This window comes from Heteronotia binoei, chromosome 3 (genome assembly GCF_032191835.1).
Source record: "Heteronotia binoei isolate CCM8104 ecotype False Entrance Well chromosome 3, APGP_CSIRO_Hbin_v1, whole genome shotgun sequence".
Classification (NCBI taxonomy): Eukaryota; Metazoa; Chordata; class Lepidosauria; order Squamata; family Gekkonidae; genus Heteronotia; species Heteronotia binoei.
The window spans coordinates 21,006,590-21,077,156 of NC_083225.1; the positions used below are offsets into that span (position 1 = coordinate 21,006,590).

At 48.9% G+C, this 70,567-nt stretch overlaps 2 protein-coding genes across 3 annotated transcripts; one reads left to right on the forward strand and one right to left on the reverse strand.

Annotated features, from left to right (window-relative positions):
• Positions 1-22,569: 22,569 nt before the first annotated feature.
• On the reverse strand, positions 22,570-37,754 carry LACC1 (laccase domain containing 1). Of its 2 annotated transcripts, XM_060233566.1 has the most exons (6): positions 37,659-37,754; positions 34,469-35,073; positions 30,980-31,161; positions 26,689-26,854; positions 24,312-24,537; positions 22,570-22,753 (listed from the first exon to the last, which is right to left on the reverse strand). In XM_060233566.1, the coding sequence occupies exons 2-6, from the start codon at positions 35,040-35,042 to the stop codon at positions 22,579-22,581; spliced, it is 1,323 nt and encodes a 440-aa protein (XP_060089549.1). In that variant the 5' UTR covers positions 35,043-35,073; positions 37,659-37,754; the 3' UTR covers positions 22,570-22,578. The 2 variants fall into 2 exon arrangements, with proteins under 2 accessions (XP_060089549.1, XP_060089550.1); XM_060233567.1 differs by lacking the exon at positions 34,469-35,073 and having other exon boundaries at positions 37,659-37,733.
• Positions 37,755-39,611: 1,857 nt separating this feature from the next.
• CCDC122 (coiled-coil domain containing 122) lies at positions 39,612-51,552 on the forward strand. Its single transcript, XM_060235229.1, has 4 exons — positions 39,612-39,725; positions 43,605-44,003; positions 48,968-49,084; positions 51,412-51,552. The coding sequence occupies exons 1-4, from the start codon at positions 39,612-39,614 to the stop codon at positions 51,550-51,552; spliced, it is 771 nt and encodes a 256-aa protein (XP_060091212.1).
• Positions 51,553-70,567: the final 19,015 nt, after the last annotated feature.

Sequence of the window (70,567 nt, forward strand, 5' to 3'; positions counted from 1 at the left end):
AGGGCCTATCAGGGTACAGTATGAGCCTAGATGTTGATTGGCTACTTATGTTTCAATCCTTCCCCTGATTGGGCACGCTTAGGCCTTCTCTGGAACCCTGGTGTGGAGTACAAGCTTGGCTTGTTCAGCTTCCCTCCAAAAGTAACAGTTCCCTCCAAAAGTAACAGTTCTCCATTTGAACCTAGGACACAACACCCCTCCCCCCATAGTTCCAGCTATCAGGTGACATAGTCCTGGAGATATGCCGGAGGGCGGCGGTCTCGTGTCGAGCGTCGGAGCTCCGAGGGGACTGGGCATTCTGACTCGGTTGGTGGTTCCGCGGCTGCAGAGCTGGAGACATCTGGGACGGCGGCCCCGGGAGACCTGGGTTCAGCTGCGCGGTCGGGGGTCTCCTCCTGCTGGGCCGAAGCGGGCTCCACGGAACCCTGTTCTGTGTCAGGCTCACGGGGACTTACGTTGTCCGGATCTGGAGCCTCTGACCTTGGTTCCCCGGCAGGCAGGCGACCACGGAGTTGGTCGATGTGTCGCCTCAGGAGATGTCCACCCTCCAAGGTCACTGCATAGGAGACCGGTCCTGTGACGTGGTCCACCTTTCCAGGGAGCCAGGCGGGGCCAGTGGTGGCATAGTTCCGTGCCCACACTGTCTCACCTGGGTAGAACCCTCTGGGGGCTTTAAGGTGTTCCGGCGCCGGTCGCCTGTCTGGGGCTCGGTCAGGGTGCAGCTTGTCCAGCAGGGTGGTGATGCGGCGGCCCATGAGGAGTTCAGCTGGACTGCGACCTGTGGAGGCGGTGGGTGTGGTCCGGTAGGCCATTAGGAAACACGCCAAGTCTTTTGGCCAGTCTGAGGGGCCCAGACGGTTCAAGGCCTCCTTTGCTGTGCGCACCATCCGCTCTGCCTGGCCGTTGGTGGCTGGATGAAACGGGGCAGAGCGAATGTGCCTGATGAGGTTCCTGGCTAAGAAGTCCTGGAACACTGCGGACGTGAATGCTGTGCCGTTGTCGGTGACGATGGTCTCCGGCAACCCGTGGGTTGCAAAGATGGCCCTCAGAGCCGTGATGGTTGCCTGCGATGATGGCGAGGGCACCTGGACCACCTCCAACCACTTGGAGTATGAATCCACTAGTATGAGTAGAGTCCGCCCATGGAAGGGGCCAGCAAAGTCCATATGCAGTCTTGACCAGGGGTTTTTGGTGGATTCCCATGGTTGCACTGGGCCACGTGGGGGGTCAGGCCTTGACACCTGGCATGTCGGGCACCTTTTAACCCAAGCCTCAATTTCTGCATCGAGGCCGGGCCACCAGACATAGCTTCGTGCGAGAGCCTTCATGCGGACTATGCCCGGGTGTGCCTCGTGCAGGGCTCTAAGCACTTGGTCTTGCAAGGGTTTGGGGATGACGACTCTGTTGCCCCATAGTAGGCAGCCTTTGTGGGTGGATAGTTCGTCTTTCCGGGCTGCAAACGGAGTAAATTCCGGCCCAGTTGAGCCCTTGGGCCACCCCCTCCCCACCCAGTCCAAGACACGGGAGAGGACTGGATCACGAGCGGAGCGGGCAGCAACGTCGCGGGCGAGCAATGGCCTGTCCGGAAGCATGTCCATCAGTAGGATCTGATGAGCCGGGGCTAGATCGGGATCCACGTCAGGCAAGGGCAAGCGGCTCAGGGCGTCAGCATGGCCCATTGCCTTGCCCGGGCGATGCACTAGGGTGTAAGTGTAGTTGGCTAGAAAAATGGACCAACGGAGGACCCGTGGGGACAACACCTGAGGGGTCTGCCGGTCTGATGCAAAGAGGCCCAAGAGGGGTTTGTTGTCCGTATAGAGGGTAAAGGGCCGGCCGTAGATGTAATCATGAAATTTTTTGACGCCGGCCACAACTGCCAACCCTTCTTTGTCGATTTGGGCGTAGTTCCGCTCCGCCGACGAGAGGGTCCGCGAGTAGTACGCGATAGGGACTTCGGTCCCATCAGGGAGTCGGTGGCCCAGAACTGCCCCCACGCCATAAGGGGATGCGTCGCATGCAAGGACCAAGGGCAGGGTCTCGTCGAAATGGGCAAGGACGGAGTTGGACATCAGGAGGCCCTTGATATCCTGGAAGGCTTTAGCGTGCTGGCGGCCCCACGCCCAGGGTCGGTTCTTGTCTAGAAGCCGGTGCAGGGGTTCGGCCACCGCTGCCTTGTGGGGGAGAAAAGCATGATAAAAGTTTAGGAGGCCAAGGAAGGCCTGGAGTTCTTGCTTGTTGGTGGGCGCTGGAGCATCTCTGATGGCACGCAGCTTGGCGTCGGAGGGGTGGACCCCCTGGGCATCGATGGAGAACCCCAGGAATTCCACCCGATCCACGCCCAGGAGGCACTTCTCCCGTTTGACCTTGAGGCCGGCTGTTTCAAAACGTTGTAGGACTCCTCTAAGGCGGGCGGCGAATTCTTCAGGCGAGGCTGCAGCAATCAGCACATCATCGAAGAATGGAGTGACTCCGGGAAGTCCTTCTAAAAGAGAGTCCATGAGTTCCTGGAACAACCCCGGAGCCACACTCACGCCAAATTGCAACCGCTTTACTCTAAAGGCCCCCCGGTGGGTCACAATTGTTTGGGCGTTGGCCGTGGCCTCATCCACCGGCAGCTGTTGGTAAGCTTGGGCCAAGTCCAACTTGCCAAAATTTTTTGCGCCGGCTAGGGTGGCTAAAACGTGGCTGACGATGGGCACAGGGTATGCGTGGGCCTGAAGAGCCTTGTTGAGGGTGCACTTATAGTCTGCACAAATCCGCACTTCCCCACTGGGCTTGACTGGAGTCACAATGGGCGTTTCCCAGGCTGCGTGGGTGACAGGCTCTAGTATTCCCTGTGCAATCAGTTTATCCAGTTCCTCCTCAATTTTAGGCTTGAGCGCGAATGGAACTCGCCGCGCTTTAAGCCTAATAGGCCGCACTGTGGGGTCGAGGTGTAGTGTAACCGGGGGACCCGTGTAGCAGCCCAAGGTGCCATCGAAAATGGCCGGGAACTCTTCGCAAACCTTGTTAAAGTCCACTCCGACAGTCTTATTGACCCCCCTGATCTCTATTCCCAGGGGCTTGAACCAGTCGAGACCCAAAAGGTTTGTAAGGTGGTTCTTGACCACTAGTACTTGCAGCTGGCCCTTGAACCCCTTGTATTCGACTGGGACCGGGCCCACTCCCAAGATAGGCACCTTATTCTTCTGGAAGTCCACTAAGGTAAACCCCGGGTCCCTGAGACGAGGCCTCAGCCTGGTGGGGATTTTAAAAAATGTCTCTGCCGCTATAATAGATGATGCTGACCCAGAGTCCACCTCCATTTGGCAGGGCACCCCCCCGATCTCTACATTGACCCGGATTTTGGAGGGCCTGACTGGCGAGGGTAGGTACTGTACCGGGTATTGGTGGGCGTGGAGAGCGTCGGTCTCGAAGTCTGGCTGGCCTTCGGAGTGCGCAGATCTTTGCGGGATGCGTGCTCGGGATGTGGATCTGCAGGCGCAGGCGATGTGGCCTTCCTTGCTGCAGAGTCGACAGGTGGCATTCCGGAATCGGCAGGTCTTTCGCTCGTGCTGGCCCCCGCAGCTTGCACATGCAGGTGGTGTCTTGTGTCTCATGCCCTGTGGGGTATGGGTGGTCTTCCTTCCTGCTGAACGATAGCCGGTTTGTAGAGCTTTGTCCTTGTCTGAGTCCTCTGTAGATGGTTCAGGGTTGATCTGGTGTGCCGCAGCCTGTCTTGTCAGCTGTGGCCCTGCTGATCTGCCCTTCTCCCAGCTGGTGGCCGCATCGATTGCCTTTGTTAGGTTGCACTCGGAGAGGGACAGGAGTTTCTGTACTAGTTTTTCGTCCCTCAAGCCCCATACAAACTGGTCGAGAAGGGCTTCGTTGAGGTCTGCGAAACTGCATCGGCTTGCCACCCGGCGCAGGCTTGTCAAGAACGCCATCGTGGTTTCGCTTGCCTTCTGTGTCCTTTGTCGGAAGTCCCAGTGCCAGGTGAGCTTGGTTGGCTGGGGCTGGAAATACTTCTCCAGAGCGCTGATGATGTCGTCCACCGGCGTCTCTGAGAGCTTCCTGGGTTGGAGAAGAGCCCTGGCTAAGTCCACGGTCTCCGTGCCACACGTACTGATAAGCAGAGCTCTCTGCATGGTAGTCTCTGTAATCTTCCGGAAGGTCAGGTATGACTGGAAGCCTTCGACCCACGAGTCCCACAGCTCGGGGCGATCGATGCTAAAGGGCTGCAGGAGGTTGGCTGGAGCCTCCATTCTTGGCAGCGTGTCTGGGCAGCTTGCGAGATGGGGTGTGCGCAGAGCGGAGGTGGGGACCCAGATGGCTTGGATTTAGCCACCTTTCCGTGTTCCTGGTTCTGTTGCTGGTTCTTACTGGCATCCCATCCTCGTCGCCAGTGTAAAGTACTGGGGTCGGCGCAGTAAGAGACCAGAGTCGGAGAGTGATTTCAGCAAGCTTTACTTCAGGAACACCAACACAGACTGAGCTCTATTCAAACCTCCCGCTCCTTTTATACAATTCTTGCCCCCTTCTGATTGGACCTTAACTATGTACATGGATTGGCTATTTACAGAGGCCTAAGGGCCTATCAGGGTACAGTATGAGCCTAGATGTTGATTGGCTACTTATGTTTCAATCCTTCCCCTGATTGGGCACGCTTAGGCCTTCTCTGGAACCCTGGTGTGGAGTACAAGCTTGGCTTGTTCAGCTTCCCTCCAAAAGTAACAGTTCCCTCCAAAAGTAACAGTTCTCCATTTGAACCTAGGACACAACATACGGCTTGGAGAATTCGGCCACATCTTTACCACCGAGAGTAGCGGAAGTTATCCTGAATGCTAGAAAACCTTCTACCAGGCGCTCATACCAGTGTAAGTGGAAGCACTTCTGCTCCTTTGCATCCTCTCAACAACTTGATCCAGAGTCTCTACCTCTCCCTTCAATCCTAGAATACCTGGTGTCTCTACAAGTGTCGGGGCTCAGCTATTCTTCTTTAAAGGTTCACCTTTCAGCCATTTCTGCTTTCCACGAGCCTATTGACGGGCAGACTGTTTTCTCCCATAGACTGTCCAAATCATTCCTCAAGGGCATGATGCACCTTCACCCTCCTATCAAACCGATTGTGCCAGTTTGGAGATTGTCGTTAGTTCTTTCACAACTTATGAAACCCCCGTTTGAACCCTTGGCCACTGTGGCCTACGGCAATCCTCAAAGAGGACACAAAATTTCTACCCAGAACCTCTCTAAGTGGGTATCCATTGCAATCTGGTTGTGTTACGAAGTTGCTAAGCAACCTTTACCAGAGGGGCTTAAGGCTCACTGGACTAGAGCAGTCTCGACCTCTTCGGCCTTCCTGGAGGGCGTCTCCTTAGAGGACGTCTGTGCTGCTGCATCATGGTCCTCGCCTTCCACGTTCATCTCGCACTATGCCTTGGATGTTCGTGCCAGACGGGACGCCTCCTTCGGCCAAGCGGTCCTCAGGTCCATCTTCCACTGAAATCACCCCAGGTGAGTGCATGCATACATCGTAAGTATGGAAATGTTTTTTTCTTGCCAGCACCCACCTTCCTTTTGACTTTCAGCTTGCTAGTCACCCATGTGTGGGACTGCACAGAGACCACGATGAAGATAAACAGGTTGCTTACCTGTAACTGATGACCTTCGAATGGTAATCTGTGCAGTCACACATGCCCACCCAGCCTTCCCCTCTGCTGACTTTTTCTGCCTTGGTTTTTACCTTTGTAGACTGTCAGTAGCGGCTAGAAGAAACTGAGTGGGAATGGCGCCTCCCGCTCGCTGCAGGCATGTGCAGTCGATGCCTGCTCCCCAGGGCGAGCGGAAAGCGCGCCAAAAAAACCCGCTCTAGGTGAGCTATTGGAGACTCCAAGGTATGGATCCATTGCCTGCGGCAAGACCCATGTGTGTGACTGCACAGATGACCACTCGAAGATCATCAGTTACAGGTAAGCAACCTGTTTTTCTGTTGCTTCAGACCAACACGGCTGCCCACTTGGATCAGGCATTCAAGAGTTAATCTTCCCTTGAATGGAGAGCTAATGGGATTGGTTGCTCTACAGGCTCTCTGATTGGCCAGCATCAGCTGCTCCAGAAGTAAAAACAGCTGCTGTGGGAGGGGAAGGGTCTTCCTCTGGATTAGCCGCTTCAGAGACTTCTCCAAGGGAACTGTCAGGAAAGCACTTCTGTAGACACAAACCCCACTGGCTAAGCTATATAAAAACTACTCAGAGGGAGAATTCAGATGCTCAGTCAAGGAAGCTACAACAACCCTGCTTCATACAGACCCCTGGCCCTGGGAGAGGAATTGAGCAGGAGGTCTGAGGAGTTAGAAAGAACAATCCCCCTAGTCCAAGCCAAACAAGGGAAGGAGTTACTGCTTCTTAGGGACAAGGGCCATTGCAGGGGGTGGGACTGGAAGAGAGCCCATCTGGCATATAAAAGGGGAAGCGTTCAGACCCCTCAAGTAGGCTTCCCAATCCCCAGGTCCCAGCGGGGGATCCCCCCCCCGGATTTTACAGGCTTCCCCCCTCCCCCAGCCAGCTGGCTGGCAGGGGAAGCCCCGCCCCCACAGCATTTATGCACCACCAACGATTCCAATAGGGAATGATGGGGAATTGATCCACGGGTATCGGGGCTCTGGGGGGGCCCCTGTTTTTTGAGGTAGATGCGCCAAATTTTCAGTATAGCATCTAGTGCCTCTCCTCAAAATACCTCCCAAGTTTCAAAAGGATTGGACCAGGGGGTCCAATTCTATGAGCCCCAAAAGAAGGTGCCCCTATCCTTCATTTTCTATGGAAGGAAGGCATTTTAAAAGGTGTGCTGTCCCTTTAAATTTGATGGCCAGAACTCCCTTGGAGTTCAATTATGCTTGTCACAACCTTGCTCCTGGCTCCACCCCCAGTCTCCTGGCTCCACCCCCAATGTCCCCAGATATTTCTTGAATTGGACTTGGCAACTGGATCGGGGTGGCTCGGCAGTGCTGATGTTGTTGGACCTATCGGCGGCGTTCGATACGGTCGACCATCGGCTACTGACTTGCCGCCTCGCCGACGCGGGGATTCAGGGGCTGGCCTTGCAGTGGCTTTCCTCTTTCCTTGAAGGTCGGGGACAAAGGGTCTCGATTGGGGGGGAACTATCCCAGAGGCGCACACTTAATTGTGGAGTACCCCACGGAGCGGTTCTCTCCCCGATGTTATTTAACATCTATATGCGACCCCTTGCCCAGATTGCCCGAAGGTATGGGCTGGGGTGTCACCAGTATGCTGATGACACCCAGCTCTATCTACTTATGGACAGCCGACCGGTCTGCGCCCCAGAAAATCTGGATCGGGCACTACAGGCCGTGGCTGAGTGGCTCAGACTGAGTGGACTGAGATTGAATCCTGCGAAGACAGAGGTCCTTTGTTTGGGTCGTCGGGGACCGGGGGGGGGGGGAATCCCCTTGCCAGCTTTTGACGGTGCGCTGCTGATGGCGGCGGATAGGGTCAAGAGCCTGGGGGTACTATTGGAGCCTTCCCTAAAGATGGAGGCTCAGATAGCAACCACTGCCAAGTCCGCGTTTTTTCATCTTAGACGGGCAAGGCAGTTGGCTCCCTTCCTGGACCGCGACGACCTAGCAACAGTGATCCACGCTACGGTCACCTCGAGGTTGGACTACTGCAATGCCCTCTACATGGGGCTGCCCCTGTGCCGGACCCGGAAATTGCAGCTGGTGCAGAATGCCGCGGCCCGGCTGTTATTGGGCCTCCCAAGATGGGGGCACATTCGGCCAGGTCTTCGGGCTCTGCACTGGCTCCCAATAACATACCGAGTCCGGTACAAGGTGCTGGTCATTACCTTTAAAGCCCTATATGGCCTGGGACCTGCCTACCTGAAGGACCGTCTCTCCCCACATGTTCCCCAGAGAGTACTGAGGTCTGGGACTCAAAACCTTCTCACCATCCCCGGGCCTAAGGAAGTCCGTCTTAAGACAACTAGAGACAGGGCCTTTTCCACAATGGCCCCTACATGGTGGAACCAGCTGCCGTAAGAGGTGAGGGCCCTGCGGGACCTTGCTCAGTTCCGCAGGGCCTATATGTAATAATATTTTAAACTCTGTTTTTATTGTTTGCTGTGAGCTGCCCTGAGCCATTTTATGGGAAGGGCGGGATATAAGTCATAGAATAAATAAATAAATAAATAAAATAAACCCTACCCTCAAGAGCCTGATCTTACTTTTCTGTTTCTTTCCCCTCCGTCTCTCCCCACCTCCTTTCCTTTGCAAAAGGATTTGGGCCTTCAGCTCTCTGTTCATGCTGAATAAAATTATGCAATCTTTCACCAAAAAAAAGAGAGAGAGTGAGCGTCACTGTAATGTCTGAAGGAGAAACCTACATCTCTGAAGGGAGAAACCTCGAAGCACTAAAACAAAAGCCATTCTCTAAGAAATTGTGTTCAGATTCTCTGTAACAAACAGCTGAAATATATAATAACCAGCAACACTTTCTTGTATATTAAAAAACCTCAACTCTATATGTTGAACATTTTTACTTCAGCAATCTCTAAACCTTGACCCCTCCTACACACACACAGTCCCTGCCTAATAAAATATTTATTCTGTTTTTGAAAGCTAAACTGCCTCAAGCGCCATTTTCAATGGGTTTAAATATAAGACAAGACAGCTCCTGCATTTTCCCTCAAGTCTCTGTGCTTCCCCTCAATTCATAAAGAATTAATAGCAATTTTATGCATGGCAGCAAAAGCGACATTAGCAAGGTCTTGGAAGAACACTCATGTAGCTTCTATCAATGAATGGCTGAAAAAAGAACCAGTTTTTGTCTAATGGTAAAAATTGCATCTATTATACATGAATCTGAAACAGGTTTATATCGTACCAATTTTGACTCAATTTGGATGCCATTTATTACTCACCTTTCTGGTTTAGATAATCCATCTTGATTATCTAATTTTGTGAAAACAATGCTTCTTATTTAAATTGTATCCTTTCAATTTAATAATCTTGTGCTTCTGCTTTTTTCCTTCGTTTCTTTCTCTCCTTAAATATTCAATTTGTATTAACACTTACGTATTTAATTATCCTACCTTTGATTTTATTATTTTGTCCTACTTATTATTGACATTGTTATTATAATTTTAAAAAAAGAGCCCCGTGGCGCAGAGTGTTAAAGCTGCAGTACTGCAATCCTAAGCTCTGCTCACGACCTGAGTTTGATCCCCGGCGGAAGCTGGGTTTTCAGGTAGCCGGCTCGAGGTTGGCTCAGCCTTCCATCCTTCTGAGGTCGGTAAAATGAGCACCCAGCTTGCTGGGGGGAAAGTGTAAAAGACTGGGGAAGGCAATGGCAAACCACCCCGTAAAAGCCTAAACCTACATCTAAACAAAAGGGTGGGACAGTTTAAATTTATTTCAGCAGAAAAGATATGCCTGCCACTGTAGGGCAATGGAGTCACTGAGGGAAACGGAAGTTTTGGCGGGAAAAATCTGCCTGAGAGTTGAAGCAATACAGGGGTCTGCCATACCTGTCCATAGGGGATAATGGAGGACATGCTGCCCTTAGGGAAAGGTGGGGGGCACGCTTAGCCATAGGGAATAAAGGAGAAAACACTTGCCCTTAGGGTCTGATGGGGAGCACTGTTGCCCTTGGGGGGAAATGGACATGACGCAGGTCCCCGGCGAATAATGGAGATCACGTTTCTACTACAGAATATTGAAGGTGACGCTGGCCCATAGGGAATACTGGTGAGCAGGCTTCCCTGTAGGGAATAATGGATAGCTGGCTTGTCAATAGGGAATAACAGAGGGCACACTTGCCCCTAGGGAATCATGGAGCAAACACTTGTCCATTGGGAATAATGGGGCACATGCCTGCACATATTGAATTATGGAGGGTGTGCTTCATTATAGGAATAATGGAGAGAACACTTGCCCTTGGCGAATAATGGGGAGCGCGCTCACTCACAAGGAATAATGGACACTACTGTTGCCCACAGGGAATAGAGGAGAGCATGCTTGCCCATAGGGAATACTGGGGAGTACTCTTGCCCATAGAGAATAATGGAGAGCATGCTTGCCCTTAGGGAATAATAGACCCCACTCCTGCCCAGAGGTGGTAATGGGGAGACCCTTGCTTTTTTGCTTTTGGGGAATAATGGCGTGAAAACCCCGTGTGTGGATGGCATCTCAGAGCATGTGGCCATAGACCCACGAATGAGATGTCAACACAGAGAAAACTTCATCTGCCAGAAAGTTTTAATTATTATGTCTTGTTAAATTTATGTAGTTTGGTGGGGGCTGTGTGCAAAATCTGGTGAACAGGGGAGACCTGGCGACTCTGGGTGGTGGTTCTGCACCTTCAGTCTAACACACACCCACCCACACACACTCCATACACACACTGCCTGTTAAATAAGTTGGTGAAATTACCGAAATTACCCCAGTGCCATCATATGAAGACATGGTTATAATACTTGTTAATATTTCCCCCTTTCATCTCTCTCTTTCTTACAACCTTGGTTATTTGGTATCTGTCCAAACAGCAGATGCGCCATTTGTACCAAACTGAGACCAAGAGAAACCTGTGCCATGGGAGGGAGGGAGCAAGGGGATTTAAGCTGTGGGCTATTGCTGGCAACCAGTAGAAGTATTTTTTTATTCTCCCCCCCCCCCCACACACCCCTGCTCTTGCTGGGCCTTTCCTGCAGAAAGTGACTATTGTGTGTCAGCCTTTTCAGTCCAGCTCTTCCTGAGGGCTATTAGAGCTTTCAGAATGCTGGGTATAAACCCCACAGAAGTGTCCTTGCAGGCAGGGCCTTGTGAGGTCAGTATTGCCAACTCAGAATGGCAGTGTCATAGAATCATAGAGTTGGAAGGGACCTCCAGGGTCATCTAGTCCAACCCCCTGCACAATGCAGGAAACTCACAAACACCTCCCCCTAAATTCACAGGATCTTCATTGCTGTCAGATGGCAATCTAGCCTCTGTTTCAAAACCTCCAAGGAAGGAGAGCCCACCACCTCCCGAGGAAGCCTGTTCCACTGAGGAAGATTAGATTAGATTAGATTAGATTAGATAATTTTATTTATATCCCGCCCTCCCCGCCGGGGCAGGCTCAGGGCGGCTAACAGTAACATTCCATTATACAAAGACAAAGTTACATTCAACATTAAAATTCTAATAGGTTTAAAATTAATTAAATTAATAAAAGTGTTAATGCTATTGCTATTTGTTCTTTATTATGATGGCGGTATCATTAGCAGTTACTTTCCTCGTCAGCGAAAGCCAGTCGGAAGAGGAAAGTCTTGCAGGCCCTGCGGAATTGTTCAAGGTCCCGCAGGGCCCGCATTTCCTCTGGAAGTTGGTTCCATAAGTTCGGGGCTACAGAGGAGAAGGCCCGATTGCGGGTGCATTGCAGCTTCACCTCTCTTGGTCCGGGGGTGGTCAACAAGTTTTTTCCAGCTGACCTCAGTGCTCTCTGGGGCTCATATGGGGAGAGACGGTCCCTAAGGTAGACAGGTCCTCGACCATATAGGGCTTTAAAGGTAATGACCAGCACTTTGTAACGAACCCGGTATATAACTGGTAGCCAGTGCAGCTCGCGCAGTCCAGGCTGTATGTGCTCCCATTTAGGGAGCCCCAACAGTAGCCTGGCCGCTGCGTTCTGCACCAGCTGCAGTTTCCGGGTTCGGTACAGAGGCAGCCCCATGTAGAGGGCATTACAGTAATCCAGTCTCGAGGTGACCGTTGCGTGAAGTACCGTTGCCAGATCTTGGCGCTCTAGGAAGGGAGCCAACTGCCTTGCCCGCCTCAGGTGGAAAAAGGCTGACTTGGCAGTGGCTGCAATCTGGGCCTCCATTGATAATGAAGGCTCCAGTAGAACTCCCAGACTCCTAACCCGGTGCACCGCTTTCAGTGGCGCCCCGTCGAAAACCGGAAGAGGTATTTCCCCTTCCCGGGCGCCCCGACCCAGACAAAGGACTTCTGTCTTCGCTGGATTCAATTTCAGCCCGCTCCTCCTCAACCACATTGCCATGTCCTGCAAGGCCCGGTCTAAATTCTCAGGGACGCAGGCAGGCCGGCCGTCCATCTGCATATTGATGGCACCCAAGTCCATATCTCCTGGCAATCTGGGCAAGGGGGCGCATATAGATATTGAATAACATTGGTGAGAGAACTGCCCCCTGAGGCACTCCACAATCCAGTGTGCGCCTCCGGGACCACTTGCCACCAATTGCCACCCTTTGTCCCCGATCCTCGAGAAAGGAGGAGAGCCATTGTAAGGCAGACCCCCTCACGCCTATATCGGCGAGGCGGCGGGTCAGTAGCCGATGGTCGACCGTGTCGAACGCGGCCGACAGGTCTAACAACATCAGCACCGCCACACCACCCTGATCCAGATGCCGTTGGAGATCATCTACCAGGGCGACCAGTACTGTCTCCGTCCCATAGCCCGGGCGAAAGCCGGACTGGCAAGGGTCTAGGATGGAAGCGTCATCCAGAAAGCTCTGCAACTGCGACGCCACTGCCCTCTCTATTATTTTACCTAAAAACGGTAAATTAGAGACCGGTCGGTAATTTGCCAATTCGGCTGTGTCTGCTGTACTTTTTTTCAAGAGGGGTTGGACCAAAGCCTCTTTCAGGGATGATGGAAAGCGCCCCTCCGAGAGGGATCTATTTATGATGTCCCGTAAAGGACATTCAAGCTCCCTCAGGCAGGATTTAATTAGCCAGGAGGGGCATGGGTCCAGATCGCAAGTTGTAGGGCGCGCAGAGGAGAGAATTCCATCAACTTCCTCCAGGCTGAGCGGGTCGAAATGGTCCAGAGTTAAATCAGAAGACAGGCAAGGGGCCTCGGGCTCATGTACTGTATCTAAGGTGATGGGCAGGTCCTGGCGGAGCGACGTGATTTTGTCTGCAAAAAATTTCGCAAAAGCCTCACAGCCTATTTCTAATTCTCTAACGTTTGGTCTGCCCTGGGGCAGTGTAGTTAAGTGTCCAATTATTTTAAACAATTGTGCCGGGCGTGAATTTGCAGACGCAATCTTGGCTGCAAAGTACTTCTTCTTTGCGGCCTTGACTGCCATCTCATACGACCTCATAAACGTTCTGTAGGATGTTCTCGCCGCTTCGCCACGAGTGCGCCGCCACTGCCTCTCTAGTCGTCGGAGTCCTTGTTTCAACCGGCGTAGCTCCAGGGTATACCAGGGAGCCAGCCTTGAACGAGGGCGCAGAGGACGTCGGGGTGCGATCTCGTTGGTTGCCCCAGATAGCCGGTCTTGCCAGGCATCAACCAGGGCATCAAGGGAATCACAAGGGGGCCAAGGATCCCGAAGAGCCGTTTGGAACCGTTCCGGGTCCATCAGGCTCCGCGGGCGAGCCAAAATAGGCTCTCCGCCCTTACAGGGTTGTGGTAGCGTCTCCATACGAGCCTTGAGGGCCAAGTGATCCGACCATGGTATCGCCTCCGTTGCGATTTCGTTCACTTTAATCCCGGCCGCAAAGATCAGATCTAATGTGTGCCCCGCCTGATGCGTGGGAGTCGTAACAAATTGGGAGAGTCCCAGTGTCGCCATGGAAGACACTAGGTCCATCGCCTGAGTGGAAGCCGCGTCATCGGCGTGGACATTGAAGTCGCCCAGGACCAGAAGCCCCGGGTACTCCAACGCCCAGCCGGACACCGCCTCCATCAGGGTTGTGGTAGTGTCTCCATACGAGCCTTGAGGGCCAAGTGATCCGACCATGGTATCGCCTCCGTTGCGATTTCGTTCACTTTAATCCCGGCCGCAAAGATCAGATCTAATGTGTGCCCCGCCTGATGCGTGGGAGTCGTAACAAATTGGGAGAGTCCCAGTGTCGCCATGGAAGACACTAGGTCCATCGCCTGAGTGGAAGCCGCGTCATCGGCGTGGACATTGAAGTCGCCCAGGACCAGAAGCCCCGGGTACTCCAACGCCCAGCCGGACACCGCCTCCATCAGGGATGGTAAGGCGCTGGCCGGTGCGTTAGGCGGACGGTACACCAGCCAGATCGCCAACCTCTCCCCGACATCCAACGCAAGGCCGACACATTCAACACCCTCGATCTTTGGGGCCGGGAGGGCCCGGAAGGAGTAAGCCTCCCGTATGAATACCGCCCCCCCGCCCACTAATCCGCGACTGGTGGAAGACCGAGTAACCTGGGGGAGTCATCTGGGAGAGTGCCATTGTCTCTCCCTCTTGAACCCAGGTCTCGGTCACGCAAGCCAGGTCTGCATCCTGCCGAAGCAGGAAGTCCCTAATGGTCTCGATCTTATTATTTATAGACCTGGCGTTGAATAACACCAGTGTCGGATGCGGGCAATTTCTCTTAGTCCCCCTACTTGTCACCGTTGGGATGGGAAGTAGACTAGAAGGGGGCCGAGCACTGTTTTGTCTCTGTCTCCTTCTCTCATATATCCGTCCATTCCCACCGTCATATGAACTGCTCTAACAGTCAGGAGGTTCTTCCTAATGTTGAGCCGGAAACTCTTTTGATTTAATTTCAGCCCATTAGTTCTGGTCCTACCTTCCGGGGCCACAGAAAACAATTCCACCCCATCCTCTAGATGACAGCCCTTCAAGTACTTGAAGATGGTGATCATATCATATCTCAGCCGCCTCCTCTCCAGGCTAAACATCCCCAGCTCCTTCAGCCTTTCCTCATAGGACTTGGTCTCCAGACCCCTCACCATCTTCGTCACCCTTCTCTGCTTGTCTAGCTCCTTCTTAAAATGTGGTGCCCAGAACTGAACACAAGACTCCAGGTGAGGTCTTACCAGAGCAGAGTAAAGCGATACCATCACTTCACGTGTCTCTCCTAGGGTTGCCAGGGCCGGGTGGAAAAATACCTGGAGACTTTTGGGGTGGATCCAGGAGAGGGTAGGGTTTGGGGAGGGCCCTCAGCCTGGTACAATGCCATAGAGTCCACCCTTCTCCAGGGCAGCTGGAGATCAGTTGCAAAAGTGGGAGATCTCCAGGCCATACCTGGAGGCGGGCAACCATAGCCAAGATCCCAGGAAGAGCTCTTTCACATGACTGATTACCTGATTCTTAGGGATGAGTGCTGAGTTCTACATTTGCCATACACACATACACCCATGGTGGCACCACTGACTTGCACTTCTCCACATCTGAAGTGGTTGCGGAAAAGGGCAGGGTGGCACGGTTCAGCAGCCGGCCGCCCCGGCATCATCCGGAATGCCGTTCTTGATGGGGAAATACAGAAGTTACGGCTCTCTCAGTCATGACCGCTTCGGATCTTTTGGTGCTCAATGCATTGCCTGTCTTTGTTCTTCAGTTTCTAAAATCGTTCCAGTCTCGTAAGTAATGAGCAGGTGTTGAACTGAAGGGGAAGAAGGGAAGAGAGTGCCAATTCAAGTCCCACTTCTCAATGCTGCAGTCCCCCTTGTGCAAGAGAGAAATCACTGCAGCCCAAAAATGGAGGAACAAGACTAGACTAGGAGCAGAAAGTGGCCCTCGGCCTGGGACCGACATACCTGCGGGACCGCCTCTCCCCATACGAGCCCCAAAGACTGCTGCGGTCCGCCAACCTACACCTTTTGGCCATCCCCGGCCCAAGGGATGTCTGGCTTGTCTCAACCAGGGCCAGGGCATTTTCAGCCTGGTGTAGACGAAAGGCAGCACAGCGCAATTTCGCATAGGCAGCACAGCGCAATTCCGCAACAGGGAAGCGCATACAGCCCTGTTTCACCTGAGGCTTTAACAAGCCGCGCAAAAGGTAATGTCAAAAAAATCACCAACAAGCTAAAGAACAGAATGGAATAAAACATACAGGCAAACATACAAACCTTCACTGATCTTGAATAATTGATACATCGCAATAGCTGAACCTTTTTTTCTGCAGATTAGAACGGCACCACCTGGCCACACCTCACACGATATATATACAAACAGGTGTTAAACATTACTTTGACCCTTAAAGTTACATACTTTAACTCTTAAAGTCACAGACACACAGTATCCAGAGATCTACAACAGAACTTACATAAAATTGTTACTACAAAAAACAAGAAAGATCCCAATCATTATTCAGTCCGTTTGGTATCAGGGAGTTCAATTTAAAGATCCAGCGCATTTCTTGCTTGAGCAGCCATTTATGCATATCTACTTTACCCTTGAAGCCGCAGAGGAAACTTTTCCAAAACAAAAAACCTCATCATGTACAAATCCTTAGGATCATGTACAAATTGGTGAAAATGCTCTGTGAGAGGAGCTTCAGAAATTAAATTCTTCATAGGAGACTTGTTTTCCAAGATGCGTGTCCTGACTGCGCGTCTTGTACTGCCACAATAAATTTTCAAACACCGAGGATTGAGAGAGCCTGGCAAAGCAAGCTATTCCCCCCCGACTTCCTCCCCAATGGGGGAGCCTCAGCCAATGGAGAAAATAGAGGTTTTGCTCTGTAGCTCCTGTGCGATTGAGCAAGCCTTACAAAGCAAGTTGTGATGCAGAAGGAAGCAAGAGAGAGGGAGAAGGAAGCAGATGACAGTCAGTTGCTGGGGGCCTGATAGGAGCCTTCCAGGGGCCTGGTTTGGCCCCCAGGCCACATGTTTGACACCCCTGGCGTAGAGGGCTGATTACGGGAACGGGCGGGGTCCTTGGGAGCACCCTGCATTGGCTCCTCCTGGGCTGACCGTGTGCTGCAGCCGCCTGCGGGGTGGGAGTGTTGCACTTGCAGGAGGCTCTGATGGATGCAGGGACCACCAGCTCCTTCTCCGGCTTGTGGAGCAGAGGCTGCTGCAGCCGTCTTGTTGTGAGCGGACTCTAGTGAAGACTGAAAGGGGTGTTCGTGCCGGGCTCATTGGAGCCATCCCAGCAGAGCTTGGGGACTCGGGAACAATGGGCTGCCCTGCACCAATCACGGGCCCCCTGCTGGTTTGAATGACCCAATAGCGTGCTTGCAGGGGAACCCTGAGTTGCATATAGTTGGCCCCGTTCTGCAGCCTTGAAGTGCAGCCAACTTAATAAAGAGTTCATGTTCACTACCTCTTCGCCTCTCCAGTGCATCGAACCAGCTATGTTATACTTGTCAGGAAGAGGAGGGAGGGGGCTGGGAGCCTCTGGAAGCCCACCTAGGGTGGAAAGCCTGGCGGGCTGGACTGGGCTGGGCTCTCTCCTCTCTGGCCGCTTGCACCTGAGGTTGCAGAAGTTCCATGTGTTCGCTTCTTAGAATAATCTTTTGGCTCTTCTAAGAACCAGCCAGGTAGACTTCTGGTTTTCAAAATATTGATCTCAATTGTTCTAACAAGGCCGCAAGAAAGAGCCCCATCCATACTGGAGGGCTGGATGGTTCTGATATGAAAACCTGCCCCTGGGGAGGGAGGGGGCCCGGAGCTCCGCCAGGCGGCTAGGTGGAGGAGACCCCCTTCCGGGGTGCAAAAGGGCCTCCTGGCCGCCCACCCCGATGATAAAAGCGCTTGGGAAGGGAGCTGGAGGCTTTGCTGAAGCCCCGGCTCAACATTTGTGCTCGCAGCAACCTGCTAAAATAGCGTTACTATGTAATATTAGTGCGTGCTGAACTTCAATTTTAATGCATTCATGCCTCCTGATGGTGCCAAAACGCGTTTGGGGTTGGCTCTTGCATAGGGGGACAGTACATCCTTTTGAACCTGTATTTATTTGTGACATGATAGAGGTTTACAAGATAATGCATGGGATGGAGAAAGTAGAGAAAGAAGTCCTTTTCTCCCTTTCTCACAAGACAAGAACTCGTGGGCATTCGATGAAATTGCTGAGCAGACAGGTTGGAGCCATTCATCGAGTCTCTCTTTTATATCTTCTGTTTCCTTAGTCTATGATATGTTTCATATTGGCATTGAGTACTCTCTGATTTTTAAAAGGTTTTCTGATCCTGATATCCTGGCATCCAGGATTCTCTGGCCTTTTTAACAGTTTTTGAATCCTTAATTCTGTGATCTTCTCCGAGTTCCGAATTTTACTGATCAATGGAAGCAAATCACAGCAAGAGCAAACCTGGAGCCAGGATTTTTCATCGGGGGGGGGGTGTCCCACAGCCAGGATTTTCATCTAGGGGACACATTAAATGAAAATCCTGGCCAAATGAAAAATCCCGCTTGTGTCATTCGTTGCAATAAATCCCCATCACCCTGTGTTTTTTTGCTCTGGAGCCATTTCATCGAGCCTCCTCATTTCTTCAAGTTTTTCCACAACATGTTTTATGTTGACTTCGAGTATTCTTTTTTGTAAGAATTTTTTCAGTCCTAATTTCTGTGACCGTTACGATATTTAAAACCTTGCTAATTGTTCTCTGATTTTCATCGAGCCTCTCTTTTGTATCTTCTATTTCCTGCAGAAGAAATCTCATGCTGGCATCCAGGATTCTCTGGCCTTTTAACAAGTTTTTGATTCCTTAATTCTGTGGCCACAATGGGTTCAGAAAGGATTGCTTGTACAGCTTGGTCCAGAGTTCTGCCATGAAACCCATTTCCTGCTGACCCAAATTCACCTCAGATCAGCCCAGCCACAAATGTCCAGCAAGACAAGAGCTAAATTCATGGTATAAAAGTCTCACTGTAAACTCATTCCATGTTTTATCAAATGTGTGTGTCGGTTTTCTTTGGGGGGAGTTTGAGACACTTCTGAGTTTAACCTGGGAGCTGCGAATAGAGACCCGTTCCTTGAGACCTCACCCACAATACCTCAGGCACCTGACCTTGCAACCTGTGTTGGAATATATGGGCCGTAATAGAACCCTAGCTATGTACTTTTAAATCCCATCGATTTCATTATAAAATAATGGTCCTATCCAGCTTAATTCCTGAGATTACTTTCCTTCATGCAGTGGGGACTTCATGATCTAGCTCCACTTTAAGTCAACATCACATTTACTGGAAGTATGTAACTATTTGCAACAGGCCTTTATGCAGTGAACAGAAAAACCAAATAAAAGCAGACCAAACTCTCCCTGATTAAACACATGTCCTAACTGGGTGGGATGTAGGGCAGGTACAGGTAAAGAGGAGACTAGGCCAAAGCCTGCCTCAAGTTTAACAGACTCCTCCAACTCCCAGATAAACACAAGGGTAAAATGGCGTTTCTCCACAGAAGCCAACAGTCTTACTGGCATGGGGAACAGTGGCTCTCCAGATGTTTTTTGCCTACATCTCCCATCAGCCTCAGCCATTGGCCATGCTGGCTGGGGCTGATGGGAGTTCCAGGCAAAAAACATCTGGAGAGCCACCGTTCCCCACCCCTTTAAACAGAGTTTAGAAAGATGGCTGGTAACAAAGCCCATCCTTAGCGAGCTGTTGTGATATAGTATCAATGGTCAGTAAGATTCTGAACGTGGGGACGGCCACAGACATGAAGACGGAAAAACACAAAACCAAAAAGTTCCAAAATGTGAATATGAAATTTATTATGCAGGAAATAGAAGAAATAAAGCAGAGGCTTGATTAAATAGCTCCTGAGAGAAAAAGAGGTACCAGGGTTTCCACTTAGGCCACCCAGATAAAGTCACCTGGAAGGCATTCCGGTCATCTACACTTTCCCCCCAGTTGGGTCCTCATTTTACCAACCTCGGAAGGATGGAAGGCTGAGTCAACCTTGAGCCGGCAACCTGAACCCGACTCCTGCCGGGATCGAACTCGGGTCACGAGCGGAGCTTGGACTGCAGTATTGCAGCTGACCGCTCTGCATCACAGGGCTCTTAACGGGGCGATTGCATTGGTTTTTATAGTGTGTGGCTCTCCCCGAGTCTCTGCAAGAAAGGCAGGCCAGCAATAAAACAAACAAAAGCTGCTGGTGGAATAAAACTGGTTCATCTTTGACGTGCCGCCTGACTCCAGTTTGAAACCAGGCATGCAGGTTTCTAGAGGCTAGAGCTTGCTTCTGTCCCAGAGTGTTTCCATAAAAATATCTCTCTCTAACCTGCTTTAAATGAACAGAGTTGCACCATCTGGCCTGTAGACAGAGGTCAAGTTACTCATTCACTGAGAACTTTAAACTTCTTGGGTGTGAAAGTTACACTGAGGACACCCCTTCCCAGTTGCACCCTGCTGCCTCGGTATCGCTGCCACCATTGTCCCTGTCTTGGGCTCTGGTTAGGTCAGACAGCCTCCTAACCTCCCTCTGGACTCCCTAGTAACCCACCTCAGGGCTTCCCAGAGATCTTTGGGGCTTCCCTGGAGAGTTGGCAAACACCTGCTCTACCACTTCTCTCCACCCTAGGGATTCCCCAACACTGCTAGCGTTCCAAGTGGTTGGGGGAACTATGTGGCACAGAGGGAAAAGGAAAGGAAAGGTCCCCTGTGCAAGCACCAGTCGTTTCTGACTCTGGGGTGACATCACATCACGACGTTTTCATGGCAGACTTTTTTACGGGGTGGTTAGCCATTGCCTTCCCCAGTCCTCTACGCTCCCCCCCCCCCAGCAAGCTGGGGACTCATTTGACTGACCTCGCAAAGGAGGAAGGCTGAGTTAACCTTGAGTTGGCTACTGGAACCCAGCTTCCGCTGGGATTGAACTCAGGTCGTGAGCAGAGCTTGGACTGCAGCTTTACCACTCTGTGCCATGGAGCTTGCGAGGTCAATGCATAGAAGAATGCCTTTCAAGACAAGGTTTTACTCACTCAAAATGGGTCCCGTGAAAATGCCTTCATTATTATATAATGGCAAAGAATAACCTGCCAGGAACTCCTAGGGAAATGCCACCCCAACACCCTTCCTAGGCCCTCCCCTCTCCTTATCCTACTTTTTTCTGTCTCTCCCTGCTCAGCTAGGGCTGCTCTGCAAAGGGGGAAGAATTCCTTTGGTGCAAGCAGGGAACTCCTCCCGTGATGGGGGTGGGTGGGCTCCTGGCCCTGGGGCAAAGGGCTGCAACTGGATCCAACCGGTGGAGCCGTAGAAATGGAGAAGCCGGACTTTGGGGTTCAAATGTTCATTGGGGGAGGGGTAGAACATCACTTTGGCCTGCAGGCCTCAGGTTCAATCCCCCGCAGTGTCTCCAAGTTCAAAAGTACCAGGTAGGAGGTGATGGGAAAGGCTTTTCTCTGCCTGAGACCCTGGAGAACGGCTGCTGGGCTAAGTAGGCAAGACTTACCTTGATGGGCTGAGGCGGGCCTGATTCCCCAGAAGGCAGCTGCTTTGTGTGTGTTCATGGGATTCTGCTTGGCGCTTTGCAATGCATCCCAGCGTGTGCAGCTAGAGATGGCAAAGGCCTCTACTAGGCCCCACTCACTTTTCTTGAAAGATGGTGGGCACCAGGAAAGGTGTCAGCAGGCAGCACGGCGCCCACTGGCAGGGCGTCGGGGAACTCCTTCCATTATACTGCATCCCTTTAGAGAAATGTCCTAAAGGGAGTGCACAGAGAAGGCACCCGCACCAGCAGTTGCCAAGCTTACCCATTTGCAGGGTGGCGTCTTCAGAAGGCCTGTGGAGGAGAGCCAGTGTTGCGGGAACGCGAGTCCTTGAAGGGCTTCGTACGTGACATCCAGGAGCCTGAACTGAACCCAGGAACGGACCAGTAACCAACGTAGCAACTGCAGGCTGGGTGTAATATGCATCTCCCCACCCCACAGCTGGCATTCCCTATGAACTGGAGTTTCTGAGGTGACCTCAAGAGCAGGCCCATGTAGAGTGCATTACTGTAGTCTGATCGCAAAGTAGCAGCTACTCCAAACCTGGGCAAGAGGTGGTTGCTGACTACTGATGGGGGGAGGGGGGGGAAGGGTGTCCCCTTCAAAGCTGACCGCAGGGGGCACAGGAAGGGGCCTGGGAGAAGCTTATCTCCACATGCCAGTGGGTCCCTCTGAGATTCACTTCCTGGGACAGCAGCACTCATTGCATGCAAGAGCGCACGCCAGCAGGTGCATGGAAGTGAACTGGCAGGGGACAACTGGGAAAACACACAAACGCCATTGTGCTGACTCTGAATATAAACTAGCTTTGGGGGAAAGGCTTTTTTCTTTCACCAGAACAAGTCTCAGGTGAAGCCTGTTGAAAGTTCCACCTTCTCTGTACTTTACTTCCTTTGTACCCCACAATTCTCCTCAGCGGGAACCCAAAGCGGCTGACGTTATTCCCTTCTCCTCCGCTTTATCCGCCCAACAACCCTGTAAGGTAGGTCACGCTGAGAGCGTGTGACTGACCCAAGGTCGCCCAGCGAGCTTCCATGGCATGAGTGGGGAATCTGAACCTGGGTGTCCCAGATACTAGTCCAACACTCTTAACCACTACAGCACAGTGGCTCTATGTACACATTCATGTTCTTCACAGAACTGGCCTTTGTCACTTGCTGAGAAGCAAACTTTGTGTGTGTTCGTGGCAGAACCGATTTGCTGAGAAGCAAAAGAGACATGCTGAAGCCCCGGATTGTTCCTAGTTCTGTATGCTGGGTGGTCTGTCGCTGCTTTAGCCTAAGGGCCTTTCTGCAGCTAGAGGAACTGTTGTTTCCTCAGACTGTTATACGCTGTAAGATCAGCTAAGGATTTTTACTGGGAACTATGGGCAGTCATCAGAAGAACCCTGCTCGTGGAATCAGCCACCACCATCCCTGCAGATTAACACGCCAGGAGACTCAGAAAAGTCAGTCTTTAATGGCTATGAAGCCAATCTGTGTCCCAAAGTTTTCACCGTCACGTATGTGAGAGTAGAACTGCTCAGGGTGGCAGGCGGTACAGAGCGTGAAGTTTTGGCTTGGGTCCATCACGGAATCGTCTTGAATGTTCTGAGGCAGAATTCCTCCGGCTTCCAGAAGAGCTCTTTGAGGGGAGAGGAAGAGAAAATGATCTGTGATATTAGATGGTTATGACAGAAGCGGTATATCCCATCTGTGACTCCCTCCTTCCTTTAGGGAACTCGAAAGGACACACATTTTATTCAAACAACCCTGTGAGTTAGATTATGCCACCGATGTGATTGGTCCCGAGTCATCCAGGCGCAGTGAGGATCTAAAAACAGGTTGCCTCGGTACTCTAACCACTAGGCAGCATTGGCTTTCCAGGACAAGATTTCACTTTCATGCCTATCCTGCTCAGTGTTTTATAACTTGCATATCCTGCTCAGTGTTTTATAACTTGAAACCTTGGGAAAGCTTGTATTGTTTACTTGAAGTGTTGTTAGCCGCCCTGAGCCTGCTTCGGCGGGGGAGGGCGGGATATAAATAAAATTTTACATTACATTACATTCTCCTACATGAAAACTCTCTGAGGGTCTACAAAAAAAGCTGCCAGAAAGAAAAGTGGTGTCAGTACGCTGCCCTGTTGAGAAGAGGGACAATCCAGAACCCCAGCTGAGAGGGTGCTGAGGTCACTCCACACCCGAAGGAGCTCCAAGAAGGATTAAAGAGAGTTCAAGAACTACGCCAGAAGTGAGAAACAAAAGGAACACATCTGTCCCCAGAAGAGCTTGGTAATAAAAAAAGTCATCTCTGGGAGAACAGTTTAGCACCATCTGAAGAGTAAACGAAAGGAAGGGGACAGGAAGATTGGCCTGCCAAACCCCACAGAGCTTCCAGAATCCTGGAAGGGGGTGGGTGGGACTCCCACATTCCCTCTCCCTCACGGATACAATTGCTGGGGAGGCCCTCAGCCTGTAGGCTTCATAATCCTGCGAACGGTCAGGAGCCATTTTCACTCTCTTGCTCCACCAGATGGCTAATACCGTGTCCGGGGCGGGGGGGGGGTGACCCTCAAACGCCTCCGAGCCCACTAGCCCAGCTCACCAAGACCCTGCCCCTTTCTCTGTACGGCGTTCACTGGACTATAAGCCGTGATCACAGAAGGTAGGTGAGAAGCCCTGTTGGCATGAAGCAGCAGAACAAAATTTGAGTCCAGGGACACCTGGAAAGACTGACAAAGCTCCATTCTCAGTATCAGTTTTTTTGGTCTTAAAGGTGTCACAAGACTCAAGCTCCTGAAAATTGTGAGAAAACAGGCAACGTATCAATACAAAGCCAGGTCTTCTACCGCTGCTGCCTCCAGATACTCATGCTCTGGTGCGTCCATCCCTGGGTGGGGGGAGGAGCAGCACACAAGAATATGTCTCCACAGCCATAACCTTATACCTAAATGGTAAATCTGACTGGTTTTGTTCAGTCAGGCTAAGGGGCTAAGAGGAAACCGAGGACTAAAAGACATCTCTCGATGTCTTCCCCCACCAGAAGCTGCCAGAATTCCCCACCACCAGGCAGCACTGTCTCCCCTCAGCAGAGTCAACTAGGGAAGGACGCCTCTAAAACTGCCCTCCGCAGGTTTGGCACTGCCCACATTGGACAGCACTTGGACTAAGAAGCTGTGCTCTCATGAAAGTCCCACTTACCGTGTTGCTCTTCTGATGTCAACGGAGGGTCTGGAGGATTCCAAATGCCTTACACATTTTGGATCGATCCTATGAAATTGCTCTGCCGATTCTTGAGGTAGCGTAAAGCAACAAGGTCCAACCGATGGCCCTAATACGACGAGTATATCTTCCACGCGACAGCCGTATTCCGTCGCCATGGCGTTCACAGTAGCCATGGACACACCAAGCAACGTGCCTTGCCAACCTGAGAAGCGGGGGAGAAAAGGAATCTGGGGAGGTTTTAGGGTTCAAAAACCAAGCACAAGCTCACACACGGTGTCCTCTGTTTAAGGTAAATATATATCTCTAGTGGATTTCAGCAAAGAGATGTGAAGGCCTCAAAATTAAAACACAGTTTTTCTCCACCCCCTCCTCAGGTTTTTATTTAATGTTTTCAGTGTAAATAAATTAGGAATTTTCGAGGAGCACTAAAAAAATCTCCTGTGAAACATTTTCTTGTGAAATCGGAGTAATGGCTTTCAAGACAAGGTTTCACTCGCTCAAAATGGGTCCCATGAAAATGCCTTCATCACTACATAATGGCAAAGAATAACCTGCCAGGAACGCCCAGGGGGAGGGAAATGCCACCCCAAACCCTTCCAGGATCCTCTCCCCTCCTTATCTGACTTTTTTCTGTCTCTCCCTGCTCAGCTGCCTTTCCCTCCCAATCAAAACGGTTAAATTTGCAATTTTGCTTGCAGAAAACGAAGGCGCTTCTACCCCTAAATTTCATAAGTATGCCACACAGTGCAATTTCATATCCTAAATGATATTTGATATTGTTAAAGCGGTAAGCGATATTGTTATGCTCCGTAAGAAAGCATATATTGTATATATTTTGCTGTTTTGCCATTTTTTTAAAAACCGCCATCCCTTTCTTGTCCCTAGGCCTGGGCACAAACCTACAAAGGGCAGCTTGGTTCAGGGTGGCTCATGAACCAACCCAAAGAGGCTTCACCCACACCGAACCAGTCTGGCAAGTTCGGCTTCCCCTCTCTCCCAGCCCTGGGGAGAGGCAGAAAAAAGCAGAATAAGGCAGAAGGGAGGGGCCCGGGGGTGGGGTGGGGCTATTGTTTGTCATTATAGAAAGACGTAAGCACGTAAGAACAAGGCCATATTCGGCCCAAATTTTGGCTATTGAACCAGTTTGTGTCCATCCCTAGTCACAATGTCATAATTTCCAGACATTGTCCATCTCTAAGCATATAGAATTGGACATGAGATTACAGTTTACGGGCAGAGCAGATGGTGGGGGTGGGGATCACACGTCTGCCCAGTAAAGACTCCTGGGTGCGTGCTTTCAGCTGGGGAGCCTTGTTGATCCACAGGGGAACAGCTCAACTCAAGCCCAGGAGAGACCCACCAGATTTCCAGAGCAGGAGCCTTGGAGAGTTCAAGCTCCCTCCATCAGTTATCTGGCTGTTGAAAGCTTCTACCCTGAAAATCTCGTGGGTCTCCCAGGTGCTCCTGGGCTTGAATCTGGGTGGGTGAGTCTAAGAGGGGCTTCATGGGGAGCGGCCTGGCCCTGCTTCCTTTTGCCCCACTGGTGTCCGTGAGCATTGCCACAGGCTTGCTGTGAAAAGAAGCACAGGTGACTGCCTGGTCGGATGGGGGCCCCTACATGCACTGGGCTCCGCCTCCCCCCACCCACACACAGTCCAGCTAGATGGAGAGAAAGGTTTGCACAGAGTCTTCTGTCTTTGTTCTTGCAGGTCCTTTCGTAACTCCCCCCAGAGATGGCCCCTAGCATGCCTTTGGTTCCTCGATTAATCGGTTAAAACAGAGGACACGATCCAGCCCAAGCAGGGTGTTTTTTTTTTCAGCCCTGGAAACTCACTGGGTGAGTTTGAAGCAAGCGCCTGATGCCTGCTGCAGGGACTTCAACGGGGTTTGGAAGAGCTTCCATTAGCCCTATTGTTAAAGATAAAATTTAGCTGCTAGGAGGCCGTAAGACCATGGTCTTCAGACTGAAATGCAGCCAAGAAGGGGTCAGGCCGTCCAGCAGAGCTGCTACCAGCTGCGGGAAGGGATAAGGGCAAGTGTCCTGGTGCCAGAGTCCTCCTCTGCATAGATCCCGGGAGAAATCTCTGCCGAAGGAAAGGGTTTCCAACGGCGCTGCTTTGCCTTCCCCCTCCTGCTGACCCCCGAAGGGGTCCCCGGAGCGCCGATGCTGGAGACAGAGGACAGCATGAGGAGAGGGGTCGGCAGTGGGAGCAGAGGAATGGGGGAAATCGGTCAGCGGAAAACAGGACAGAGAATGCAACATTTGACAGGAAGGGGCCTCCAGCGCTATCGCTGGAGACACAAACCAAGGACAGGTGCAACAGTGACCCTTTGCATGACCAAGTCGTGTTACCTGAATGAGCAGCGCCGCAGGCTTTTCTGACAGGATCTGCGAAAAGCACCGGGATGCAGTCAGCTCCAGGAGCTGCGATGACCACCCCTGTCTGGTTCGTTACGATCCCATCATAGCTCTCCGGCTGCGCCTTTCCCATGACCCAAACGTCACTGGCGTGGTTGACCTGCAGAGACCAAGCTGAGGTTTAGTATATAATAATAATAATAAATAATAAAATTTTATTTATATCCCGCCCTCCCCGCCAAAGCGGGCTCAGGGCGGCTAACAACATTTTCATAAAATTATACAAAGTTTAAAAACACATTTAACTTTAAAACGTTCCAGTTAACCAATACAATACAAATTTCCAGGCGCTAATCCCATTTCTAAATGATGTTAGCGAAGTCACCCAACAGCAGTCTCTCAGTCAACAAAGGCCATCCTGAAAAGGGTGGTCTTGCAGGCCCTGCGGAACTGGTCAAGGCACCGCGGGGCTCGCACTTCTTCCGGGAGCTGCTTCCATAGGTGTGGAGCTGCGATGGAGAAGGCCCGTGTACGAGTGTTTTGAAGTTTGGCCTCCTTTGGTCCAGGGATAGTCAGCTTGTTCTTCCCTGCTGACCTCAGTGCTCTCTGGGGTTCGTATGGGGAGAGACGGTCCCTTAGGTAGGCAGGTCCTCGGCCATATAGGGCTTTAAAGGTAATAACCAGCACTTTGTAACGAACCCGGTAAGTAACTGGCAACCAGTGCAGTTCGCGTAGCCCCGGCTGTATGTGCTCCCATTTCGGGAGCCCCAATATCAGCCTAGCCGCCGCATTCTGCACCAGCTGCAACCTCCGGGTTCGGCACAGAGGCAGCCCCATGTAGCACTCTGCCTCACGCAGCACAGAGAGGGTGCCTAGGCCCCTCCCTTTCGATCTTTACAGGACGGGCAACGATAGTTTTATTTAGGACCACCTCTGGCTAAGTTTACTAGCAGCCCTAAACACTAGGGTTTATGTTTCTTTTGATGTATTTATTTGATGTATTCTATGTCTGTTGTAAGCCGACTCGAGCTCTATAAGGAAGAAAGGCAGCTAATAAATGTTTTCAATACTTTAAAAAGCAGAGCTTCCCAGAGCAGCAGGCAATAAAGTCCCACCTAGGGGACCCTTCCAGGGTGTTAAACATATGACGCTGCCTTCTACTGAATCAGACCCTCCTGGGTCCATCAAAGTCAGTATTGTCTACTCAGACTGGCAGCAGCTCTCCAGGGTCTCACACAGAGGTTTTTCCATGCCTATTTGACTGGAGCCTTTTTGGTTGGAGATGCCGGGGATTGAATCTGGGACCTTCTGCTTACCAAGCAGATGCTCTACCACTGAGCCACTGTCTCTCCCCATATGAAGCTGCCTCCTACTGAATCAGACCCTCCTGGGTCCATCAAAGTCAGTCTCGTCTACTCAGACTGGCAGCGGCTCTCCAGGGTCTTAAACTGAAGTTTTTCACACCTATTTGCCTGGACCCTTTTTAGTTGGAGATGCCGGGGATTGAATCTGGGACCTTCTGCTTACCAAGCAGATGCTCTACCACTGAGCCACAGCCCCATTCATGGCTCTCCAGGGTCTCAAGCTAAGGTTTTCCACACCTATTTGCCTGGACCCTTTTGAGTTGGAGATGCCGGGGATTGAACCTGGGACCTTCTGCTTACCAAGCAGATGCTCTACCACTGAGCCACAGCCCCATTCATGGCTCTCCAGGGTCTCAAGCTAAGGTTTTCCACACCTATTTGCCTGGACCCTTTTGAGTTGGAGATGCCGGGGATTGAACCTGGGACCTTCTGCTTACCAAGCAGATGCTCTACCACGGAGCCACAGCCCCATTCATGGCTCTCCAGGGTTTCAAGCTAAGGTTTTTCACACCTATTTGCCTGGACCCTTTTAGTTGGAGATGCCAGGGATTGAACCTGGGACCTTCTGCTTACCAAGCAGATGCTCTACCACGGAGCCACAGCCCCATTCATGGCTCTCCAGGGTCTCAAGCGAAAGTTTTTCACACCTATTTGCCTGGACCCTTTTAGTTGGAGATGCCAGGTATTGAACCCGGGACCTTCTGCTTACCAAGCAGATGCTCTACCACTGAGCCACCGTCCCTCCTCAAGAAGAAATGCTCAATGGCAGTCAGGACCCAGTCAACTGCCATGGGGTGGGATGCTGAGAGGAGCTCCACAAAGGCAAGCCTGCAATAGCTCTAGCATGCCACGCTCTGAACTGGCAACAAGGAAGGAGGAAAGATGCCCTGGGGAAGGGCACAAGGGATAGGCAGAGCATGCTGGGGCATGACTCCATTTGCTCCCCTGCGGAGTGGCCCTGCCCTCAGGTTTCTCCTCACAATCTCTGTTGCCTCCTTTACTGCTTCTTGCCAGAAGACCTGAAGATTTGTGGCTCCTTCAGTAATGCCAACACATCTCTTCCCCATGAAGTATCTGCACTGTTTGTTGGTGCCAAATGTTGTGGGATTAACCCGCTGCCGCTCTCAGCAATTCTTGTCCACAACGATGCAATAGCACAGTACGCAGAACAAAGAACCAGCTCCCTGCCTGCTCTTTGCAAACGGTGCCCCGTGCCTCAAAAACTTCCATATTGCTTTACTAAGAGAATGTTTTCAGCACTGAATTCTGTAGGTCCCTCAGACTTAGCTGCCCTCCTCTTGATTAACTGTATTCCCTCTTTAAACTGGGCAGATTTGGGCAGGCGTGTGCATGCGTGTGGATCATTTTTCTTTAGGCCGGAACCTACGGAACGCCCTGGTGGCAAGCTCTTCCTTGGCAGCCGCAGTAGACTATCCTCTTGCCTCACACAGGTGGATGCCAGGGTTGCGACAGAACGGAATACAACAGAGCATACTTTTGTTCCTAACTATTTCCTCCAGGCCCCATCAAGGATAACTGGCTTTCTTGAACTGAGCGACAGCATTGTTTTGAGTCTTTCATTGGAAACCAAACGGCAACAGAACGTGGCCATACTTCCATATCACTCGTCCCCTGGCGCGATGGATGACTGAAGGAGACCCAAACGAAAAGGGGCATGCCGAGCTTCAGGTTTAAGCAAAGGACCAATTATGTGGCCCAAAGAGGCAACAGAACAGAATATAGAACAGAACTACAGGAAAGCAAATCTGGGGGAAATCAGAGATCACGGCTCCAAAGAGCCTGCTGGAACAGACCCGTGAAGGTCCCTCTAGTCCAGCCTCCTCTTCCACACACTGGCCAGCCAGTTGCCCTGCAGGGCCAAACAGACAGGGCACAGAGGCATGTTGCCTCCCAGAACTGGGTTGCAGAAGTTTTCTTTCTCTGAGTCTGGAGGTATCCTTTAGTTCCCATGGCTAGTGGCCACTAAAGATGTGCAAAGGCCCATGAAACAATATTTTAAAACCCCACACCTCCAAAAATCCATTTTTCCTGAGGAGCTTTTGTCAGTCTTTCTGGTAGAAAAACTGGAAAATTTGGAAGAGCATTAAAAACTCCTATACAAGATATTCCTCCTTTCAGAATGAGTAAAATGCTTAAGACAAAGTTTTTCACACTCAAAATATGTAGTATGGAAAAGTCTGGGGATTTTTTCAATTTTTTTCTACTGGACAAAATGGGACATTTGGAGGGAGAACTGAAAAAAAACTTCCTCTGAACATATGAAGCTGCCTTATACTGAATCAGACCCTTGGTCCATCAAAGTCAGTATTGTCTTCTCAGACTGGCAGCGGCTCTCCAGGGTCTCAAGCTGAGGTTTTCACACCTATTTGCCTGGACCTTTTTTTGGAGATGCCGGGGATTGAACCTAGGACCTTCTGCTTCCCAAGCAGATGCTCTACCACTGAGCCACCGTCCCTCCCCTATTTTCTATTTTCTCTTCTTGAGCATGTGTGTGTGTGGGGGGGGGAGTTGTCTTTTAAAGTTTAACAGAAACTTATATCCCAAAAATCCAGTTGGTCTCTAGGGCACTACTGCACTCGGATTATTTACCTACCCTTTTGTAATTACTCAATGCAGTACACAGCATCAATTTAAAACCACATCAAATAAAAACAAGCCGCAGAAGGGATGCCTGTTGCCTTCGGGAACAAGAGCACCGGCAGAGGCTCTCCAAGTCAGCAGGAAGAACACCCACAGCCCCTGGGGTCTGCTGTCTCACGAAGGCAGGACAAGCTCTAAAGTCCTCAACTCCTGCCCTCAGTTGGGCTCTCAACCAAGGCCAGGGCCAGGCCAGCCATTCCAGATCCCAAAAGGGTGCCCAAGTCTTTTAAAAAGCGCGCAGATCATACTCTTTGTTTTACCTTAATGCTATGATAGGTCTGTGGGTCGAATCCAGCAGCGACAGCAAGTCTTCGAAGGTTCTCCTGCACCACAACTGGAGGGTCGCGCCTCTTGGAACTACTGAAGAGGTTGAAGGCGCTCAGAGTTGGGATATAGGAGATGCCGCCTGCTCTTGTAGTGAACCCATGCAGGAAGAGATCATCTGGGAGGGGGGGAAAAAGCAGTCACGTACTGGCCTGATGTTATACTGGAACTCTGTGAGAACCAAGCTGGAATACGGCATCAACATACAAAGTTTTATCAAATTGTTTCTGTTATATGAATCTAGAAGAAGAAGAAGAAGAAGAAGAAGAAGAAGAAGAAGAAGAAGAAGAAGAAGAAGAAGAAGAAGAAGAAGAAGAAGAAGAAGAAGAAGAAGAAGAAGAAGAAGAAGAAGAAGAAGAAGAAGAAGAAGAAGAAGAAGAAGAAGAAGAAGAAGAAGAAGAAGAAGAAGAAGAAGAAGAAGAAGAAGATGATGATGATGATGATGATGATATTGGATTTATATCCCGCCCTCCACTCCGAAGAGTCTCAGAGCGGCTCACAATCTCCTTTATCTTCCTCCCCCACAACAGACACCCTGTGAGGTGGGTGGGGCTGGAGAGGGCTCTCACAGCAGCTGCCCTTTCAAGGACAACCTTTGCCAGAGCTATGGCTGACCCAAGGCCATTCCAGCAGGTGCAAGTGGAGGAGTGGGGAATCAAACCCAGTTCTCCCAGATAAGAGTCCGCACACTTAACCACTACACCAAACCGGCTGGTGTAGATAAATACAAATCTGTGACTACATTCTTTAAGAAGAATACAGTCCTTCTTTAAATATAAATCAATGTCCATATAGCAGAACTGTTCATTAATATCCAAACTACACACATGGAGTCATGTGATATAATAATCCACAAGGTTCTGAAAAGAACTATTCTGATAAGCAAAAAACTGGGAATCTGCTACTGTTGCCCACCGCAACTCTGGAACTTCTGATGTTACTACCACCAGCATACGATTTTTTTACAAAAATCAACTCTTGAAGAACTCCAGTTTTTAAGCTTAAAACCTCCCCCAGCCCTCACCACTGTCTGGCTTTGTTTGTGTGGATAAGTTACAGAATTTGCTAGTGACATGGAATGTGGTGGGCAGATCGAAGGAAAGCATGCCTGCCTTGAATGCACATTCGCTGTTCTTATCATTTAAAGTGTTTAAGAACTAAGCTGATGTCATTTAGCAACTGTTTGAAAGGAAATTCAAGCAGCAAGAGATTCCCTCCCACATCCAAGACAGAAGTGCAAGACAGAAGAAAGCGTAGGCCCTACAATTACTGTGAAGATAAATACTCAAATGATCAAAGTGCCTACCATCGTTTAATCATATTATAGCAAGCAATAGTCTGGTTTATAACTAAATATGCAATAAGCAACGTGTGTGAATAAGCCTATCAGCAAATATGTACATGATACATCTGATGAAGCAAAGAGGGCCAATCTCAACTTTTAGCCTCTATTAAAAAGCAATTTAACTTTTTCTGTAACTGTGTCAACTAACTAAAATAAAGAACGAAGTTGGAGTCCAGTGGCACCTTTAAGACCAACAAAGTTCAATTCTGGGTAGAAGCTTTCATGTGTACCCAGAACTAAGCTTTGCTGATCTTAAAAATGCCACTGGACTCAAACTTAGCTCTGTTGTTTCAGACTAACATGACTAACAGGCTTCCTCGGAAGGTGGTGGGCTCTCCTTCCTTGGAGGTTTTTCAACAGAGGATAGGTAGCCATCTGACAGCAAGGGAGGTGGTGGGCTCTCCTTCCTTGGAGGTTTTTCAACAGAGGCTAGAGGGCCATCTGACAGCAATGAAGATCCTGTGACTTTAGGGGGAGGTGTTTGTGAGTTTAGAGCGGTTCCTCAGTGGAACAGGCTTCCTCCTCGGGAGGAGGTGGGCTCTCCTTCCTTGGAGGTTTTTAAACAGAGGCTAGGTGGCCATCTGACAGCAATGAAGATCCTGTGAATTTAGGGGGAGATATTTATGGGTTTCCTGCATTGTGCAGGGGGTTGGACTAGATGACCCTGGAGGTTTCTTCCAACTCTATGATTCTATGACTATCCACCTGAATCTGTCCAAGATAAAGGCGACTTGAAGCAAACACAGTTCATAGATAGTTTAAAAGTGCCTAGTTTGCAAACTCTGCAAGAAAAGCTTAGTGATTTCACCTAGGGATGGGCATGAACCAGGAAAATGGTGGTATGTGTTGGCTGGTTTGATTTCCTGACCCAATGCATGGTTCGTGAAGTGGCAGAACAGCCCCCTTGTGAGTTAGAGATGCCAAACTCACAGGAAGCCTCCAGCAGGCTCTCCTCCATCAGCCCTCCAAATTTGGCAAAGATTGGATTTGGGCTGTCTGAGTTATAGCCCCCCCTCCAAAGCAGGTGCCCCTAGGAAAGCTCAACTCTAACTTCAGGGTCGGTCCCTGAAACCCCAGCAAGAAACACCTTCCCAGACAGGAGATGTGTTTAAAAAACTGACCCACTTGGGAGGGGTGGGGGGGAAGAGTCTCTCAAAGAATCCTCTAAATCAGCCATGCAGCAAGCAACGACTGACCTAACTTCTCTCTTCATGCCGCAAAGTCAGGGTGTGGTATTACACTGGTATCTAATCTGCTCCCACAGAACAGAACGGGGGACCTGTGGTTGGCTCCCAGAGCTGCCAATCAAGCTATGGACAACTGCTTTGGGAGTTTGTACGGCTCTCCACAAGTCCACCCCCAGCGTTGTCTAGGAATTGACTGATTCGGTGCTAAGCTGTCTGGAGAATGAACTGCAAACGAACCAAACAAACCACCATGGAAAAAATTTGGTTCATTTTTTTGTTTGGGAACGATGCAACCAAACAAACCAGTTCAAAATGAACCATGAAGCTTGTTCAAACCATTGTTTGTTTCTCAGTTCATATCCATCCCTAATCTCATCACTCTCACTCCACCAGTTCTTTGCTTCAGCTTGCTATTCTGAATCCAGTTTCCCCTTTCATCGTCAGCACTGGTCCATCTCCAGCCACATTCAGACAGGGCAGCAAACTTCTGTGTGACTGTGATGGTGGTTGTATCCACACAATCTCCTCCTCCCTTTCAAGGTTCTTGGTTTAGGAAGCCTTGAATCAAACTCCTCTTTGCGGTGACACCCAAATGCAGGAGCCTGGAAAAAACCAGTCACCCCCTTTTCTGTAGGGGGTGGGTGGAATCCTGATTTGTGGGGAGACTGTTTCCTCCCGTTTCCCTGGGCCCTTGCATTCTGACAATGGGGCAAGCTGGTGCTGAACCTGCAGAAAGCTTTCACTCACGCTTTGCTTGCAAGTCAGGAGTCATCCATGCCTATTGCGAACAAAGAGATTTGTTGCAGTATTTGAATGCGGACAAAACACGGGAACATCGGCCACTTGAAGTAGAGGCTGGAGCACCAACAATGTTAAATCTATTTCTGCGTTACCTGGAATCCGCTCAGATCTGAGAATTCTGAGTTCCCCCTTCAGAGCGGGAAGAGTTTCCAAGTACATTTTGATCTCCCTTTGGATCCTTCCCACATCTTGGCCTGTAAGAGGTGGCAGAAATTCCTTCGGAGGTCCTGGGGACTGCCTGAGGCTGCCTGCTTCCAAAGGCAATGGTAAGTCATTAAACTCAAACTTATAAACACTCGTAAAGAGCTGGTCAACAAATGCTCTCATGAAGGCTTTCCGATGTGGCGGCGAGAGCACCTGAACCCGGTTTATGTCTTTTTCGTCAAGCTTTTGTTTAACGGCGTACAAGGCAGCAACAGTGCTCCGTGCGCACACGACCTCAAAGCCTTGCTCCGGGCAGTGGAAGCCCTGCACTGCTGCGTGCGACACGTCTTCTCCGCTCCTTTCACTGGGGAGGCTCTGGCAGCACATAATGCAAACCCACGGATCCTGGCTGCCGTTGTCCTTCCAAAGCATTTCTAGCATCCTGATCACGGATTCTGGGGTCCAGCCTTCCCAAGGGGCTTCTCTTTCACTCTTCAGATCTATCAAGACCGCGTTTGCCATTTTCTAAGAGATCCGAAGATGCCCAAGTAGCCTTTATACGGGGGGGGGGGGGGGAGAGGAAAGAATAAGAACACATCATCTAGAAGAAGAAGAATTGCAGATTTATATCCCGCCCTTCTCCCTGAATCAGAGACTCAGAGCGGCTTACAATCTCCTATGTCTTCTCCCCTCACAACAGACACCCTGTGAGGTGGGTGGGGCTGGAGAGGGCTCTCACAGCAGCTGCCCTTTCAAGGACAACCTCTGCCAGAGCTATGGCTGACCCAAGGCCATTCCAGCAGGTGCAAGTGGAGGAGTGGGGAATCAAACCCGGTTCTCCCAGATAAGAGTCTGTTCACTAAACCACTGCACCAAACTGGCTCTTTCAAAGGCAACTCCTGTGAGAGCTATGGCTGACCCAAGGCCATCCCAGCAGCTGCAAGTGGAGGGGTGGGGAATCAAACCCGGTTCTCCCAGATAAGAGTCCGCACACTTAACCACTACACCAAACTGGCTCTAAATATTGTACGTTTTCCCGGTTTTTGTCAGGGAGGTTAAAACATATAATCCAGTTACAACAGAGTTGCCCTGCTTCTACAAGACAGAAGAATCGATAAGTACAAGTACCAATCGGATTAATTTTATTAAATGATGCTAAAAGGGTTATTTTTTTTTTAAAAGCTGCATTTGGTTTCCCAGCAGGAGAAATCTGCATCTTTACATGGGAGTTTACCTGAAACAGCTGAGACCTGCTCGCTCGTTTTGATCAGGCTTTATTTTTGGCTGAAGTGCTGGAAGGGAGGAGCTCAAACAACTCCTTTTCAGCATCGTTTTCTGAAATAGATCTGCTCGACCCACAACCGTTGGGATTTTGCTCAGTGCTAAAATTAGGGTTCACGTGTCATGCGGTTTCACGAATATATTTCAATTCATAAGTGAGCCAAAAATGCAGTTCGACATTAGCACAAAATTGTTCGATGTTGAAATGTATGGACTAGTTCCTGCGGCTGGCTCCCTTCTGCCCTTGCGTCCTCTAACACAGAAAGACTAACAAAGAAGGGGGGAAAACCCAGAGGAAGCTCTTTCGCCATCAAGGGGTATGTGTGCGTAGACTCACTAATATTCATTCCCCATAAGAGGAAGTCTTTCTCATGTGACGGATTTTTTCGTGTTGTTTCGAAGCAGCAGACCAAAGTCTGAGTCCAGGGACACCCCGTTTCCTTTTGTGGGCATGCACACTTCCTCAGAGACATTCCTTCTGGTGAGGGAGGAAGCCGCAGCAGAGAAGAAGTGCCACAGAAGCCAACTCACTGCTTACATTGTTTTTCAAACACCTGCAAGAATCCCGTTTTCCTTTCGAATGCCACAGGGATGGCTTCGAGGGTGTCCCAGGTTTCTCTTTTGTACACCTAATCGCTGGGGAGCAATGTTCCTTCTAAGGTGTCTGAAGTCTTATGAGTAGACATTCTACTTTGCGAGCTACTAGCATTCAAGTTGTGAGCTCCTGCATAAATTATTGTGCTCTGGGACCGTTTTTCCTGAGCTCAGACAAAAATGTGTGAGCCGGAGGTGAAAAAAAACGGTGAGCTAGCTCACACCAGCTTAGAGGGAACGCTGCTGGGGACTATCGTTTCCAAATGCTTCTTCCTGGTGCGCAAAGGTGCTGTGGCAATCGCAGAGGAGTCCCTCCTGCAGCGACCGCTGCTACCCGGCAAAAGTTCTTGGGTTGCTGCTCCTAGGAAAACCCCTGCTGGCCCCGGCTTGCGAAAGCCATGGGCAGAATTCGCACCCCCACCCCCGTGGGTTCAAAACAGGGCCGTAGCCAGGATCTTAAAGGTTGGGGGGCTTTTTAAAAAGTCAGGGGGCACCCTTTCCCACCCACTGTGGGCTTTGCCGCTTCTCAGAAGCTTTCTAGGGTAGGGGCAAAAGCTGGGGGTTCTGAAATTGGCCAAGTCGAGGCAGAAAACCCTAAAATCTTGGGCTCAAGAAGGGAGTGCATCTTGCATGCAAGCAGGGGGTTTTCCTTCCACCTCCCTCTCCCCCACCCCAGCACTTTGCAGCCAGCAGCTCCATCTGTCCCCCCTCCCGCCCATTCCACGTGGCTTCCTCAACCTTCCTCCTCTTCACCTTCTGCTTTTGCTGCTGCAGTGCACCAGGGGTGGCCAAGGGTAGCTCTCCAGATGTTTTTGGCCTACAACTCCCATCAGCCCCAGCCACTGGCCATGCTGGCTGGGGCTGATGGGAGTTGTAGGCAAAAAACTTCTGGAGAGCTACCCTTGGCCACTCCTGCAGCACACTGCCCTGCTCAGCTCTTCCAGGACTGGCTGCCGCTGATGGCGCTTTGCTGGCTCAGCCATAGGAAGAAATAAAACTAAAAAGCAGGCTGCACCCATGGGGCAGTGCCCACACAGGCCCCGCTGTGGCTGCAGGCCTGGCTCAAAAGCCTGAGTGGCGCCGGATCTGCGGAGCCCCAGAGGCAAAGTGGGGCTCGCTAGCTGCGCCCGGGCAGCCCCAGCCCCGGGAGGGACGCAAGCACGCACGGGCCCCCCTCCAAGCCCCCGAGCAGGAGGAGGCCTCCGCGCCCCACTGCAGCCCCCCTCCGCCTGCGGGAGCGAGCAAAAGCCGCCCCTTCCTTACCTGCTCCGGAGCCCGCCTGGCAGGAAGAGCAGCCCCGACGCCCTCCCCGGCCCGCCGGCCGGCCCGCCCACGGCGAGGAGGAGGAGCTGGCGGGGCGGGGCGGGAGACGGCCTCCTTTGGGATGCTCGGGGCAGAGGAGGAGGGAGGGAGGGAGTCCCCAATTGCCTGCCTGGAGAAGGCTGAGCCGCGGCCGCCACCTTGTGAGGCTCCCCCAGGCTTGCCAAGTCCACGTCAAGAAAGATCTGCGGACTTTGGGGGTGGAGCCAGGAAACACTGGGGGTGGGGCCAGGAGACTTTGGGGTGGGACCAGGAGACACTGGGAGTGGGGCCAGGAGACTTTGGGGGTGAAGCCAGGAAACACTGGGGGTGGAGCCAGGAAACACTGGGGGTGGGGCCAGGAGACTTTGGGGTGGGACCAGGAGACACTGGGAGTGGGGCCAGGAGACTTTGGGGGTGAAGCCAGGAAACACTGGGGGTGGAGCCACGAAACACTGGGGGTGGGGCCAGGAGACACAGGGTAGGGCCAGGAGACTTTAGGGGTGTGGCCAGGAGATACAGGGTGGGGCCAGGAGACACTGGGAGTGGAGCCAGGAGACTTTGGGTGTGGGGCCAGGAAACACTGGGGGTGGGGCCAGGAGACACAGGGTGTGGCCAGGAGACTTTAGGGATGTGGCCAGGAGACATAGGGTGGGGCCAGGAGACTTTGGGGGTGGGGCCAGGAGACACTGGGAGTGGGGCCATGAGACTTTAGTAGTGGGGCCAGGAGACTTTGGGGTGGAGCCAGGAAACACTGGGGGTGGGGTTAGGACACTTTGGGGCCAGGAGATTTTGGGGTGGGACCAGGAGACTTTGGGGGTGGAGCCAGGCGCAAGGGTGGGACAAGCGCGGTTCAACTCCGAAGGGAGTTCTGGCCCATCACGTTTAGACGGACTGCTCCTTTCCAAGGCTTTCCCTCCATTGCAACTAATGAAGGACAGAGGCCCCTTCGTTGGGGGCTCATAGAATTGGACTCCCTGGTCCAATCCTCTTGAAACTTGGAGGGTGTTTTGAGGGGAGGCTCCAGATACTATGCCGAAAATCTGGTGCTTCTACCTCAAAACAACAGCCCCCCTGGAGCCTCAGATGAATTCACCATGGCACCTTATGGGAATCGGTCTCCATTCAGGGGTGGCTAACGGTAGCTCTCCAGATGTTTTTTGCCCACAACTCCCATCAGCCCCAGCCAGCATGGCCAATGGCTGGGGCTGATGGGAGTTGTAGGCAAAAAACATCTGGAGAGCTACCGTTGGCCACCCCTGGACTCAGCAGACATTTCCCTGTCCCTCCCCCACGCTTTCTGTTGACCCTGAAGGGGGGGCCCTCCAAACTGGGGGATTCCCTGCCCCCACCAGGGGATTGGCAACCCTGGGCTGCCCCCATGCAGTGCAGCAGGGCCTCCTAGGGAGCCACAGCAGCCGGGGGGGGGCAACCCTTCCTTTCCTCCCCTGGCCGGGCTGAAGGAGAGTGACTCACAGGTGGCCCGCCCGAGGCCTTGGTGATGGCCGCAGGGAGAAAGGGCTGGGAAGAGGGGCGGGCGGGAGAGCCCCCTGCCTTGGGGGTCCCTCTGCTGCCGCTGCCCCTGGCCGCTCCTCACCCGGAGAGGAACCAGCCCCCTCCCCTCCCCTCCTCCTGCCCTGTTGCCAGGCAACCCCTCACCTGGACCAGGCCTGGCTGCAGGGAGAGTGGGGAAAGCAGGTCCACTGTCATTTAAAAAAAAAATTGAAAACAAACCCTTTCTTAATGAAGGCTTCGGTTACCAGAAAGCCACATTTCCAGCACATCAAAAATAAATGGTCTGGAAACAAAGACCTTATTTTTTTATTTCTTGGTTTAAGGAAACAGGCCTGAGCTGAGGGGAGGTTTCTACTTTACCTTTACTTTGTTTGATTTATATCCCGCCCTTCCCACCAAGGCATGGCTGACCCAAGTTCCTCGTCCTTAGCTGAGGTGGTGAAACAAGTCGCCCAGCAACAGCACAGCCAGGCAACGGAGGCAGAGAAAGGCAAGGCCGTGCTTGGACGGCTGCAGGTAACAATTGGAACAGGGGATGACTGCTTTTCCTCAGTCTTCTCTTCTGAGGGAAACGGTGCTCAACTTGGCAAAAATTGAACATATGATGAGGCTATGGAGTTCCAACCTAGGATCAGCATAGGGGAGTGTACATAAACACCTCGTTTCTTTAAATGAAACAAAGTCCTCAAGGCCAGATGAACTGCATCCAAGGATATTAAAAGAGCTTATAGATGTAATTTCTGGCTATTATTTTTGAGAATTCTTGGAGAACAGGAGAGGTGCCTGAAGGTTGTAGGTGGGCAAATGTTGTCCCCATCTTCAAGAAGGGGGAAAAGGAGGTTCCAGGTAACTACCAACCCATCAGCTTGATGTCTATACCTGGAAAAGTTTTAGAACAAATAATAAGTCCTGGAACATTTAGAAAGGATGGCTGTGATTACTAAGAGCCAACAAGGTTTTCTCAAGAAAAAGTCATGTCAGACTAACCTGATCTCTTGTTTTTTTGAGAAAGTGACTGGATCGGGAAAGTGGCTGGACCGGGAATGGTGTAGACATAGTTTACCAAGGTGTATTTATAGGTGTATTTATAGTTAGGATTTTTGGCTCCAATGCGCCTTACTTTGCACTTCCTCATTTGCCATGCTGACACCCACTTTCCCAGCCTTGACACATCCCAGTTCTTCTTGGTTTTTACCACCCTGAACAACATTGTGCCATCCCAAAACTTAGCAGCTTCACTGCTGACAAAGTCATAGAATCATAGAGTTGGAAGGGACCTCCAGGGTCATCTAGTCCAACCCCCTGCATAATGCAGGAAACTCACAAATACCTCCCCCTAAATTCACAGAATCAGCACTGCTGTCAGGTGGCCATCTAGCCTCTGTTTAAAAACCCCCAAAGAAGGAGAGCCCACCACCTCCCAAGGAGGAAGCCTGTTCCCCTAAGGAACTGCTCTGTCAGGAAATACTTCCTTATGTTTAGTTGAAAACTCTTCTGATTTAATTCCAATCCGTTGATTCTGGTCTGTCCTTCCGGGGCAACGGAAAACAATTCTGCACCATCCTCTATATGACAGCCCTTCAAATACTTGAAGATGGTGATCATATCATGTCTTAGTTGTCTCCTCTCCAGGCTAAGCATGATGATGATGATGATATTGGATTTATATCCCGCCCTGCACTCTGAATCTCAGCGCCTCAGAGTGGCTCACAATCTCTTTTAACTTCCTCCCCCACAACAGACACCCTGTGAGGTGGGTGGGGCTGAGAGAACTCTCACAGAAGCTGCCCTTTCAAGGACAACTGCTGCGAAAGCTATGGCTGACCCAAGGCCATGCCAGCAGGTGCAAGTGGAGGAGTGGGGAATCAAACCCGGTTCTCCCAGATAAGAGAGCTATGGCTGACCCAAGGCCATGCCAGCAGGTGCAAGTGGAGGAGTGGGGAATCAAACCCAGTTCTCCCAGATAAGAGAGCTCTGGCTGACCCAAGGCCATTCCAGCGGCTGCAAGTGGAGGAGTGGGGAATCAAACCCGGTTCTCCCAGATAAGGGAGCTCTGGCTGGCCCAAGGCCATTCCAGCGGCTGCAAGTGGAGGAGTGGGGAATCAAACCCATTTCTCCCACACTTAACCACTACACACTTAACCACTACACCAAACATCCCCAGCTCTTTCAACCTTTCCTCATAGGACTTGGTCTGCAGACCCCTCACCATCTTCATTGCCCTCATTTGGACCCGTTCCAGCTTCTCTATATCCTTCTTTAAATGTGGTGCCAAAACTGAACATGATAGACAGATGCAGCGTAGCAGAAGTGCTGCTGTTGAGTGGAAGGTCTGACTGACCTGGGATTCAACATGTCACCTGTTCTGGAGGGGCTGGCCGTGCCCTTGAAGGAAGAGGTCCACAGTCAGGGGTGCTCTTGGACCCAGGCTTCCTGCTGGATAAGTGGGTGGCAGCTGGGGCCAAGAATGCCTTTTCTGAGCTTTGACCAGGTAAGCCAGGTATGGCCTCTCCTGGGCAGGGAAAATCTGGCCCCTGTGGTGCATGCCCTGGTTGTGGGAGGAATTGTGGCTCAGTAGTAGAACATCTGCTTGGCATGCAGAAGGCTCTGGGTTTGATCCCCAGCACCTCCAGTTTAAAAGGACCAGGCAGTACGTGATAAGAAATGCCACTCCCTGAGACTGTGAGTGAAGGGCAGGGTATAAATCCAATCTCTTCTTCTTTAACGCTCTTATATGGTTTCAGGCATGAAGAAACACCGACAGAGCTTGCACGTCTATTAGGCAGCATGATGCGGCTATAGGGATGCCAAGTCCAATTCAAGAAATATCTGGGGACTTTGGGGGTGGAGCCAGGAGACTTGGGGGTGGAGCCAGGAGACATTAGGGGTGGAGCCAAGAGCAAGGCTGTGACAAGCATAATTGAACTCCAAAGGGAGTTCTGGCCATCACATTTAAAGGGATGGCACACCTTTTCAATGCCTTCCTTCCATAGGAAATAATGAAGGATAGGGGCACCTTCTTTTGGGTCTCATAGAATTGGACCCCCTGGTCCAATCTTTTTGAAACTTCGAAGGTATTTTGGGGAGAGGCACTAGATGCTATACTGAAAATTTGGTGCCTCTACCCCAAAAAACAGTCCCCCCCCCAGAGCCCCAGATACCCGCAGATCAATTCTCCATGATTTTTTATGGGAATAAATCTCCCTAGAGAATAATAGACTTCCCAGCAGACACTTCCCTCCCCTCCCCCTGCTTTCTGATGACCCTGAAGCGGGGGGAGGGCCTCCAAACCGGGGGATTTCCTGCCCCCACCTGGGGATTGGCAACCGTATGCGGCTGCCTGGAGTGCAGCTTTGGGGGGAGGGAGCTGGTTCTGCCCCTGCCTCTGAAGCAGGAGAAATAGTGAGTTTGGTGGCAGCTGCCACTGGGCTTCTGGCCTCAGCACGCACACTTCTCACCGCTCACTCACCGTTGCTCCGACCCTCATATCTGTGCTTCCTTCCGAGCACAGACATGAGGGATGGAGAGCTGGCGTGCGTGCGTGCACACATACACTGAACACAGAAGGCTGCTGAGCTCGCCCTCACTGAGGGGGTGTGGGGGTGCCTTGCCTGGGGCACCAGCCTTGTGCGGGCTTGTTAGCGCTGACACTGCCTACCTAATCACTATGTTGCTCTTCGGAGAAAAATGGCTGCTTGGAAAGGTGGACCCTGTGGTATTGGACTATGGTGAGGCCCCTCCCTTCTCCAAACTGTGCCCTCTCCTGGATCTACCCCCAAAGTCTCCAGGTATTTTCCAACACAGACATGGCAACCTTATTCTCCAGTGTAATATCCCCCTTTGGCTGTGGGTTCCTGGGTTAGAATCCTCACTAGAATTCTCAGGCCCATTCAGCAGAGAAAGCTGGCTCAAAGTATCAACCCTTTATTTCCAAGGAGACAACTCCAGCAAGCAGTCGTTTCAACTGGCCGCACAAACGCTTGAAAGTGAAACAACTTGAGCTGCACTCCGCCGAAATGCATTACAGCAAAGACAAAGTTGCAAGGAAAACGTGAGATGGATTTTCCATTAAGGTTTCTGGGCCCAGAGCAGTCTAGCTTGGTGTAGTGACCTTAATGGAAAATCCATTCTGCATTTTCTTTACAGCTTTGCACGCCCAGAAGTGTTTCCTGCTGCAGTGGGCAGACAAGGCAGAAGGAGCTGGGAACTTCAGCAGTCTGAGAGCTTCAAAGGGCGAGGACAGAAGGGGGGGGAGGAAGAAAAAAGCCGCAGGCCTGATTAAAGTCCTGGGTGGGCCAAGTGGACCCCTGTTGTCACTTGTTGCTGGCTTTTGTGAAGGCGGAAAGGCGGGATGTAAATTTTGTAAATAAATAATAAAATTTATTTTCTCTGTAGACTCAGCTCCAGGACTTTGAGACCCAAATCAGTTGGTTCCTAACAGAAACGAAGGCAGTAAAAAGGCAGACTTTTCATCAAGAAGAAGCCATAACAGCCACAAGCAATCACTGTGAAGCTCTGCAAACGCAGGTTGCAACTTTGTATGCTGAGAACTTGAGGCTGAAGTTTGAGACAGAAACATTGGAAGAAGAGTTTAAAACGATGCTGCTAAGAAACGAGGCCTACAGTGAGAACATCAGAGCTCACAAATGCCGGTTTGGGGAAGCAGAAAGCAAATGGCCACTTATGGTTGATGTTGCTAACAAAAGAGCCACTGTCAAAGACCTGATTGCTAGGAAGGAGGAATTAATGTCTGCTCTTCAGAATCTCGAAGGAAATGCTACTAACTCAGTCCAGGTACAGTGAGGTTGCCTTTACAGCTGTTTTATCTGTTGTGCAAAGTGCTGATCGCTGTCCCAGAGAATCCTCATTTGAAGGCATATCTGGTAAAAGGACAGCTGAAATGGTGTCTGATTACTGCCAGAAAATGTGTGAACCACTCTGAACACACATTCAGATTCAGGTGTTGGTCGGAAGCAGAGTCCACTGGCACCCTTAAGCAGGGGTCGTTTTGTAGAAAAATAGGTGGTGGAGCTCATTAGCATAACTCATTAGCATATGCTGCCACCACCACCACCACCAACACCTTTGGGTGTTCAGTTAGAAAACAGTTGGGCTATGATGGCCTTTGAACATATGAACATGAACATATGAAGCTGCCTTATACTGAATCAGACCCTTGGTCCATCAAAGTCAGTATTGTCTTCTCAGACTGGCAGCGGCTCTCCAGGGTCTCAAGCTGAGGTTTTTCACACCTATTTGCCTGGGCCCTTTTTTGGAGATGCCAGGGATTGAACCTGGGACCTTCTGCTTCCCAAGCAGATGCTCTACCACTGAGCCACCGTCCCTCCCCACCGTCTTTGCTTTAAGAATTTGCTAAGAGGTGTATTGCAGCTTGAAGAAGCTCTTTGCTAAGATGTCTATTACAGCTTGAATATGCTCTCTACCAAGAGGTTTAATTGCAGCTTGAAGAAGTCTCTGCCAAGAGGTCTTTTATAGCTTGAAAAAGCTTTTGCGAAACAAGGGTATTAGTACAACCTTGTCCCTTTCCTCTTTGAAAATTTGGCTGCATCCATTGAGAGAGATTCATCATTTGGAATATCACACCAGGATTACATGGAAAAGCTGGACAATTTTACCATATAAAGGAAAAGAACTCTTGGTGTAAATGCTTCCTTTTGTTCAAAGGACTGAGTATTACGGTTGTTTTTGATGAAAGCAATATATGTGGGTTAAATATTTATATATGAATGGTTTTTCTTGTTATGTAATTGGATATAGAAGCTGGTTCCCGTGGGGCTTTTTGCTTTTTGTTTCCTTGTTCTTTTCTTTGTATGTTGTACCACCGCCACCCCAGCAAAAGCAACTTGACGCAAGAAAGGAGAGCCCCGGGCGAGTGAGACCTGCTTGGGCTGGCTAGAGATCCAGCCAGCCCTAGCATACCTTGCTCACCTGGGGCTCTCCTGGGCCGCCCCACCCACAGTCAGAAGGCCAGCAAGCCACCCGCCACCAAGAATCACATAAGAAGTGGAGAAGGGGTGGCGTGGGCTTCTCCAGGGGTTAATGAGGGCTGCTGGGGGCGTGGCAAAGCTCCTGGTGGCTGGCTGGTCTCCTAATCCAGGGATTGTTATGCAGCTGCACCTACTATTTAATGGACAAGGTGGGGAGGAGGGGGAGGAGGGGGAACCCTCAGAAAGGTTCAGGAGCTGTGCTCCTGTGAGCTCCTGCTGAATTCAAGACCTGCCCTTAAGACCAGCAAACGTCATTCTCTTTGAACACAGCCAGTGCAGCCCTAATCAGTGATACAGTCCGTTGGGCTGGATCCAGCATTCCATGAGAGGCAGGGCCAGCTCCAGATTTTGTGAGCAGAGAGTTCTCAGGGGCCCCCTTCCCGCTCACTCACCCTTGTCTCCCCTTACTACGTGCTTGTTCCTCCCTCCCCATCCTGTTCACCAGCTGTCCTGCTGCCCATGCTCACAACAGACACTGGCACTGCCCACAGCCCTTTCCCTGGTGCCCCTGGGCAGTGTGTTCCACTGGAGGCAGTACAGGTTGTGAAGTAACCACAAGGGAGCAGGTAGGGAAATGGCATGTTGTCCCAGGGATCAGCCACTCTGGGCTCTGCCAGAAGCTATGGGTCTACAGTTAAAGAACCCTCTTTTTAACAATACTGTTCATCAAAAACAATAACCATGTGGTTATTTGAAAATACAGTTCATTGCATACAAACTACAAAGTTGTGATTCACAGAAATCTGTGTACAATTATTCGATATTATTCTTCAGTATAATTTAAATCTCCTAAACGGGAAAGCAATACAGAACTTGGGGGTGAGGGTATGTATAGAACTGGGAGATCGCGTATGTTTTCTTCTTTTTGAACGGTAGATTGAGTGTTAATATTTTTGTGTAGCTGTGAAGCCGGCAGACTGAGGAAGGTCTTTTGACCAAAACCGGTTTCTACCTGTGCATTCGAAAGTCTTCAAAATGGAGTTTGTGTGCAAAGACAAGGCTTCCAGCATCAGATGTGGTGACTGCGGATCTACAGAAACTATATTTTGATGTGTATTGCTTTCCCATTTAGGGGATTTGAATAATACTGAAGAATAATATTGAATAACTGTATATAAGTTTCTGCGAATCTCAGCTTTGTAGTTTGTATGTAATGAATTGTATTTTCAAATATTAGTGCCACATGGTTTTGGTTTTTGATTGACGGAAGCTATGGGCGTGGCTGCTGAAGTCTAGGGTTGCTGAGTCCCTCCGCTGCTGTGGAGGGGGGGGGACTCCTCTCTCACCCTTTGCATGCACTGCGCAATGTTGTCACCTGGAAAGTGATGTCATTGTGCTGGGCCTATTGTGCAGGGACGCTCTAGGATCACAAATCCTAGAGCATCCCAAGCACAATGGGCCCAGCACGATGACATCACTTCCGGGGGACATCATCGGGCAGGGCACATTGCGCGAGCACGGGGCTCCTTGGGGGCAGGGATCCTCCTGAGAGGCCTTCTCCCTGCTGGCAGGTTGGGGCCTCCCAAACTGGCGGGAGTTTGGCAGCCTTGGTGCTGCCTCACTTGAGGGTATGTTGATTCTGGCCCTTAAGGAGATGCTCCTGCAGTGGGAAAGGGATGGTTGTCCTTTGTCTTCTCCCAGGCTTTGTCTGGCTCCTTATCAGACATGAGGGGGGTATCTGATCCTCCCCTGGGCTCTGTTGCAGGAATATCCCGCTTTCCTTTGGGAAATGACTCATTTGTCATTTGCACACTGGTTGTGTTCCCTGACTCGGACACTGCTGGGAAGGGAAGGTTTAATGTCAGTTACCAGTTTAAAAACACCACCAAAAGCCCTTTGTTGGCAGCAAGGAATGGCAGCCATGGAGAACTGGGGTGGGGGAGATGTGGGGAAACCAGCCAGTTTGGAGAGCCATTTTGGTGTAATGGTTAAGTGTGTGGACTCTTATCTGGGAGAACCGGGTTTGATTCCCCACTCCTCCACTTGCACCTGCTAGCATGGCCTTGGGTCAACCATAGCTCTGGCAGAAGTTGTCATTGAAAGGGCAGCTGCTGTGAGAGCCCTCTCCAGCCCCACCCACCTCACAGGGTGTCTGTTGTGGGGGAGGAAGGTAAAGGAGATTGTGAGCCGCTCTGAGACTCTTTGGAGTGGAGGGCGGGATATAAATCCAATATCTTCTTCTTCTTCTTCAGCCATGTGCAAACCCTGTTGTTGTTGTTGCTACGCTATGGTCAAAGCTGTAGCTACAACAATGAAACCACACCTTCTCACTGCCATTTGTGTGTGGGGGGGTCAGCAAATGATTGGCAATTCCCTTGCAGCCCCTTTTGGGGACTGAACCGGGGACTTTCTACGTGCCAAGCAGATCCTCTACCATTGAAACTCAGCCCTTTATCTGGTCTCAGCTCTTCTCTCGACTGCTTGGACCTGCATTAGAAAGAGTAGAGGGAGGCAGGGAAGGGGTAGAGGGGAGGGGGAAGGAGGCAGCCCCTTCCCCACCCTCAACGGATTGAAAACCCCCCTTTCACGGTTTGAGTCTGTGTACGCTGAAAAGGGCCTGCATACTTTTGCTTTGTCATACGAAGAGCTTTTGCTAACTGCTGGCCATTTTCCATATGAGCATCTTGCAATTGTAAACAAAGGAGGGGGGGCAGAATCTGATTTCTTTGTATGAATACATGCATTTGCAAATGATTCTTACGTCAGCATTTCCATCCCGGCACTTCTTTTAACCAATAGAGACAACCTTCCCCCTGCTCTGCGGCCTCCTGTGGGTGGTGGATCAAGTTGTGGCAGGAGGAGGAGACCCCCAAGGCAGCTGGTGCCCTTGCCCCCCCTCCCACCCAGGGCTCACTTGACCAGTGGCCAAAAACAGGAGCCGGGGAGGGGGGGGTCACCATCCTAGGGAGAAAAATCAAAAAGAAAAACAAGACCTTGTGAAAAATTTGAAACAAGAAAAATAAGGCCATGCAGGAAGTTCAGACCATAGAGCTCCTGGCAATCCCTAGAATTCCCAGAAATAATAAAGGGTCGTTTAGGAATCATCAGAAACTCCATGGTCAGAAATTCCTGTAAGTAGACAAAGCCTTGTTTTTCTTTTTAATTTTCTCCCAGGACACTGAAGAAGATGGTGAAGAAGAAGGGATTTTATTTATACCCTGCCCTTCATTCAGAGCCTCAAAGCAGCTTGCGGTCTCCGTCCCTTCCTTTCCCCACCACAGACAGCCTGTGAGTTAGGTGGGGGCTGAGAGAGCTCTGAGAGAGAATGGTGACTGGGCCAGGGTCACCCCGCTGGCTGCATGCGGAGGAGGAGTGGGGAATCAAACCAGATTAGAGTCCAGCGCTCTTAACCACTACCCCAAACTGGCTTTGCCCCCCCAACCCTCCCACTTCTTGACAGGCTCTCCTTGGCAACCCCAATGGTGGAGGGTTTCCTCTTCTGAAACTGCCGCAGACATGTTCTGCTTCTAAACAGGTAGGCTGAGAGAGAAATCAGGGGGTTTTAGAGGTGCTATTACTGGGAAGGGTTTCCAAGTGTGTTTATTGTAGCCAGAAATAGGTTTCTTTTCAGGGCGGTGTGTTGAAGATGACGATGAACAGAATGTAAATGTTCGTCTTCTTGGCTTTTTAAAAAGCAATCAGTGTGTTTGGCCATCCCTGAACCCTCCCCAAGTAAAGGAGACGATCAGGGGAAAAAATTTGAATAGAAAAATCATTCTTATTGTCTGCTATTCCCTCTCCTGCGTATAGGATGAAATTGCACGTTTAGAAAGTGAAATTAATGTATTGAAAGAAGCTGTCAGTCAAAAGCAAAATATACTCCAAGATGAAAAAAATGTTCAAACTCGCCTACGAAAGGAAATTGAGGTGAGTTCCAGCATTCTGACTGGAAAGGGTATTTCCCCCTGGTGTGGCTCAGGCAGTGTAGAAACTGGGCTGTTCATTATAAACAGTGATCTCTGCATCATCCCGATAGTTTAAACACAAACCTTAACAGGAGGAGTTCACAGACATAAATATGTGAAAACTGAGGTAATTCCTGAGCAATTCAAAATAGTCACATTTTCATCCTCTCATTTCTTATCATTAACTGGAAACTTCTAGTCACTCCCCTAGGCTCCAGAAACAATTATTTAAGTGGTAGCTTGGTAGGGTTGCCAATCCCCAGATGGGGGCAGGGGATCTCCTAGTTTGGAGGCTCTCCCCCCCATTTCAGGGGACTCATTTGACCGACCTCAGAAGGATGGAAGGCTGAGTCAAGCTTGGGCCGGCTACCTGAATCCAGCTTTCGCTGGGATAGAACTCAGGTCTTGAGCAGAGAGTTCAGATCACAGTACTGCAGTACTGCTGCTTTACCACTCTGCGCCACGGGGCTGCGAAAAGGAAAGGTCCCCTGTGCAAGCACCGGTCGTTTCCGACTGAGGTGTGGGACCTGATGACCCACAAGGAAATTTGTAGGCATTGCTGAAGAGATTTCATCTCCCTGCATAGGGACTGCAGGGAAAAGCCAAAAAAGTTGGGTGGGTGACTGGTTTTCTTCTGCTCGAGAGCCCACTGCTGGACGCCTGAGACTTTTCTTTGATTTTCAGATCAGTATGTACAGGAAGTTGCTGTCTGAGGTGAAGGTTATGGATGAGAAGTTATTAGTATCCTGGCCACACCCACCATTCTCTTGCTCAGCTTCCTTTTAATCCCACCAGCGAACAGGAATCGGGTCCACACATCAGAGCATCAGCGGCCCCTCACACCATTGAAATCCCATTGTAGGCTACAGGGGAGACTGGAAGTTATTTAAAAATCATAACATTGTTTATACCAGTAATTCCTTGGGGGAGGGGGGGAATCAATCTGAAAAGTCCATTTAAAGACAGCCCTGAAGAATCAGTAACGCCAAGTACTGAGCCCACTAGAATATGTCTACAATTTAAAAAGGTAAAGGTAGTCCCCTGTGCAAGCACCAGTCGTTTCCGACTCTGGGGTGACGTTGCTTTCACAACGTTTTCGCGGCAGACTTTTTACCGGGTGGTTTGCCATGGCCTTCCGCAGTCGTCTACGCTTTCCCCTTAGCAAGCTGGGGACTCATTTGACCGACCTCAGAAGGATGGAAGGCTGAGTCAACCTCGAGCCGGCTACTTGAACCCAGCTTCCGCCGGGGCTGAACTCAGGTTGTGAGCAGAGGGCTCCGACGGCAGTACTGCAGCTTTACCACTCTGCGCCGTGGGGCTCTTCATGTCTACAATTAGTGTCAGCATAAAAACCGAAAGAACTGCTGCCTGCATAATATCATGTATTGTTAGAAAACCACACCTTTCCATGTGTTTGTGTTTTAACAATTTATTAATAACATATGGTTACAATATTTAATTATCTTTTTTCTATACTAACCCATATGATATTTCACCCCCCCTCCCTCCGATATTGACTTCCCCAAAGTTATAAATTTAAGTTCAATTCAAAAGGTACCACTAATCTATCAAAAATTAATACTTTTAATTAATACTAAAAAATTGTCCAATGTCTTTTTACGTTCCACTCTTTCTCCATATATCCTTTAAATTTCTTCCACTCCTTTTTGAATAAATCTAAGTCATAGTCTCTTAAAGTTTTAGTTAATTTGTCCATCTCACTCCACGATAAAACTTTCACAATCCAATCCCATTTCTCTGGTATTTTTCCTTGTTTCCACAGCTGCGCATACAATGTCCTAGCGGCTGAGAGCAAGTACCAAATTAAAGTCCTGTCTTCCTTTGGGAATTTTTCTAATTGTAATCCAAACAGAAAAGTCTCTGCAGTTTTCTTAAAGCCGTAACCCAAAATTTTGGAGATTTCTTGTTGTATCATCTTCCAATACTCTTTCGCTTTTTCACAAGTCCACCACATGTGAAAGAAAGAACCTTCATGTTTTCTACATTTCCAACATCTATCCGACATCTTTTTACTCATCCTACCAACTTTTTCGGAGTCATATACCACCTATACATCATCTTAAAACAATTCTCCTTAATACTCTGACAAGTTGAGATCTTCATCGAGTTCTTCCAAAGGTGCTCCCGTGTATCTATTTGTATTTCTCTATTCACATTTGCAAACCACACCTTTCCATGTGTTGATTCCATTTTTCTCTAATACGAAACCCCAAAAGCGTTGCCTGTTGTATTTGGTCGTTCTCAGTTGTTTTATTCTTACCTTAACAGGTGGAGAATAAAAGGTGTGGCGCTATCCTGAAACGTTTGCATTGCCAAGTGAATAAATTGCAGGCCAGCCACAGGCAGGCCCGTTGGGATGTCCAGCAAATGGAGAGCAGAGCGGCAGAACTAAGAACACTCTTGGAGTGACTGCTTGCATGCTAGCCTGGCCGTTCAGGCTCTCTGTGCGGAAGAAAGAGAGTTTTGGTTCCCTGTTTTTCCTGTGTTTTCTATCTCCTGTCTGTTAAGTTCCGCCTCATCCCCCATCCTTTCAGAAATGCACATCTTGCCGGCAGAATGGTAACCGTACATAACAATCAATTAGCCTATATAAAACCAGTTAATCCTAAACCATTAACTGGCAGTCCACAGCACAAGTAACCGCTGCTCCCGAAACTCTGAATCTGTGTGCCTGTTCTTTTGCAGAGGAGGTAGGACAGACTGTGAAGGGTTTCCCCTCTGTGAGCGGTCCCAGGCTCAGCCAATCCGCATGCTTCCCTTCATGCTTGCCAGTGGCAGAAGTAATCCTGGGCCCAGCATGACAGAGATCTTATGAGAGGGGCCGTTTGGCATCACTCCTGGGGCAGGAATTTAACGAAATGCTCAAGCATCGCAAACAGATCTATTAAGTGTTCTTTTAAAAAGTGCATGTTTTATTCTCATTCCGCATGTGACCGAATAGGAGGCTGGCTTCGTGTTCAGCCAGGACAACCATTTCTGGAGGGGGGGGGGGCCTTTCCTGTGGGTTGCTGTGCGATTGGGCTGGGTCCTTGCTGGAAACCCAAGAAGCACCTTGAGTTAATTCCCTGCCCTCTTTGCCAAATGAGCCCTCAAGTAAGGTCAGGGTTTTTTTTTTCCGTACAGGAGGAGATGAATGAATAATATTTCAGTGTTGTTCTTTAACGGCAGGTTTTTATTTCTTTAACAATATATTTTCAGTCGAAAAAAATACACTAAGATGGTTTGAGCAGTGTATGTTTAATTTCTCCTGGTATGTTTTCCTTCGACTTTTCGCAGAAGAGGATAACAATAGACTCTTAAAGAGGGTGTTTTAAGTCACAACATCGTTACAGCATAATTAAAAGAGATGATAAGCGCTAAATGAACCTGAACAGAAACAGCCTATTCAAATGTGGGAGCGGGGGGGGGGGGGGCGCGCAGGGAGATTAGCAGGCTCTTGCTTGGCACTAATTACCTTGTTCATGTTCCTCTTCGCGAATCTATCTTGTCTTTTTGTTCCTGTGCTTCAGCCTTTACAGTCTGTAACTGAATATTTGTTAAGAAAACAATTGCTTTATTTTAGAAATCATTGACTTAGGCGACCAGGCTTGTTTTTAACATGACATTCCAGTTTTTCTTCATAACTGTTACCGGCATCGTTTTATATTTAATAAAACGCCTAAAGATGGTTGAATGGAGGCAGCAAACGTTAATTACTATCGCAATCAGAATCTGTAACAGCTCAGAAATAATTCATAAGGGATTGCAGCAAGAGATTCACAGCAGGCAGCCCTAGGATTCCTCCCCACCCCCCCTGTCTCTACAACTTCCCCTGTTTGATATCATCAGAGGCAGCCTTCCTGGCACATCTGTCGGCTGGCAGTGCTAGAAAGGCCTTGGCACAGGTGCCCTCCCTGGTATTTCTACTTTAAAAGACCCACAGAAGCAGGAATGGGCTCATTCTGACTAAGGCCCCAGAGAGCCATGGCCAGCCCAAGTCAACACCACAAGCTTGCTTGACAGTCTTAAAGCGGCAGCCCCCGGAACCCCAATTCCACCCCTTGCTTCTGCGCTCCACCCTTTTCTTCTGGGGGGGGCAGAGGTTGTCTTATCCTGCTACTACTAGGACTGCCGGGTCTCCTGGCCACTCGCAGGGGTGGGGGTAGGGTTGCCAGATCCGGGTTGGGAAACGCCTGGAGATTTCGGAGTGGAGCCGGAGAAGGACAGGAACTCAGTGGGGTGCAATGCCACACAGCCCAGCCTCCAAAGCATCCATTTCCTCCAGGGGCAACTGATCTCCGCAGTCTGGAGAGGAGCTGGAATTCTGGAGGATCCCCAGGCCCCACCCGGAGGCTGCAATCCAAGAAAGACCATGAACAAAATTAATGAATAAGTTATTATAGAAAATTCAATGCCTCTTTATTTTTCAGAGTCGACATTTTTTAAAGGAGACATATATCAGTCTCTAACATATAGGAATGTCAGCAAGGTATGCTCACATCATGTATACAATTATTTATAGCCCACAAAACATTCACGACTTTCACAGTGCATGCAAATATCATAGGCCTTGCCAATGGTCTTCGATATAAAGCGCCAATATTTTCAAAGTGCCTTTGCAAAAAGTCCTCATATGTTTTTCCTCAACTTCTTAATGTGCCCTCTTAATATTTTCAAAGATGCAACGTGCTTGTGCAAAAAGCCCGCATGTGATGTTTTTTTTCACTGACTTCTTAATGCCACCTCTGAAGGAGCCTGTAGCTGTTTCTGACACTTTTTCAAAGAAGGTTCTGGAAATCTGCAGTATTCCTAGGCCATAATGTTGGAGAACAAAATAAACAGGCAGTTTCTTGGACTGTACGATGAGGCTGGCATCTCTAGCTACCACTTAGGATATGGACTCCCAGAGGACTCTGGTATTTGCCGAAATGGGCCACGGAAGACAGAGAGAGGTACTTAGTTGAATGCCATGTTTCTTATCTTGCACAGCTCAGTCCACAGACACCCCCGTCCCCCACGCCACTGAGCTGCAGTTCAGAGTCTGCTTATTAGAACTAGCCACGTCCAGTCCTCGTCCCCCCCTAACATTTTGCAGATTCTGTAGAAAGCCTCGAATGTCTCATCCTGTCTCAGCGCCCTGGTGGGAGTGTCACAGCTGACTTGCCTGAGCATTTTCCAATTGGGATTTAGGGAATTACACTGTTTAGTTCTCACGTATTTAGCTTATCCCACCCCCACCCCCCCACCCCCCGGCATCCTCATTTGCATTCTGGCAGTGTTATTTGCACTAAGGAGAGAGTCTTGCCATTTCTGAGCTCTACAATGCAGCTGGATGGTGCCCCCTAGTGGAAATGATTTGCCTTTGCACGGACTCAAACAGCTCCCCCAGCCAGACCTAGACATGCTTTATATGAACATATAAAGCCATCTTATAGTGAATCAGACTCCTGGTCCATCGAAGTCAGTATTGTCTACCCAGGGTCTCAAGCTGAGGTTTTTCACACCTCTTTGCCTGGACCCTTTTTTGGAGATGCCAGGGATTGAACCTGGGACCTTCTGCTTCCCAAGCAGATGCTCTACCACTGAGCCACCGTCCCTCCCTTCTAAAAAGGTAAAGGTGGCCTGTGCAAGAACCAGTCCTTTCTGACTCTGTGGTGAGGTTGCATCGCCACGTTTTCAGGGCAGGCTTTAATGGGGTGGTTCCCATTCTTTATACCTTCCTGTGAACACACGACAGCTCCAAGAGTGGAAAGCCCGCTCATCCCACGTCTCCAAAGGCCGCCACAAGCTGCTGAGCTGCTGAAGCTTCACAACGGAGACCTCAGCAGGACACAAGCACCATTCCAGCAGCTGCAAGTGGAGTCAACCCCGGTTCTCCCAGATAAGAGTCCACGCACTTAACCACTGCACCAAACTGGCTCCCTGGGCCACAAATGCAGGTCAAATGTCATCTGTGTAAGACCCCCAACTCTTTTCAGTTATCATGTGACTGGAAAGGAAATCTGTCTTTCCCTTTGGACAAAAGCCATTTACCAGTATTATTCAGGACCTAAAGAGTTGGTTTCTTTGCATGGTTAGGCATTGATAAAAGTTCTGTTTGGTACTGGCAGATCTGTTTTGAGGAGTGACTCCTCTTGAATGTCCTATTGAAGAATCAACCCAGGTTTTCAAGGCAGGGCAAAGAGCAATCAGGCAGATAAGCAATGAACATTTACAAGACTACAAGGGCATACACCACAATGTACAGAAGAGGAGAAAGGATCAATGCAAGAAATCAAAGGCGGCTCATTAACAAGCTTGGTTCTGGTTTTCTTGCACTCCTGGCTTTATTTTTTTAGCAGCACTGAACTCTCTCAAAACAGCCAACATCTGAAGAGCCTCTGGCGAGACCACACGTTTAATTCTGCGAATTGGTAACATTTGGGGATTTTCTTGTCACAGTTTTAAAATTTCTGCAGAATCCCTCCGATTTCCTAGAAGTCAGCCTCCACAAGTTTGTGTGGTATTTGTCTGCCCCTTCCTTCCATCCTTGAAGTCAGCCCGGGATTATTATTTATTGGGGTAGACTTTTAAGCCACCTCCCCCTGAAAACTGGGGCTCAGGGTGGCATACAACGGTAATGAAAATTTACAAAGGTTTCAAAGTTAAAATAATACATAACAGCAACTTAAGGCAGTCTGATGGCGATAATTCCAAGGAAGTGCTATTGCCTCGTAGCGGAGGAAGGCGGAGGAAGAGGGGAGCCAGACCACAGGAGTAATCATTGCTGCCCTCAACCAAACATCTGGCAGAACATCCCTGCCTTACATGCCCTGCAGAACTGCATTAAGTCCCACAGGGCGTGGGCATTGTTTGGCAGGGAGTTCCACCAGGTAGGCGCCAGGGCAGAGAAAGCCAGATGTCTCTCAGGTTGGGGACGACCACTGAGTTATCTCCTCAGTGCAAGGTTCTTCTAGGAGTACATCAGGAGAGGCAGTCCCAAGGCTACTTGGGGGTCCCACACCATTAAGGGCCTTGAAGGTTACCATAACCTTGAACTGGATCCGGTGCGCCAATGGAAGCCAGTGTAGCTTGCGCAGCCGAGGTTGACTTCGTGTCATACGGGGGATCCCAGTAAGGACCCACACAGCCATGTTCTGGATCAGTTGGAGCTTCTGGGTCAGCCTCAAGGGCAGACCTATGTAGAGTGAGTTATAGTAGTCTAGCCTGGAAGAAGAAGAAGATATCGGATTTGTATCCCGCCCCTCACTCTGAATCTCAGAACCTCAGAGCAGCTCACAATCTCCTTTCCCTTCCTCCCCCACAACAGACACCCTGTGAGGTGGGTGGGGCTGAGAGAACTCTCACAGCTGCGACCCTTTCAAGGCCAACCTCTGCCAGAGCTATGGCTGACCCAAGGCCATTCCAGCAGGTGCAAGTGGAGGAGTGGGGAATCAAACTCAGTTCTCCCAGATAAGAGTCCGCACACTTAACCACTACACCAAACTGGCTCTCTATTAGAGCTATGGCTGACCCAAGGCCATGCTAGCAGGTGCAAGTGGAGGAGTGGGGAATCAAACCCGGATCTCCCAGATAAGAGTCTTTGAACCTAAGAAGAAGACCATAGATGTATACCCCGCCCTTCTCTCTGAATCAGAGTCTCAGAGCGGCTCACAATCTCCTTTATCTTTCTCCCCCACAACAGACACCCTGTGAGGTGGGTGGGGCTGAGAGAACTCTCACAGCTCCTTCCCTTTCAAGGACAACCTCTGCCAGAGCTATGGCTGACCCAAGGCCATTCCAGCAGGTGCAAGTGGAGGAGCGGGGAATCAAAACCGGTTCTCCCAGACAAGAGTCCGCACACTTAACCACTACACCAAACTGGCTCTCTCCAGTCACCAAACTGGAGGTGACTATTGTGTGTATTACCTTAGCTAGGTCAGGGCAGGACAGGTAAGGGGTCAGTTGCCTGACCTGGCACAGCTGGAAGAGCGCCAGCCGAGCAACATTTGTGATCTGGGACACAAATGACAAGGAGGCATCCAGAATCATACCCAGACTCTTGGCAGTCAGTGCAGGTAATAAAGATACACCATCAAGAGCCAGGAGTTGGCATCCCAAACCTGTGCCCCCCCTCCCGCCACAGAACCTCTTTCTTATCAGGATTCAATCTCAACTAACTCTGCTTTAACCATCTCACCACAGCCTCCAAACCTCTGGGAAGGGGCATTATTCTGGGCAAGGAAGGGATGTGCCGGAAGTTCTGCAGTACCAAAGACAACGTCTTTTGCTCTTGAAACCTTGGCATTTCTTGCTGAGGCCTTAGTGAGGCCAGCTGTGAAGGGTGGATGCCAAGGGCACAGTATCGGGTGAACATATGAAGGTGCCTAGTGCTGAATGGAAAAACTCATCCGAGAGCTACTGTTTGCTGATGATGCTACACTCGTCTCCCACTCGGTATCAGCTCTGCAGCATATGACGTCCTGCTTTGCAGAGGCTGCCAAGCTATTCGGCCTAGAAGTTAGTCTGAAGAAGACAAAAGTTCTCCACCAGCCTGCACCCCAGGAAGATTATCACCCTCCCTGCATCACTGTGGGTGAATCAGTTCTGAAGACAGTCCAGCAGTTCAGCTACCTAGGTTGCATCATCTCCTCAGATGCCAAGATCGACAAGGAGATCGACAACAGGCTGGCAAAGGCAAACTGTGCATTTGGCCGACTGCACAAAAGAGTGTGGAGCAACAAGCATCTGAAAAAAGGCACAAAGATCAATGTTTACAAAGCGGTTGTGATGACAACCCTCATCTACGGCTCCGAATCGTGGGTTTTATACCGTCATCACCTGCGACTCCTTGAGCGCTTTCATCAGCGCTGCCTTCGCACCATTCTCAGCATCCACTGGAGTGACTTTGTGACCAACACTGAAGTCCTCAAGAGGGCGGAGGTTACAAGCATCAAAGCACTGCTGTTGAAGACGCAGCTGCGCTGGGCAGGGCATATTTCCAGGATGGAAAACCACCGCCTTCCCAAGATTGCTCTGTATGGCAAACTTTCCACCGGCCATCGAAATAGAGGGGCACCAAAGAAGAGGTACAAGGACTCCTTGAAGAAATCCCTTGGCACCTGTCGCATCAACCATCACCAGTGGTCTGACCTAGCCTCAGATCGGAAAGCATGGAGGCACACCATCCACCAGGCTGTCTCTTCCTTTGAGAACGCACGCATAGCTGGTCTTGAGGACAAAAGGAGATTGAGGAAGAATCGCACTGCTACAGCACCAACCCCAAATCAGACTTTTCCCTGCAGCCACTGTGGCCGGATCTGCCTGTCCCGCATTGGTCTTGTCAGCCACCAGCGAGCCTGCAGCAGACGTGGACTACTGCACCTTTCTTAAATCTTCGTTCGCGAAGCCAAGCCGAGAGAGAGAGAGTGCTGAATCAGACCCTCGGTCCATCAGGGTCAGTCTTGTCTACTGAGACTACCAGCAGCTCTCCAGGGTCTCGAGCAAAGAGATCTTCCACGTCTGACCCTTTTAGCTGGAGATGCTGGGGATTGAACCTAGAACCTTCTGCAGAGGCTCCACTACCGAGCCACGTCTGAGCCCTTTACTTTCATGCCATCTTGAAAATTTAAGGAGCTTCCTAGGGACCATTAAAAAGTGCCCATGCATGGAGAAAACTTGGAAAGTAAAGAAATATTGGACAATTTTTTAGTTGTAAGAATATATATATGGAACTTTGTGCAGTCAGAAGTGCCTTTAGTATGGATTTGAACTTATAACCTCGGGGAAGTCAACATTGGAGGGAGGGGGGATGGAAATGTCATATGGGTTAATGTGAAAAAAGAAAAAAAATTAAGAAATAGAAAAGCTTTGTAACCATATGCTACCAATAAATTGTTTAAAACAAAAAAAGTGCCCATGCAATCACTGCCATAACATCTCAGAAATGAGCCTGGATCACCCTGGAGATGCCTGGGAATGTACTAGAGGGAAACAGGGACAGGAGCGCATGAACATATCTGTAATCCACCCTAAGCCCATTCTGGGAAAGGGCAGAATATAAATCTACCAAATAAATAACGTAAATAAACAGACCAGCCACTGCCAGGGCCAAGACAGAAGCACCTTGCCCAGAACTGACATCACAAGTTGTTTCAGGACCAGCTGCTAGGACATTGTATGCGCAGTTGTGGAAGCAAGAAAAAATACCAGAGAAGTGGGACTGGATCGTGAAAGTTTTATCGTGGAGTGAGATGGACAAGTTAACAAGAACTTTAAGAGACCATGATTTGGATCTGTTGAAAAAGGAGTGGAAGAAATTTAGAGAATATATAGAGCAAGAGTGGAATGTAAAAAAGACATTGGACAATTTTTTAATATGAATGGGAGAAAAGAAAGACATTGAACTTTGATTGGTTAGGGGTACCTTTATAATTGAACTTAAGTATATAACCTCAGCGGAAGTCTAGTAATGGAGGGAGGGGGGATTGAAAATATCATATGGGTTAGAGATAGTAAGGATATAATTAAATGTTGTAACCATATGTTATCAATAAAATTGTTTAAAACACAAGTTGTTTCAGGACCGGTATCAAACTGTGCACGTGTTAGTTCATGTAAAAGGCCAACCAGTTGCAGCCGAATTCTGGCGACCACAGCTAGAGGCTGTCCAGGCAAGGGAGAAGCAGAGGTGGCGTGCCCTCACTTTCCTCTGCACAGCCTTCCTTGGTGGGCTCACCCTCCTTAGCTCGGCTCCTGAGATCTGACAAGATGGAGACTCCCCAGGCCACCTTCCCTCTCCAGCAGGTCCCTGCTTCTTGAGATACGGGCTGAAGTGATCTTTGGTGAGTGTGGAGAAACGCCATCTTAGTCAATGTTGGTGCTTCATTGGGAGGGATCACTAAACTGCCAAGCAGGCTTGGGCCTAGCCTTCCCCTCACTCCCCCCTCCCTTCCAGAGCCAAACCAACAACTCTAGGGGGAAAGCCTCCTAGAGAGGCAGGAAGTTCTTTTGTTCTTGGCATGTGTTAGGCAGGAAGAGAAAGTTCTCAGCTAGCACTCAACGGAGAAGGATGTGAGCCTGGGAGCTCCTGCCTGGGGAAGAGGCCTATTTACGCAAAATGAGGCCCCCAGGCAGCCAGACAAAGTAAGTCATCCAAAAGGCAGGGCGTGTTTAGATCAGGGACTGTAGGATGCTTTTATAACCACATTTCCTTTGTCATGCTGTTTGCTGTGCGGGTGCTGTGCTGTGTAACCTTTTACAAGCAACTGTTTTTGTTTTGTTCTTCTGTTCTTTTCTTTTTCTCTTTTAATTAAATATTTTTACTGTTTTAAATGCTGGCAGTCCATCTCTGTACCACATAGATCCCCAAACCGCTTTAGACCACGCTGTGTTATAAAGGGGGCCCCGGGGAAGGGAAAAGGCATGCCGTTGGATAAGGTGCCAATCCTCCAGGGGTGCCCCAAAGAAGTGCTGAGGTCTCTGTGAAACCCAAGTACAGGGTGGCAGAGGACCTTGAGGCCTGGCCTCATAGCTGGAGAGGGGGATTGGGAGTCCTGTTCCTCTCAATCTGAACCCCTAGACTGAGCAGGTGGTGGCAGCGAGCCCAAGGGGCAGGAGGAGAAATAGCTCCCTCCAGGAGTTGGCGACTCAATAGGGAGCTGACGGGACCGGGTCTGAAGGCAGAATCGGGCCGGTTCCATCACAGTGAGCATTTTGGATTGCCGCCCTGAGTCCTGCTTGCAGAAAACAAACAAAACTAACTCCCCACTAGGGATCCCCAGCATGGTGCCCATGGCCCCCTTGGTGCTCACCCACTCCTTCCCTGGTGCCCACGGAGAGATTTCAGAAGGTGGGTGGGGCTTGGCTTCTGATTGGATTGGCCATGCAGATTTTTAAAACAAACATTACTTTGATATCAGCTGCCCCACAGCACAAGGATCTGCACTGCCTGCGGGGCGGCTATTCTGTAGGGGTCTCTGTCTCTTGTAGCAGCAGGGTGGCCACGTCCCCCCTTTACACAGCAGGGATGGGAGGGAGCTTTCCAGGAGTTGGGGGTGAGGCAATGTCACTGATGTGATGATGTCATGTGGAAGTGACATCATCACACTGGGGACATTGCACAGCAACACTCTGGTTTTGGGGCAAACTCTATGGTAAAATTGGGCTCAAACCATAGAGTTTTGCCCCATAACCAGAGCATTGCCACACGATGTCCCCAGTGTGATGATGTCACTTTCGTGTGATGTCATTGTTACGACCAGAAAAGAAGTTCCAAACAGGATCAGTGAAGCAAAGCGGTTTATTATAACGATTCGCAAAGCGTGGGAAGGCCCTGGGCCAAAAATTACCCCAAAGTCTTCCAAAGTCTGCAACGCAGGCAGCTCATTATTAAGCCTCCCTAGTTCCTCCTTCTCTGTCTTGTCAACCAATTGGCTAACAAGCTTACAATCTATTCAACCTATACGCGTACACTTCTAACACGCGCACTCCCCGTGTTTCCCCCCTCCCTGTTCCTTTTAAGATATATTTTGGTGTTTTTCTACGGCTGTGAAACTTTGGCTCACTTCTTCCTCATTAAATTCTATTTCTTTGTTCTTAAGCAAAGGATGTAGCCCTTAACCACTGGCGGTTTGCCTCCTTTCATTGGCAGCTCAAGCGACGTTCTTCTACTGCATGCCTAATTAACTATGCTTGTATATCCTGTCATGTATGTATTGCCCAGGTGTAACATATCTCCAAATAAAACCATTTTCCTCTAGTCTATTTTCCTTACCATCGTCATGTCAGGGACATCACATGGGGTCGTGGCTATTGGGGGCGGTGCCACGGGCCACTGGCTGGCAGTGGGCAGGAACACACGAAATCAGGGGACCCCCTGCTCCCACCTGGGGAGTGGTGAAACGAGAAAAATTGAGCACAAAAACTTATGCCAAGGTTTAAATAAATCCTAACCACAAACTTTTTGTGTAGGAACTATGTATTATGAATAAATGAATTTATAGAATGAATTCATAGACTATTTAACATACAGTGTTGTAAATATAGGGCAAACAGAGTACATATAGAGTTACAGAGCCAGTAACTCAACAAGACACCAAACAGTCCACAATGACAGAACGTAATCTGTGTTGTGTAGAAACTACTGGAATGAAGTCCATATATTTAGCTGTGATCATACCACCCGTTCTGGGTATTTTAATCCACAATGAATTCACATTTTTATAAAGTTCAGACAGGCAAGTGATCCATAGGCCAAATCGGTGATTGTGATCCAGAAGTATCAGTCTCACCCTCTAACATGCAAGCTAGCTGAAAATAGCCATTTTACGCGGCTTCATCAATAGTAAACACAGCATTCTGTACAAAAATTTAAAAACATGCTTACTTGTAACTTGCTCTGCAAAATCTCTCATAAAAGCTTTTAAAATCAAGTATTAATTCTCACCTTTTGTTACTCGCCTGGCAACTCTGTGTGGCAGCCATTTTGTGGCCATGCCCACCATGCTGTGTCAGAATTCCAAAGGTGGCCTCAGCCTCACAACTGTTAGGGACCCGCACTATACACATTCTCACACAGACAGAAAGACGGGCATAGAATGTAAGATTGTGGTGCATTTGCTGTGTGAGCCTTGAGGTTAAAACATACTTTTGATGCCCTCTTTGGTTTAGTTTAGTTTATTTGATTTGTATCCCACCCTCCTTGCCAAAGCAGGCTCAGGCAAGCTCCTTCTCTCAGTTCCCCGAGTCCCTGCCCAGAGCAGCTGCGGGCAGGAGGAAGGGGCTTTCTCTAGCTGCACACACTTGGATGTACTGCAAAGCACCAAGCAGAATCACATGAGCACACACAAAGCTGCCTTCTGTGCAATCAGACCTGCCTCGGTCGCTTTTCTTCCCGCGGCCTGTAGCGGTAGCAAGATGGCCAAGTAGGCTCGCCAATCCCCAGGTCCCGCTGCTTGAAGGGGATGTACGAAAACGAATGACAAGATTGCCCATAGTGTCAAACATGCTATTTCTGTGCATTAAATCAATACACTTATTGGATTCTGATTTCTTCCTCCTTGCTTCTGACAACTGTCCTTTCCCATAGTTGCATTTCAAAGCTCAAACCCCCTCTTGCTTTTTGTCACCTCCCTTTCCTCTTTCCCACCTCTGGTTAGAAAATGTAGGAATGCTGTAACTTTGATGATAGAGAGAAAGGAGGCGCCTCCCCCCCAAAAAAAGTTCCCATTCACTGCTTATCAAAAGGGGCAAGAATGTATGAGAACAAGGGAAGTTTCAACCACAAGATAATGGAGGGTAGTATTTTTGCATAGCTGTAACAATTCGCATATGCTTGTTATGTCTTGAGGCTATCTTTTCTATATCCTTTGACGTAGCCTTAAAACACTATGCTATGAGCAACTCTGTATCACTCTCAAGGTAGTGCACCTTGAGCATCAATGGATTATCAATAAAACAAGTCTTCGTATCAAACAATTGCTTGCTTATTCGAAATACCTATGCTTGACACATAGGAAACAATGGGAGAACCTGGATTGCCCACTGGATATAATGGGAGAGAAGATTGCCAATTGACTTGCGTGAGCTCCATTGAAATACATGGAAGCACAGAAACAGCTACAAGAAAAACCTGGAATGGATTTTCCAGGAAAGTCAAAACAACCTACAAGTGTCCTAGAATGGGATTACCAGCCCCTGGGACTGGCAAAGATGTTCTGGGTTTCAATTTGCCAGCCTCTGGAACTGGATTGCCAGGGGAAAAGGTAATTTGCCAGTCTTTGGCGCTGGATTGCCAGGGGAAAGGGAGATTTCCCAGACTCCAGGACTGGATTATCAGGGGAAAACTGCCAACCTCCAGGACTGGATTGAAAGGTGAAAAGGTAGTCTGCTAGCCTCTAGGACTGGATTGTCAGGCGAAAAGGTAGTCTGCCAGTCTCCAGGACTAGATTGCTAGGGAAAAAGGTAGTCTACCAACCTCAAGCACTGGATTGCCAGGGGGAAAAGATAATCTGCCAGCCTCCAGGAAAGGATTGCCAGGGAAAAACATACTTTGCCAGCCTCCAGGACTGGATTGCCAGGGAAAAGGCTAGCCAGCCAGCCTCCAGGATTGGATTGCCAGGGGAAAAGGTGGTTTGCCAACCTCTGGGACTGCTTTTCCCCTGGCAATCCAGTCCCAGAGGATGGCAAACTACCATTTCCCCTGGCAATCTCCCCTGGTAGTCTTCTTGCCTACTCAGAGAGGCAGCTGCTCTCCAGGGTCTCAGGCAGAGAAAGGCCTTTCCCATCACCTCCTGCCTGGTCCTTTTGAACTGGAGACACTGCCGGGGATTGAACCTGGGACCTTCTGCAGCTGCTCTCCAGGGTCCCAGGCAGAGAAAGGCCTTTCCCATCACCTCCTGCCTGGTCCTTTTGAACTGGAGACACTGCCGGGGATTGAACCTGGGACCTTCTGCAGCTGCTCTCCAGGGTCTCAGGCAGAGAAAGGCCTTTCCCATCACCTCCTGCCTGGTCCTTTTGAACTGGAGACACTGCCGGGGATTGAACCTGGGACCTTCTGCAGGCCAAAGTGATGTTCTACCCCTTCCCCGGTGAATCGGCACTGCTAGTTGCAGCCCTTTGCCCCAGGGCCAGAAGCCTCCCCCCCACCCCCCAATTGCAGGGGAAGTTCCCTGCTTGCACCAACGGAATTCTCCCCCTTTCGCGGAGCAGGCCCAGCAGTAGCTCCAGCTTCCACTTTGGAGGCCACCCAGATAAAGTCACTGGAGGGCATTTAGAGCGCGGGGCTGCTGGAACTTTCCAAATTGTCATCGAGGTGGGTTATTCATTCCCCGCAGATACAGAATTCAGCTCACTGTTCAATGAGTCAAACTGTGAAGGTTCTGTTTTGCAAGTGGCATCCTTTTCAAGTGAACGCATTTGTAATTATTTGTTGAGCCCTTCCCTTTCTGAATTTTCCTTGATTCGCTGAGCGCCTGGGAGGACTCTGGAGCATTTTTCAGGTCGCTGACATCAGAGACGTTCTTAACATGCTCATTAGGCCTCAGAGAGAGCTAATTTTTTCCCCCTCGCACATAAAGTATTTGCATCATTCATTAGGATATTTCCCAGATGTTTCAATTTTCGGGCGCTGTTCAGAGCCTATCCATTTTCTTTTAATGGCTACAAGCCAAAAAAAGGAGAGACTTTATTGAATTTAATAAGAAAGGTGGTAATGAAAAAAAAAAAGCTGCTATGGCTGACCTTGCAAAAACCATGGGGAAAAGAGCAGGTGTCTTATTTATTTTATTTTATTTTTTTAAATTTTGAAAAGCTTTATTAATATAAAGTTCAAGGTACAATAGTGATGAGACATCAACAGATGTGTAGAATGTACCAATATAAAATAGGGAAATGGAAACATACAACGTTAGCTATTAAAGGCTAATTACAACATTAGTTGACATGACGTCAAAATAGCATGGTATGAGTCATTAGGGTTCCTGCTGTCCTTCGAGACTTTATCAATAAAGGGACGCCATTTGCACATAAAGTCTAGGGAAGCGGTTTGGGAGGAGCAACGAGGATCCAAATCATAGGTGAGCTTATCTAAGACAAAAGAATCCCACAATTTCAGCCACCATGCCTGTCTCGAGGGAGGAGTTTGTTGCTTCCAAACCAGGGCAATCGCGAATTTAGCTGCTACGAACATGTGTGAAACTAGTTCTTCTGTGTGGTCAGGAGCGCGTGAGGCGCCTGCAAGGTTCAGAAGAGCGTACTCTGGCGTGAATGGTGGAGAGTATGAGGTGAGGGCAGGCACTTCTTGGTAAATTAGCCTCCAAAAGCTTTGTATGACGGGGCAGAGCCACCAGGAGTGGAAAAATGTGCCTCTCTGGCCGCAGTTCTTAAAACATAGAGGTGAAGTAGAGGAAGAGTGTGATAATTGTGCTGGAGTCATATACCAGCGCGTGAGAACTTTAATGGCTTGAAGTTGCACATTTAGTGCCTTCGTTTTATATATGGAGGAGCCCCAAATAACCTGCCACTGCTCCTTAATTAGCTCGGTGCCCAGATCTCGGTGCCAGGCCCCTTGATAGGAGTGCGGTTTTGTGTCAACGGAGTGGAGTAACAGTTTGTAAATTTTCGATATCAACCCCTTAATAGGGGCTTCATCACTATACAAATATTTCTCTTTGTTTTAAACAATTTATTGGTAGCATATGGTTACAAAGCTTATCTATTTCTTAATTTTTCTTTTTTCACATTAACCCATATGACATTTCCATCCCCCCTCCCTCCGATGTTGACTTCCCCGAGGTTATAAGTTCAAACCCATACTAAAGGCACTTCTGACTGCTCAAAGTTCCATATTTATATTCTTACAACTAAAAAATTGTCCAATATTTCTTTACTTTCCAAGTTTTCTCCATATATCCTTTAAATTTTCTCCACTCCCTTTTAAATATCTCTAAATCATAGTCTCTTAGTGTTCTGGTTAATTTATCCATTTCACACCACGATAAAACTTTCATGGTCCATTCCCATTTCTCTGGCATTTTTTCTTGCTTCCAAAGCTGCGCGTACAAAGTCCTAGCAGCTGATAACAGGTACCAAATTAAAGTCCTATCTTCTTTTGGGTATTTTTCTAATTGTAATCCAAGTAAAAACGTCTCTGCAATTTTCTTAAAATCATAGTCCAAAATTTTGGTGATTTCTTGTTGTATCATCTTCCAGAATTCTTTCGCTCTTTCACATGTCCACCACATATGGAAGAAAGAACCTTCATGTTTTTTACATTTCCAACATCTATCCGACATTTTCTTACTTATCTTAGCCAATTTTTTCGGAGTCATATACCACCTATACATCATTTTAAAACAGTTCTCCTTAATGCTTTGACAAGTTGATATCTTCATTGAGTTCTTCCAGAGGTGTTCCCATGTTTCCATTTGTATTTCTCTATTCACATTAATTGCCCATTTGACCATTTGAGACTTTACTACTTCTTCTTCTGTAGACCATTTCAATAATAACTTATATACTTTTGATATCAATTTTTCATTGTCGCCTAACAGGACTCTTTCCAGTTCTGTTTGTTCTCGTCTAATTCCCTCTGATTTTATGTCATTTTCCATCAAACTTTTAATTTGTTGCATTTGAAACCAGTCATAGTTGTTATTTAACTCTTCTGAGGTTTTTAATTCAATTTTGTCTCCTTGAATCTTAAGCAGTTGGTTATATGACATTTCTCTTTTTTCTTCAGAATCAGCTGTTATTTTTATTACTTCTGCTGGCACTATCCATAGTGGTTTTCTCTCGTCCCCATATTTCTTGTATTTTATCCAAGTATTTAGTAATGTATTTCTGACATAGTGGTGAGAGAAAAAACCATCCATTTTATTCTTCCCATAGTACATGTATGCATGCCAGCTGAATCTATTTCCGTGAGCTTCTAACCACAAAGGTTTTTTGTCTAACAGCATTATCCAATCTTTTATCCATGTCAAGCAAACTGCATCGTGATATAGTCTTAGATCGGGAAGTTGAAAACCTCCTCTCTCTTTGGCATCCGTTAAGATCTTCATCTTTATCCTTGGTTTCTTTCCGGCCCAGATGAAATCAGAAATTTTCCTTTGCCATTTGTTGAATTGTTTTGCTTCTTTTACAATCGGGATGGTTTGAAACAAATACATTATCCTTGGCAAGATATTCATTTTGATTGCAGCTATCCTGCCCAGTAAGGACAAGTTGAGTTTATTCCATTTCATCAAATCTTTGTCCATCTTACACCACAGTTTTTCATAATTATTTTTGAATAAATCAATGTTCTTCATTGTTATCTCTATTCCAAGGTACCTAACTTTGGTTGTGACTTCACAACCTGTCACCTTTTGTAGTTCTTTTGTTTTATTTGGTTGCATGTTTTTACAGAGGAATTTCGATTTCTCCTTATTTATGTATAGTCCTGCTAGTTCTCCGTACTCTTTTATCTTAGCTAACAGCAGTGGTGACACTTGAACCGGATTCTCCATTATGAACACTATATCATCTGCGAAAGCTTTATATTTATAAGAGAATCTTCTAATTTTTAGACCTTCTATTTTTTCATCTTTTTGAATTTGTTGTAACAAAATTTCAAGAGTCATTATAAACAACAATGGTGATAGCGGGCATCCTTGCCTTGTTCCTTTACTCACTTTCAATTCTTTAGTAAGGTCTGCATTTATACACAATTTTGCATGCTGATCTGTATATATTGCTCTTGTCATTTTTATAAATTGATCCCCTAAATTAATTTTTTCCATTACCGCAAACATAAAGTCCCAATTTAAGTTGTCAAAGGCTTTCTCTGCATCAACAAAAAATAAGGCCACTTCTTTTTCCGGGTGTTTTTCATAGTATTCCACGACATTAATAACAGCTCTTACATTGTCCCTTATTTGTCTTTTAGGAAGAAATCCCGCTTGGTCTTTGTTTATAAAGTTGGTCAGGTATTGTTTCAGTCGCTCTGCTAAAATTCTTGTATAGATCTTATAGTCATTATTCAACAATGAGATTGGTCTATAATTTTTTACGTTTGTGCTATCTTTATCTTCCTTAGGAATCAAAGAGATTACAGCTTCCCTCCAGGTCTTTGGGATTTTCCCTTCTTCTCTTATCGTGTTTAACAACTTCAACAGTTTGGGTGTTAGTTCATCCTTGAGAGATTTGTAAAATTTTGATGTAAATCCATCTGGCCCTGGAGCTTTACCCTCTTGCATTGCTTTTATTGCTGCTTCTATTTTAATTTTCTCTATTGGGTCATTTAATATCTTTTTCATATATTCCGTCAAAGGTGCCACCTGAATGTTTCGTAAATACTCTTCCACTTTTTCTTTACTTACGTTCACACCCTTGAATAAATTTGCATAGTATTTAAAGAATTCTCTTTTAATTCCTTCTTGATCCACTACTGTTTTCCCATTTGCCGTAATTTTATTTATAGTCTTATTTTCTTTCCTTTTTTTTAATTGCCAGGCCAGGTATTTACCAGGTTTGTTTGCACTTTCAAACGATTTCTGTTTCAAATTTTTTAAATTCCATTCTAATTCTTTATTTAGCAAATGTTTAACTTGGGATTGTAATATCGTAATTTCTTTTATTAATTTTTTCTTCCCTGGTCTTTTTTTTAAGTCCTTTTCTTTTTTATCTATTTCATTTTGCAGTGCTGACAGCCTTTCTTCTCTTGCTCTTTTGTCTTTATTATTCAATGTAATTAATATACCCCTCATTACTGCTTTATAAGTGTCCCATACTGTTGGATACTCCATATCATCCGTTTCATTTATTTGGAAGAATGCTGCAGTCTCCTTTTCTAAGAATGACACAATATCTTTATTTTGTAGTAAGTCCTCGTTAATTCTCCATCTTCTTGATTTTCTTTGCAATTTTGTGGACCAGCATATTGGATTATGGTCCGCCCAAACCTTTGGAAGGATCTCAATTTTTTTTGTTATGAGGCCCAAGCCTTGGGAACCCCACAACATGTCAATTCTGGAAAAGGAATTATGCCTTGCTGAGAAAAATGTATAGTCTCTTACCTCAGGGTTGAACTTTCTCCAAATGTCTTCTAGATTTTCCTGTTTAATCAACTCAAAGAAAGAATTGGGCAGCTTCCCTTCTTTATCATTCTTCTTTGGACTTGATCTGTCAAGGTTATTTTGTATTGTCCCATTAAAATCGCCCATCATCAATACCTGGTCATAGGTCTCCTCGTCCATTTGTCGATTTATGTCTTTAAAAAATTTGTCTTTCGCTCCATTGGGTGCATAAAGTCCTAGTAGTAACGTTTTTTTCGCCTCTATCGTCACCTCAACAGCAATATATCTTCCTTCTTTGTCTTTAAAGATTAATTTTGGGTCAAGTTGTTCTTTAATGTAAAAAACCACCCCTCTTTTCTTTTGCTCTGCTAATGAAAAAAATTCCAACCCCAAATTTCTATTCCACAAAAATTTACTGTCTTTACGTTGTATATGAACTTCCTGTAAACAAATTATATTACATTTTTGCTTTTTAATCCAATGAAATGTTCTCCTTCTTTTCTGTGGTGAATTTAGTCCATTTATGTTCCAAGATAGTAATTTGTACTCCATTATGATGTTGGTTCTTTATTTTCTTCAAAAAAGCTATGCATCTCTTGTTCGCTTCTTATTGTAATCCTTTTGCCATTTTGTTCAAATCCAAGACCCTCTGGTATTATCCATCTATATCTTGTGCCTTCTGCACGCAACTGATCGGTTAGCTTCTTGTACTTTTTCCTATCGCTGATCACTTCTCTTGGTAGCTCTTTCATTATTTTAACTCTGCTTCCTTCTATTGCCCAGGCTTTTTGGTACCCTTTCCTCAAGATTTTCTCTGCCACCTCTTTTGATCTTAATCTTATGACGATATCTCTTGGCAGACCTTTATTTTTCGCATAAACTGAGTTGACTCTATAGGCACCCTCCAA

Coding starts and splice junctions, on each gene's coding strand:
- LACC1 (XM_060233566.1), bottom strand. CDS start 35,042: ATGGCAAACGCGGTCTTGATAGATCTGAAGAGTGAAAGAGAAGCCCCT. Junction 31,162..34,468: donor CAGATCTGAGCGGATTCCAG/GTAACGCAGAAA, acceptor CCCCCCTCCCAG/ATGATCTCTTCCTGCATGGG. Junction 22,754..24,311: donor GACATCAGAAGAGCAACACG/GTAAGTGGGACT, acceptor CTCCCCTCAAAG/AGCTCTTCTGGAAGCCGGAG.
- CCDC122 (XM_060235229.1), top strand. CDS start 39,612: ATGGCTGACCCAAGTTCCTCGTCCTTAGCTGAGGTGGTGAAACAAGTC. Junction 39,726..43,604: donor CCGTGCTTGGACGGCTGCAG/GTAACAATTGGA, acceptor TTTTCTCTGTAG/ACTCAGCTCCAGGACTTTGA. Junction 49,085..51,411: donor GCCTACGAAAGGAAATTGAG/GTGAGTTCCAGC, acceptor TTACCTTAACAG/GTGGAGAATAAAAGGTGTGG.